A 72089-nucleotide genomic window follows, 5' to 3' on the forward strand; every position below is an offset into this window, starting at 1 on the left:
GTCCAAGGGACTCTCAAGAGTCTTCTCCAACACCACAGTTCAAAAGCATTAATTCTTCAGTGCTCAGCTTTCTTTATGGTCCAACTCTCATATCCATACATGACAACTGGAAAAGCCATAGATTTGACTATATGGACCTTTGTCAGAAAAGAAATGTCTCTGCTTTTTAATACACTGTCTAGGTTGGTCATAGCTTTTCGTCTAAGGAACAGGCATCTTTTAACTTCATGGCTGCAGTCACCATGTGCAGTGATTTTGGAGCCCAAGAAAACTTGGCAGTGCCAAAAGAATGTTCAAACTACCACACAACTGCACTTGTTTCACATGCTAGCAAAGTGAAATGAATTGAAAACCTCTCAGTCATGTCTGACTCTTTGTGACCTCATGGACTATACAATCCATGGAACTCTTCAGGCCAGAATACTGAAGTGGGTAGCCTTTCCCTTCTCCAGGGGATCTTCCCAACCCAGAGACTGAGCCCAGGTCTCCCCCACTGCAGGAGGATTCTTTACCAGCTGAGCCACTGGGGAGGACCATACTAGCAAAGGAATGCTCAAAATTCTCCAAGCTAGGGTTCAACAGTACATGAACCAAGAACCAGCATATGTTCAAGCTGGATTTAGAAAAGGCAAAGGAACAAAAAATCAAACTGCCAACATTCATTCAATCATAGAAAAAGCAAGAGAATTACAGAAAAAAAAATCTGCTTCATTGACTACACTAAAGCCTTTGACTGTGTGAATTACAACAAACTGTGGAAAATTCTTAAGAGATGGAAATACCAGAAGACCTTACCTGTCTCCTGATAAACCTGTATGCAGGTTAAGAAGCAGCAATTAGAACCAGACAGGGAACAATGGACTGGTTCCAAATTGGGAAAGGAGTAGGTCAAAGTTGTATATTGTTATCTTGCTTATTTAACTTATATGCAGAGTACATCATGTGAAATGCTGGCCTGGATGAACCACAAGCTGGGATCAAGATTGCAGGGAGAAATATTAATAACCTCAGAAACTCAGATGACACCACCTTTATGGAAGAAAGTGAAGAAGAACTAAAAAGCCTCTTGATGAAAATGAGAGGGGAGAGTAAAAAGCTGGCTTAAAACTCAACATCTCAAAAAACAGAGATGACGGCATCTGGTCCCATCACTTCATGGCAAATAGATGGGAAAAAAATGGAAACTGTGACAGACTTTATTTTCTTGAGCTACAAAATCACTGCAGATGTCATCTACAGCCATGAAATTAAAAGACACTTGCTCCTTGGAAGAAAAGCTATGACCGACCTAGACAGCATATTAAAAAGCAGAAATATTACTTTGCCAACAAAGGCCCATCTAGTCAAAGCTATGTTTTTTCCAGTAGTTGTGTATGGATGTGAGAGTTGTTCCATGAAGAAATGAGTGAATTCGCTCAGTCGTGTCCGACTCTTTGCGACCCCACAGAATGTAGCCTATCAGGCTCCTCTGTCCATGGGATTTTCCAGGCAAGTGTGATGGAGTGGATTGCCATTTCCTTCTCCAGGGGATCTTCCCAACCCAGGAATCGAATCCAGGTCTCCCACATTGCAGGCAGACGCTTTACCATCTGAGCCACCAGGGAAGCCCTCCATGAAGAAGGCTGGGTACCAAATAATTGATGCTTTTGAACTGTGGTGTTGGAGAAGATCAATTCTAAAGGAAATCAGTCCTGAATATTCATTGAAAGGACTGGTGCTAAAGCTGCAGCTCCAATACTTTGGCCACCTGATATGAAGAGCTGACTCATTGGAAAAGAACCTCATGCTGGAAAAGATGGAAGGTATGAGGAGAAGGGGATAACAGAGGACAAAATGTTTGGATGGCATCACCAGTTCAATGGACATTAGTTTGAGCAAGCTCTGGGCAATTGTGAAGAATAGGGAAGCCTGGCATAGTCAATAAAGCAGAAATAAATGTTTTTCTGGAACTCTCTTGCTTTTTTGATGATCCAGAGGATGTTGGCATTTTGATCTCTGGTTCCTCTGCCTTTTCTAAAACCAGCTTGAACATCTGGGAGTTCATGGTTCACATATTGCTGAAGCCTGGTTTGGAGAATTTTGAGCATTACTTTACTAGCATGTGAGATGAGTGCAATTGTGCGGTACTTTGAGAAATCTTTGTCATTGCCTTTCTTTGGGATTGGAATGAAAACTGACATTTTCCAGTCCTTGGCCACTGCTGAATTTTCTATATTTGGTGGCATATTGAGTGCAGTACTTTCACAGTGTCATTTTTCAGGATTTGAAGTAGCTCATCACCTCCACTAGCTTTGTTTCTAGTGATGCTTCCTAAGGCCCACTTGACTTCACATTCCAGGATGTCTGGCTCTAAGTGAGTTTTCACACCTTTGTGATTATCTTGGTCATGAAGATCTTTTCTGTACCGTTTTATTTTTCCCATCTCTTCTTAATATTTTCTGCTTCTGTTATGTCCAGACCATTTCTGTCCTTTATCAAGCCCATCTTTGCATGAAATGTTCCCTTGGTATCTCTAATTTTCTTGAAGAGATCTCTAGTCTTTCCTATTCTATTGTTTTCCTCTATTTCTTTGCATTAATTGCTGAAAAAGACTTCTTATCTCTCCTTGCTATTCTTTGGAACTCTGCATTCAAGTGGGTATATCTTTCCTTTTCTCCTTTGCTTTTTGCTTCTCTTCTTTTCACAGCCATTTGTAAGGCCTCCCCAGACAGCCATTTTGCTTTTCTGCATTTCTTTTTCTTGGGGATGGTCCTGATTTCTGACTCCTGTACAATGTCACAAACCTCCATCCATAGCTCATCAGGCACTCTGTCTATCAGATCTAGTCCCTTAAATCTATTTCTCACTTCCTCTGTATAGTCATAAGGGATTTTATTTAGGTCATAATTGAATGGTCTAGTGGTTTTCTCCACTTTCTTCTATTTCTGTCTGAATTTGGTAATAAGGAGTTCATGATCCGAGCCACAATCAGCTCCTGGTCTTGTTTTTGCTGACTGTATAGAGCTTCTCCATCTTTGGCTGCAAAGAGTATAATCAATCTGATTTTGGTGTTGACCAGCTGGTGATATCCATGTGTAGAGTCTTCTCTTGTGTTGTTGGAAGAGGGTGTTTGCTATGACCAGTGCGTTCTCTTGGCAGAACTCTATTAGCCTTTGCCCTGCTTCATTCTGTACTCCAAGGCCAAATTTGCCTGTTACTCCAGATGTTTCTTGACTTCCTACTTTTTCATTCCAGTCCCCTATAATGAAAAAAGACATCTTTTGGGGGTGTTAGTTCTAGAAGGTCTTGTAAGTCTTCACAGAACTGTTCAACTTCTGCTTCTTCAGTGTTACTGGTCAGGGCATAGACTGTGATATTGAACGGTTTGCCTTGGAAATGAACAGAGATCATTCTGTCATTTTTGAGATTGCATCCAAGTATTGCATTTCGAACTCTTTTGTTGACTATGATGGCTAATACATTTCTTCTAAGGCATTAAGGTTGGTAGATGAAATATTACTCTGAACTCTCTATGCTTTATTTCAGCTTCAAACAGCAACATTGCTCAGGACAGAGGCCTCAGTGTTCTGTATTCTGACTTCACTGTCTGACCCTAGTTTCCAGAAATAGGACTAAAGTGACTGTGTTGACCAGGCAATGAGGAAACACACTTTTGTATAGGTGGAAATGAAGAATTCTCTAATCTAATATATCAGTAGACATGTTACTTTCCCGTCTACTTCTCTCTCTTCATTGTGTTTTATATTTTAATATCCAGTCATAAAATCAATTCTTAAGCCATACAGTATCTAGGCTATAAGGATAGACTCTATTTCCTGGAGAAAGTTCAATTTTTTTATGTGAAGTGTAAAAGTCCCTGGGCCGGGTATGTAGTAGGCTCTTGAATTTAATATGCCACACTTGAATCATAGACAATAATGAGAGTGCTCTTCAGATTCTCTATGGTGTCTCAAACTTTAAATAACCCTCTGGGAAGACTGTAAAAATGTTGTCCCTGCCCTCCACCCTCATTTTGATTCTATGTGTTGGGAGTCATGTCTCTGAATCTGAACTCATAATGATTCTCACATAATTCAGAAATTGGACAGCAGGTGTTTCTTTAGTGATGCCTTAAGACACACTAACTTGGCAAAAGATAATTTTGATTCAATACAGAGAGAAATAGGATGAAGGTATGATAGGCAGTGGGCTTCCCTAGTGACTTAGTGGTAAAGAGTCTGCCTGCCAGTGCAGGAGACAGATTCAATTCCTAGGTTGGGATGATACCCTGGAGAAGAAAATGGCAACCCATTCCAGTATTCTTGCTTGAGAAATTCTGTGGACAGAGGAGCCTGGTGGGCTATAGTCCATGAGGTTGCAAAGAGTCAGACTTGACTTGGCAACTAAACAACAGTGGTGATGGTAGGCAGTGGGGATTCACCATCCTACTTCCATTTTTCATCAGTGTGAGATCATTTGTCAGGTCTAAGAGGACAGTGAAGGAATGAAGTGTATGTGACTAACCACTGTTCAAAATAACTCACATTTGGGCTTCCCTGGTGGCTCAGTGGTAAGGAATTCACCTGCCAATGCAGGAGACAAAGGTTGATCTCTGACCCAGGAAGATTCCGCACGATGTGGAGCAACTAAACCCATGGGCCACACTACTGAGCCTGGGCTCTAGAACCTGAGAGCTTCAACTTCCGAGCTCATGTGCCCACATGCTCCACAATGAGAGAAAACCACAGAAATGAGAAGCCCCTGAAGCTAGAGTAGTCAGAGCTAGAGAGTGACCTCAACTGGAGAGCAGCCCCCACTTGTGTGCGATGAGAGACCAGCCCAATCAGCAACAAAGACCTAACAAAGCCAATACGTAAGAAAACACATTTATTTAAAAAATCATTCACTTTTAAGATTGAAAATGAATGCAAAATATGTTTCATACATTTTTAATAGATTAACAGGCTATATTATATTGATGGACTATATGTTCAAAATTGTATTTTTATGGTTAATAAATTTGAAATATTTGACACTTTCAATTAATTCTTCTCTGTAGGACAGTGTTTTTAATTAAGTAAATTGCTAAGATATCAAGTAAATTGAGAATAAGTTCATTAAATTGAATGTATTTCCAATTTAAATATTTTATCCTAAATATGATATACTCAAAGATAATGTATTTCCCCCACCTCCAGGCAGAATTCATTTGATGGATGTTTTTATAAGAAACTTGTCAACTAAGTTGCCCCTATATCCTTCTGTTTTACCAAATTTAGGGCTTCCCTAGTGGCTGAGACAGTAAAGAATCTGCCTGCAATGCAGGAGACCGGGTTTCAATCCCTGAATTGGGAAGATCCCCTGGACAAGGGAATGGCAACCCAGTCCAGTATTCTTGCCTGGAGAATTTAGCTGCAGCAAAATCATAGTCCTTCTCAATTACATTCCACTTAACAGAAAATCACTCAGTAACATATAGAAACCCTATCAAGATATTCTTCCCTTGGGTTCAGGTATTCAAGGTGCAATTATTTAATAGTAAAATGAAATATTGGACTCATGGTTTATTTTTTTCAGTCCTTCCCTTGCTGTTGTATAAATAAATCCAAGATTTTCTTGTTTACAAGGTAAAAATACATTAAAAGCTTCTAAAGCAGATGGGGTTTTCTTTTTTTCAATTTTAATCAATAAATACTACAGTCAAAATTTCTAATTGATTTTGAAAATTATCTGAAAAATATTTTAATAATTTATTTTACACATCTCCACTTTCACCTTAGGATAGAGAGATTCATAAAGTAGATTCAAAGATTTTTAAAATTAGAAGATGAACAGAGAGAAACACATATACTATACTTATGCATATATTTGTTTTATTCCACATCAGTTTAATAACAAAAATTTTGTAGTACTACTATAAGTGTGTATAAGTATGGCTAGTTGTATTTTTGAAAAACACAGCTTTTATTTCAATCAATACTATGCTATTATTGGTCTGGATGCAATTATAATATATAGATGAACCCCAAACAACCCCAACTGCATTTATGCTTCACATATGTCTAAATAAACCAATAGTGTCCTTCTGTGATTAACCAATAGCAGTGTTCTTTAGCAGAATCCTACTAAAATTTATACTATTATTATCACTGTGAAAATAAATAATGCTGTTTTGGCGCTGAAATTTTAACTGAATTTACAATGGCATTCACAAAATTGTCAGATGTTTGATGTGAAACAAACAAAAATATTTCAAAAGCTTTACCTGATTCTGTGATACAGACAAAACCCATCAAAATAGAGTTAAATGAATTTTTTATGGGAAGTGTTTGGATGCAGTTTTCATAAAGGAACAAGTAGTCTTTGAAGTAACAGCTGACACCTCTCCCAGGCTTTATGTAAACAGAGATGCACCATGGCTCTATGGTGGCCATTTTTGATAAGGATGCTATACAAATTATTGGTTCATTGTCAACTTTTTGGGGAAGCGGTAATTAAGGAATTGTTTTTTATTAGAAGTGAATTTTCATTTTTTTCCATCCAGTGATGCCAAAGCAGCTTGAAAGTGAAAGTGAAGTCACTCAGTTGTGTCCAACTCTTTGTGATCCCATGGACTGTAGCCTATCAGGCTCCTCTATCCATGGGATTTTCCAGGCAAGAATACTGGAATGGGTTGCCATTTCCTTCTCCAGAGGATCTTCCCAACCCAGTGATCGAACCTGGGTCTCCCAAGTTGTGGCCTGAAGCTTTACCATCTGAGCCACCGGCAGCTTATTGAAATGCAAAAGAAGTACTATCAATTCATTTGTTAATATCTTTATGCTTATATCATATAATAAAGGAACAAACCACTGTAGCAAGAACATTTGTTGCCATGAAAAAGGAATGAGTTTTTTTCTCTTTACTTTTCCTAAGAACAAAGAGAACAGTGAGCAGGCCTGAACATTCCTTTTTTATTTTTTTACTTTAAGACCCCTAAATGTGCATGTTTGTAACTAAGTTTGCTTTTCTGCCCCCTAATTCTGCAGGAGCTACACTTCACACCTATTTTTCTTTGACTCTATCCTAAATACATCCGGTATCTGGTGTCTACTCTTACAACACCTTTTTTCCTGTAGTTACATATCAGAGCGAAGGCCACAGAGCCAAGGAACTGCCTAACTCAGTGACTGGGCTACTGACACCAGCCTATGAGTGTCTTTGAAACAAGGCAAGAGGAAGAAATAAAGATTCCAACACCTTTGCTCCTCATCACTGACTCCTGACGGCAAGCCCCTAGACTCCTCATGGGGTGGGGCACAGTTCTTGAGGCATGAGCCTATTGCATTCCCCTCTCCACTGGCTGGGCTGAGAATTCAAACTACTTTTCTATTACCTCCAAACTTTGTCTTCGTATTATTTTTATTTGACTTCAGTGTGCAGAGAAAGCCAAGATTTTGCCCAGCGACACATTCAAATCGAGGTCTATCTGCTCTATGACAGGAATTTTCAGCCTTTATTTTCTATACTTACTTCACATGCAATAAATTATAACTTTACCCCTCTGCTATGGGATCCAAGGGATGGTGGCCTGACAATTTTATGCTTCTCACCCACCAAAGTGAAGGTCAAGGCAATCAATATGTCCTGCTGCTCCAAGTGATAACAGAAGAGCCCATCTTGACTGCTTTTCTCACCTCTTTAAAAAGCAAGCGGGGTGCTTTGTTTAGTCACTAAGCATCCTGCAAATTTTCCTTGAAAGAGGGGTGTTAATTTTACCTCTTCTGAAAAGGTGAAGAAAATGAAAATGAGCTATTCTTTGTTTTAACTGAATGAGAACTGTCTTCATTCTACATGCATCTCACATGAATTTGGAGGAGACCATGATATAAGTTAAAAATACAAAGTGGGTATTTATTAAAAGATTTAAGTTTATTTCCACGCAAAGAATATCCTATTAAAACACAAATCTGAGACAAATTCTCCATTGGACAGGATGTTGTGACACAGAAGTAAACTAGTCTGAGATGATGGAAGAGGATTTATGGTCACTGGGGTTACAAGCAATTGGCCCTGACATGTTTGCAAACGTGGATCCAGGGTTCACAGAAGAGCAGGAGAAAATCAAGCAAAAACAAAAATGGATTGGGCACTATAAATCAGAAGGAAATGATTCCAAAGAAGACAGAAGGATGTAATTTTAATGGAAAAGATTTGTTGCAGGAACCTGATAACATTTTTAATATTGTGTGCTTGTTGATCATTAATAAAATGCATCAAAGGCACAAAACTATGCATTTATCTTCAATAAAAGACAAAAACAATTATTCTTCTCTTCCTTCTTTTTCCTCTTTTCCTTCCCCTCCATTGCTCTTCTCCTTCCCAATAACGCCCTTCCTCCTCCTCCTCCTCCCTCTGTCATTTGCTTTCTGACATGCTGTTTCTTTGAACATCTACTCTGCAGGAACGTGACTTCACGTGACTTTGATTATACCTGAGTTACATAAACACTGATGTAGTCTTGCAAGAATGATTTCTGTGCAATCCACTTGAGTAGGTATATTATTTTTGCTCAGGCTTACATAATGAAATATCACAAAATGGAGGAATTAAACAGCAGAAATGCATTTTTCATGGTTTTAGAGGCTAGAGATTCATGATCAAGATGTCAGCAGGTTTAATTTCTTCTGTCCAGTGTTCTATATCTGTGTACATTATCTGTGTCCACTCTTCTCTTTTTATAAGAGCACTTGTCGTATTGGATTAGAGTCTATCCATATGACCTCATTTATTTTAATTACCTCTTAAATTGTCCATTCTGAACACAGGCACATTTGAGATATGCTGAGTTGTGTCCAACTCTCTGCCATGGACTGTAGTACTCCAGGCTTTTCTGTCCTTCACCATCTTCTGAAGTTTGCTCAAAAGTCATGTCCATTGAGTCAGTGATGCCATTCAACCATCTTATTCTCTGTTGTCCCCTTCTCTTCCTGCCCTCAATCTTTCTTAGCATCAGGATCTTTTCCAGTGAATCAGCTCTTTGCATCAGGTGGCCAAAGTATTGGAAGTTCAGCTTCAGAATCAGTCTTTCCAGTGAATATTCAAGGTTGATTTCCTTTAGGATTTAGTGATTTGACCTTGCTGTCCAAGGGACTCTCAAAAATTTTGGAGGACATAATTCAGTCCATAACAGCAGAGAAAAGTATTGAACTGATAATACAAATTCTGGGGGAAAAAAAAAAAAAAAACAAGTTCCTAAGTAGATCTGTAAATATGCTGTGCATCTTAGGTAAACAGTGAAACAAATGTAAAAAATGCTTATATACATGTCCCGTGTCTAAGCTACATGGAAATGCTCAATTTGTATATAGTGCCGAAGTAAAGTATCAAAAATCAATCAGATAAACTAAATGATTGGAATAAATAGTATATAAAAGAGTTTGGGGTCATCTGCAATAGCTGGATCAGGATTGAATAGCTGGAGCTGGGTTCTTGTTTTGTACTCCAAGTACTACAAATTCCTTTTCAGTCAAGAAGCTCACACATTATTTTGCACCAAAGCAAAAGACTAGGTAAGGTGGTCTTGCCCTGAAGGCCTGTAAGCAGGGAACAAACAGCGGCAATTAGTCCTAACATTGGGCTTGACGACCTAAAATAATCCTATTAATAAGTCAACTTGAGTGTAGGCATATCACCACACACACACACACACACACACACACACGTATACATGTGTGCATATGCATGTTCAGTCACTTAAGTTGTGTCTGACTCTTTGCAACACAATGGACTATAGCTCATTAGGCTCCTCTGTCCATGGGCTTCTCCAGGCAAGAATGCTGGCTGGCATTGCCATGCCCTCCTCCAGGGATTCTTCCCAACCCAGGGATTGAACCCGTGTCTCCTGCGTATTCTGCATTGTAGGTGGCTTCTTTACCAACTGAGCCACTGGGAAAGCCATATGTATTTATAAACATATATATGTTTATAAATATATCCATCTGTGAATTGTCTACTTAGGAAAAGGAAATCAGCAAAAGTAAGTCAAAATAATATGAAATGTTGGTCAGTGAGCCTGGATCTAGACAAATCTAGGTTCTCTCATATGAACAACATAACTAACTATTCAAGAAAACAACCAACCAGACAAAAATTAAACAAAGACACCTCTTCACTAAGAACCAGCTATGAGTAAAGTCCATGGTCTAGGGTCATCACAAGCCAGTTTTAGTCACAAATCATAGTATTGCCTGCTTTGAAGGGAGGAGTCTACATGGCTCTAACTTATAAACCCAGTGGCCTTAGGGACTGTTTCTATCCCTCCGCATCCTGAGAAGACTTGCACATTGAGAAACAAAACTCCATGTACTCCTCATTACAATGGTGCTCAGGATATCAGACACAGAATAGACCATTTATCTCTGTTGAATTTGAAACGGAGTACTTTATTTTAGGTGTAGCGAGACAAGTTCAAAAGAAAAGAATTGCTTTTCCAAGATGACACAATTAGTTGGTAGCAGATCTGAACTAAGCTAAGTAGAAAAATTAGCTTCAAAATTTTCCCGTGAAGAGTGACAGCTTTCACCTAGCTGGTCTCACACAGACTCCAAGTTAGAAACTGACTTCCACAGTTCCCTCTGAATGACTAAAACACATTATATTAAGCAGATGATTAAAGGAAAAGCTGTCCAAGTAGATTTAATGACCCAAATCTATTTCCTACCAGGTAGAAATGAGAGTTTTGACCTAGGGTGCAGCACAATTTATATTTGATGTGGATAAGCTCTGAGTTAAACTTGAGAAGGAATGAGAAAGAAAAAACAAACAAACCAACAAACATAATTATCTCTAGTGTCTTTTCATTTTCCTCAAGAACATAGCACATATCTTGCAATAAGATTCCTATGTACCCTCACAACCTGGCCTCAACTGGCATTTCATCATCACTCATCACATCCTTTCTTGTGTGCTTTACCCTAATTATACCAAATGTACCTTTAATTTTATTTATATCTATGGGAAAAATCCTTAGCATTTACAGAGTGTACATTCTGTATAGATACTTTACCTTAATTTTTTTAGTTCTGATAAAAAGTTGACTCTGATCCTCTAGTCATTCAACAATTTTTAAAAATGGAATTTTTTGCTAAGTTTTAGTCACCAATTTCTTACTTTGTTTTCCAAAGACTATACATTATCTGCCTTAATTCCTTGGGCTTCCCTGCTGTCTCAGATGGTAAAGAATCTGCCTGAAATGCAGGAGGCATTCAATCTCTGGGTTGCGAAGATCCCTTGGAGAAGGGAAAGGCTGCCCACTTCAGTATTCTGGCCTGGAGAATTTCATGGACTGTATTGTCCATGGGGTCATAAAGAGTCAGACAAAACTGACTTTCACTTTCTTTCACTTTCAAAAGTCAAGTCAAACTAGTCAGACTAAAGAAAAACAGAGGTGTGGAAATTACAGATCACATACATGAGAATTCCTATTAGGTATCATCATATCCAATGAATTTAAAGACTTAGTTCTTCTCCCACCACCAGTTCTAATGGACTATTACGCTGTCAGAAAAGAAGCCATATGGACTGCTAATAGTGCAGTCTTTTATGTCCAAGATCAACAGAAAATATGATTTTTTACCTCAAGAGTTTCAGAAAAAGCTGTGGGATTGAGTCTTTTTATAATCATTGATATTAAGCATTCTTTCTTTTCACTTCCATTTAATCCACTTGTTCTTGAAAGGTGGAAGAAAATTCTACATAAAAAATATTGATGAAGGCAAAATAAGGATGAATATGTCCCGGGAAATGAAAACAACAGATAGCCATGAGATCAGGTTTGCTTTTTTTGCTCTCAGTCATTTCCTATCGCATGAATGTGTGCCTGCTAAGTTGCTTTAGTTGTGTCTGACTCTTTGAGACCCTATGGACTGTAGTCTGCCAGGTTCCTCTGTCCATGGGATTCTCCAGACATGAATAGTGGAGTGGGTTGCTATTTCCTCCTCCAGGGGATCTTCCCAATCCAGAGATCAAATCTGAATCTCTTATGTTTCCTGCATTGGCAGACAGATTATTTACCACTGCATTACCAAATGTCCCAAATATCCCACGACACCTCATGAACCTTCTCTGACAGTAAGCTCTGCTTCATGCCTTCTCCTGGGTTTATTTCAGATGTGTCCTCCTGTCTAATGCTTTTTAGTTAGACCAAGTAGAAGAAAACCAACTCTGAGTTAATTACTTAAAAAGGAGAGAGCTGACTCTAAAAGTAGCATGATCTTAAATTATTAAAGAAATAATATTAAAATTAAGGCCTTGCAAGTCAATTGATTTTCTAAGAGCTAATCTGAAAATCTTTGTGAGCTGGCTGTTAAGATGGCTCAAACAGATTCAAATTGCTAAGGACTGGTGACCTGCAGGTTTACATCTGTGGCTGCTTCTGAATGAAAACGTTTTTAAGAAGACGGCATGCAGTCAGACTTGGAATGAGTCAGTTTTACTTTCAGAGTCTCAGTTAAATTCAATGTAGATGAATAGATTCAGATGTGATTATTTACTCAAAAACAACAAAGAACTATTAGCCACTTACTGACTGCCAAACGCTGGAAACTTGCCAAGAAAAGAGTCCTATGATCCGAATCTTGAAAGAAGAGAATGTATTTGTTAAAATGACAAAGTAGGGGGCCGAGCTTGCATTCCCAGAAAACGGTGCATTATAAACAACAGCATGGATAATGAAACAACCCAGCAATTAAATAATATATACAAGTATTTATTTTTATTTTTAGTGGCTTTGGGTGTTTGTTGTTGTGTGGGGGCTTTTCTTCTAGTGTGGCGAGCAGGGGCCATTCTCTGGCTGCGGTGCGTGGGCTTCTTGCTGCGGTGGCTTCTCTTGTCAAAGAGCATGGGCTCTAGGGTTACAGCTTTAGTAGCTGTGGCTGGAGGGCTCCACAGCATGTGGGATCTTCGCAGATCAAGGGTTGAACCAGTGCCCCCTGCGTTGGAAGACGTATTCTTAACCACTGGTCCACTAGGGAAGTCCCAACCCGGCAATTTTGAGTGCCTGAAAGCAATAACAGATGTGAGGAAGTGAAGAGTGAGATTAATGAATCTTAAATGCAGTGCCAATCCTTTATCATCTTGCATTTTGAATTTCCAAAGATGAATTTTGCAAGTTGCCTTTAAATTCAAATTTAGTAAACTTGGGTCCAGGTTAGAGGGAGGACCAAGGCACTTTACCTGCAAGAAGAAATAGTCATAATATGATCGACATCTGTGTTTGCCTTGAAGTTAAAAGGACAAGCTATGGAACTGCCTGATTTAGGCTGAGTATAATTTGGGCTATTGTTCAGCAAATATTTATCACCTTTCTCTTTTACTGTGGACATAGGAATCTTTTCCACCTATTGAGGTTAGACTCAAGTCATTGCCCATAGCAAGAATGTTCCCTATTTTTCCTGCTGATCCAAAGAAAAAAAAAAGGAAAAAAAAATATGTATATATATTGGAGTGGACCCGAACAAAGCCCATGGCCTAGAATGAAGCCCAGGTGAACCACAGTCTAGAAAGGAATCATTGAGTCTAAAACAGACAAACCACAGTGGAGATAAATAGCCAAGGGCCATGAGAACAAAAGTGTTATTGAAAGCTGCTGCATTTTGAGATAGCTTGTTATGAGCATTATTGTGGCAATACTAATTGAGTCTTTTCTAAATTAATTAGAATATCTACTCTATTCTCTCTCCACTCCTTGCCTCAACCATCCTTCCTTTTTCAATTCACAAAGACCAGAGTATTTTGGCCTAAAACTATGTGCAGCTATAAAAAATTTAGTAGAATGACAGTACCTAAGAAAAATCCATAGATAATTTTTTGTTGAGTCCTGTATGTCTTGATACATCTATTGGTCCTGTGTTGTGAATCATTAAGGACAAAGCAGCATTCTAGAAAGTAGCTCATATTAGTGACAGTGTCATGAGCACCAGCATGTTGCTCATTGACAACGGTCACATAAGTAGAGAAAGTGGTCGTGCTCTGTCCTTTCTCTTCAGTTGAGAGGAGGCTGAAACAAAAGCTCAGGAACGCTATTATTAGAACTCTGGAAGGCATTTTCAGTTCCTGGAAGTGATGATTTGTTGTCTATGTAACTGGATAGAAAATAAGTGATGGTAAATTATATCTTAACCGCTTCATTTTAGTCTGGTCTTCAGGGCTCTGTTTCAAGATCTTGTTTATAGTGACCACACACACACACACACACACACACACACACACACACACGAGTTAGCCATAAAACACCATAGTAGCTTGTTAAAGCACTAACAAAGCATAAAAGAGCTTTTATAATCTAGTCTTTGCCTTTATTTGTCTTTATCTGGTACCAATTTACCCCTCATCTTGAATCTGTCAAGTTCCCTTCTGCCTGGGGCTTTGCACCCCATGCTCCTGTTGCTTGGAGCTCTTTTCATTCTCTCTGTTCACCTAATTAATGCCTATTCACATTGTTGCTCTCAGTACAAACCTCCTAAGAAAAAATTTCCCCGAATCTCCAGCCTATAGTGGATTTCCCTGGTAAACATCTGCATTGCCCCTGGTCCATTTCCTTCATAGTCCTCATCAGAGTTTGTAATTAGGTTTTTATATAATTACGTGATTAACATATTCTCCTCCACTCTGCTGGAAGAGCTACATGAACTTGCCCTAATGGCAAATTGCTATTTGATATGCAAAGCTTAGTGTGAGACCTGCTATATAAGTGTGATGAATATATTAAATACATTCTGGTTTACTCAGAAGAGTCATACTTTGTGCATACTGTCTGGCATAATTACTAACAGTGCTCTCTTTTATTCTTAAAATTGTCCTGGTGTGGACAATACATCATAAAGTCATTGCCCATGGAAAGGATCCCAGTAATATTTGTTGAATGACCCTCTTTTCCTTTAGTAAAAATTTGTTCAACTGAGCCTCTTTGTTCCATCATATATAATGGTTTTACTCTAGACATGATTAGCTGTATCTGAATTTACAACAAACATTTAGCTCTGATTGTCATCTGTGCCACATAGCTCTTTGAGAAGAGTTGAGATCAGTGAGTTACATATTAAAAAAAAAAAAAAGAAAAAATATCCAAGGTCCACTGCCATAATGGTTCAACATTTTAATGTGACCATTGGCTTGAGACTCTCTAATCGCATCTACTCATTTATATCTGAAGTCCACAATCACATCCAGAGAAAACTGAGTGTTATAGCATATTGGTTCAAGAACATATGCTCCAGTACATTATTCCCATGGACTTCTGGTATAAAGATCTCACCAATGAAAAGAACAAAAGTGGTGCACACAGACACAGTGTGTCTGATATATATGTGTTTTATATACATATAAATAAATAAATATATTTATTTATATAAAAAATATATATATCAAACCTGTTTAAAATAGCTGGAAATTATCCTATGGTCATACAGAAAATTAAAAGAAAATGAAGAAGTCTACTAAAATCTATTAAGAACAGGAGAAGACTTCATATGAATATAGACACAACCATCTTTAACAATATACCAGCAAACTAATCTAGAAGCATATTACAAAAAAATAAAAATAAAAATTTGCCGTGATGAAGTGAACTTTATTCCAGGAATTCAAAGTTGGTTTAATATCTGAAAATCAGTTCATGTAATACACTATATAAATATAATAATAGACAAGAAACACATGATCATTTCTATTGATATAGGGAAAAATCTTTGGATAAAATCCAATACGCTTTCATAATTAAAAAACAAAAAACTTAAGAAACTAGGAATAGTAGGAAGCTTTCTTCTGAGAAATAACATTTTTTAAAAAAGGTCACAGACAACATCATTCTAACTGCCAAAAGACTAGATGATTTCATTTTAAGATTAAGGACTATTAGAAATGCCCATTCTCACTATTTCTATTCAACATCATACCAGAGAATCTAGCTAGGACTATAATATAAAAATTAAAATTAAAAGTATAAAAACTGGATAATGAGAAATAAAACTGCTTGTGGAAATATCTTAAACTAAATGAAAATAAAAATATAACATCAAAATCTGTGGGATGCCGCATTGTTATGTCAGCGATGTTACTGTCTAGGAATTCCTGAGTCACTTGCATGGGTGCAACCAAATATTTCCCAGATTGGAGTCAATATTGTATCTGAATCAGCTCTTGCGGTTCTTACAATTGCAAGAGGACACCCTTCAGTAAGAAACCATCAGGTAACTTTGAAGAAGACAATCTATTACTCACAGATTGGGGAGGGTTTATAGTATACATGAAGATTACGAAATAAGGCCATGGAAAGTGAAAGAGAGTGAGTACAGATTTGAGGCTCTGTATCTAATAGGGTCTGAGAATGAGCTGTCTAGGATTTTACAGGTTCATTCTTTACTGGAAAATTTAAAACAGAAAAGCAGAAATCAGGAAATTGATTCTAGTTGTCAGGTGTCAAGGCTATCCAGGGCTTTCTACTCTTCCTTAATCGTAAAATACTATCATAGAATATTTTATAATCCTGACTTGAAGCCTTTCCTGTTTTATCATCCTCTCAGAAGAATGTGGGGAATTTCAGGCCTGGAAATAGCAGAGGTCCTGTGGTTCAACTTTCCAGGTGCCTTTCTTCACTGTTGTTACCATCACTCTCTCCCAACCATGGTCCCAGGATTGTTGTTGTTCAGTCACTAAGGCATGTGAGACTCTTTTCAACCCCATTGACTGCAGCACACCAGGCCCTTCTGTCCTACCACTGTCACCTGGAGTTTGCTCAGATTCATGTCCACTGAGTTAGTGATGCTATGTAACCATCTTATCCTCTGTCACGTGCTTTTCTTCCTGCCTTCAATCTTTTCTAGCATCAGAGTCTTTTCCAATGAGCCGGCTCTTCATATCAGATTTAGCTTCAGCATCAGTCCTTCCAGTGAACATTCAACGTTGAATTCCTTTAGGATTCACTGGTTTGATCTCCTTGCAGTCCTGTGGCTCATGCATTACGGGAGGATTCTTTGTCACTGAGCCAGATGGGAAGCCCAGGTGAGAGGGGATCTAGTTCTAATTCCAGGGTCCACACAAGCAAACTTTTGGTATTCAGAAAAGCAAAACTAAACATAAATTTTATTACCAACAGTAGTTTTTAATTGGTAAAATAAAATTACTGTTGTAGAATCAATCTAGGTTTTTTGTTTCTTTGTTCCAAATTCAATGTTTTGAATATCCAGTATCATTTTATTCATACATGTATATGCTGCAGCCCATGAGGTCGCAGAGTCAGACAAGACTGAGCAACTGAACTGACTGATATATGCTTAAGGCTGACCACAGGCTTTACATTCTAACAGGTTTCTGTAAAAATGTTCAGTTCAGTTCAGTCCAGTTGCTCAGTCCTGTCTGACGCTTTGCCACCCCATGGATTGCAGCATGACAGGCTTCCATGTCCATCGAGTCAGTGATGCCATCCAACTATCTCATCCTCTGTCGTCCGCTTCTTCTTCTGCCTTCAATCTTTCCCAGCATCAGGGTCTTTTCCAGTGAGTCAGTTCTGCATATCAGGTGGCCAAAGTACTGGAGTTACAGCTTCAGAATCAGTCCTTCCGATGAATATTCAGGACTGATTTCCTCAGGATTCACTGTTTGATCTCCTTGCAGTCCAAGGGACTCTCAAGAGTCTTCTTCAAAACCACAGTTTAGAAGCACAAATTTTTCCATGTTCAGCTTTCATTATAGTCCAACTCTCATATCCAACATGACTATTGGAAAAACCATAGCTTTGTCTAGATTGACCTTTGTTGATAATGTCTCTGTTTTTTCATACGCTGTCTAGGTTGGTTGTAGCTTTTCTTCCAAAGAGCAAGTGTCTTTTAATTTCATGGCTGCAGTCACCATCTGCAGTGATTCTGGAGCAAAAAAAAAAAAAAAAAAAGTCTGACACTGTTTCCATTGTTTTCCCCATCTATTTGCCATGAAGTGATGGGACTGGATGCCATGATCTTAGCTTTTTGGACGTTGACTTTTAAGCCAAATTTTGACTCTCCTTTTTCACTTTCATCAAGAGGTTCTTTAGTTCTTTTTCACTTTCCTCCATAATGATGGTGTCATCTGCATATCTGAGGTTATTGATATTTCTTCCTGCAATCTTGATTCCAGCTCATGCTTCATTCAGCCCAGCATTTCACATGATGCTCTCTGCATATAAGTTAAATAAGCAGGGTGGCAATATACAAACTTGAGATATTTCTTTTTAAAAAATTTAAATTTATTTATTTTAATTGGAAGCTAATTACTTCACAATATTGTATTGATTTTGCTGTACATCAATGTGAATCCACCACAGGTGTACACATTTTCCCAATCCTGAACCCCCTCCCACCTCCTTCCCTGTAACCATCCCTCTGGGTCATCCCAGTGCACCAGCCCCAAGCATCCTGTATCCTGCATCGAACCTAGACTGGCAATTTGTTTCTTATATGATATTATACATGTTTCAATGCCATTCTCCTAAATCATCCCACCCTCTCCCTCTCCCACAGAGTCCAAAAGACTGTTCTATACATCTGTGTCTCTTTTGCTGTCTGGCATACAGGGTAACTGCCTTATGACCCAGCAATCCCACTGCTGGGCATACACACAGAGGAAACCAGAATTGAAAGAGACACGTGTACCCCAGTGTTCATCGCAGCACTGTTTATAATAGCCAGGACATGGAAGCAAACTAGATGCCCATCAGCAGATGAATGGATAAGAAAGCTGTGGTACATATACACAATGGAGTATTACTCAGCCATTAAAAAAGAATACATTTGAATCAGTTCTAATGAGATGGATGAAACTGGAGCCTATTATACAGAGTGAAGTAAGCCAGAAAGAAAAACACCAATACAGTATACTAATGCATATATATGGAATTTAGAAAGATGATAATGATAACCCTGTATGCAAGATGTATTTCTTTCCAAATTTGGAACCAGTCTGTTGTTCCATATCTGGTTCTAACTGTTTCTTCTTGACCTGCATACAGATTTCTCAGAAGTCAGGTAAAGAGTTCCGGTATTCCCATCGCTTTAAAAATTTTCCACAGTTTGTTGTGATATGCAGAGTCAAATGTTTGGCATAGTCAGTGAAGCAGAAGTAAATGTTTTTCTGGAACTCTCTTGCTTTTACGATGATCCAGTGGATGTTGGCAATTTGATCTCTGGTTCCTCTGCCTTTTCTCAACCCAGCTTGAACATGTGGAAGTTCACGGTTCTCATACTGTTGAAGCCTTGCTTGGAGAATTTTGAACATTATTTTGCCAGCATGTGAAATGAGTGCAATTGTGTGGTAGTTTGAGCATTCTTTGGCATTGCCTTTCTTTGGGATTGGAATGAAAACTGACCTTTTCCAGTCTTGTGACCATAGCTGAGTTTTCCATATTTGCTGGCTTATAGAGTACAGCACTTTAACAACATAATCTTTTAGGATTTGAAACAGCTCAACTGGAAATCCATCATCTCCACTAGCTTTGTTTGTAGTGACGCTTCCTATGGCCCACTTGACTTCTCATTCCAGGTTGTCTGGCTCTAGGTGAGTTATCATACCATCATTATTATCTGGATCATAAAGATCTTTTTTGTGTAGTTCTTCTGTTTATTCTTGCCACCTCTTCTTAATATATGCTACTTCTGTTAGGTCCATACCATTTCTTTCTTTTATTGTGCCCATCTTTGCATGAAATGTTCCCTTGGTATCTCTAATTTTCTTGAAGAGATCTCTAGTCTTTCCCGTTCTATTTTTTTCCTCTATTTCTTTGCATTGATCACTGAGGAAGGATTTCTTATCTCTCCTTGTTATTCTTTGGAACTCTGCATTCAGATGGGTATATCTTTCCTTTTCTCCTTTGCCTTTCTTTCCCTTCTTTTCTCAGCTATTTGTAAGGCCTCTTCAGGTAACCATTTTGCCTTTTTTGCATTTTTCTTCCTTGGGGATGGTCTTGATAACTACCTCTTGTACAATGTCATGAACTTCCATAGCTCTTCAGACACTCTATCAGATCTAATCACTATTTGTGACTTCTTTATATAATTGTAAGGAATATGACTTAGGTCATAATTGACTGGTCTAGTGGTTTCCCCTGCTTTCTTCAATGTAAGTCTGAATTTTGCAATAAGGATTTAATGATCTGAGCCACAGTCAGCTCCCAGTCTTGTTTTTGCTGACTGTATAGAGCTTCTCCATCTTTGGCTGAAAATAATACAATCTATCTGATTTCAGTATTGACCGTCTGGTGATGTCCACGTGTAGAGTCTTCTCCTGTGTTGTTGGAAGAGGGTGTTTGGTATGACCAGGGAGTTCTCTTGACAAAACGCTGTTAGCCTTGGCCTTACTTCATTTTGTATACTCCAAGGCCAAATTTGCCTGTTACTCCAGCTATCTCTTGACTAAGAATGTACTGTTTGTAAAAAATGAAGAAAAATGTAGATCAAGGAGGTGATACAAGTTGGTAAAAATTTTATGCTGTTTGTCAAAGCCAGTCATCTGGATCAGAGAATTTTAGTTTCAGAAATGTCTCTCAGGGTTATTCAGAATTTTGGTAATATAGTTTTGTGCCATGTATAAAAATGACCATCTAATTCACATTAAATGTTATGGACTTGTCATTCATATCCTTAGAAAATTCATATATTTAAGTTCTAATTCACAGTGTGAAGATACTTGGGTGAGCGAGTGGAGCTTTTAGGAGGTATTTAGAATTAAGTTAGGTAGTCAGGATGGGGGCCCTCATAATGTGATCAATGTGCTTATAAGAATCTGAAAGGAAATCAACATCTCTTTCTCCATTCACATGCTTGGAAGAAAGGCCATGTGAGCCTTTCCCACATGGAAAGGCTAACTGGAAAGATCAGGAAAAGAACCTGACTGGAACCTGACTGAAACACTGACCTCAGATTTCCAGTCCCATAACTGTGAGAAATAAATGTCTGTCGTTTAAAGCACACATATGATGCTGCTTTGTTGTAGAAGATTGAATTAACTAAAATGCATTTAGAGAAATAATGGAAGGCTTGGCCATACATTAATCCCTGGGTCTATCAGCAAAGAACACAGCACTTTGATCATAGCTTTTTGTGGAATTTTGACTATGTTATAAGAAATAATCAGGCATGTGTTCTTATGAAGAAGCCACATGTATAAATCAGCTTGGGCTACCTAAAACAACAATATATCACACACTGGGTCATTTAAACAATAGAACTTTATTTCCTCAAACATCTGGATTAATTGTCCTGTGAACAGCCAAATTCTTGTTGTGTCCTTATGTGACTGAGAGGCCTGATATATCTTCCTCTTCTTATAAGGCACCAGCCCTACAGGATTAGGGCCCTGAAATTAGAACCTAATTTAACTTTTATCACTTCCTCACAGACACTGACCCCAAACAGTCACATTGGAGATTAAGGCTTGAACATGTTTATTTGGGGAACATCACTAAATTCAGCCTCAGAGGGTAAACAATCTTCCTGCAATTGAGGAGATCAAGGTTCGATCCCTGGGTCAGGATGATCCCCTGGCAAAGGGAATGACAGCCCTTGATTGGAGAATTCCATGAACAGAGGAGCCTGGCAGGCTACAGTCCATGGGGTCTCAAAGAGTCCCTCAAGACTGAGCAATTCACACTTTCACTTTCACTCAATACATAACACTTTCAGTTCAGTTCAGTTCAGTTCAGTTCAGTCACTCAGTCGTGCCCAACCCTTTGCGACCCCATGAACCACAGCACACCAGGCCTCCCTGTCCATCACCAACTCCCAGAGTTCACTCAGATTCATGTCCATCGAGTCAGTGATGCCATCCAGCCACCTCATCCTTGGTCGTCCCCTTCTCCTCCTGCCCCCAATCCCTCCCAGCATCAGAGTCTTTTCCAATGAGTCAACTCTTCTCATGAGGTGGCCAAAGTCAGAGTTTCAGCTTTAGCATCATTCCTTTCAAAGAAATCCCAGGGCTGATCTCCTTCAGAATGGACTGGTTGGATCTCCTTGCAGTCCAAGGGACCCTCAAGAGTCTTCTCCAACACCACAGTTCAAAAGCATCAGTTCTTCAGCACTCAGCATTCTTCACAGTCCAACAATCACATCCATACATGACCACTGGAAAAACCATAGCCTTGACTAGACGGACCTTAGTTGGCAAAATAATGTCTCTGCTTTTGAATATGCTATCTAGGTTGGTCATAACTTTTCTTCCAAGGAGTAAGCGTCTTTTAATTTCATGGTTGCAATCACCATCTGCAGTGATTTTGGAGCCCCAGAAAATAAAGTCTGACACTATTTCCACTGTTTCTCCATCTATTTCCCATGAAGTAATGGGACTGGATACCATGATCTTAGTTTTCTGAATGTTGAGCTTCAAGCCAACTTTTTCACTCTCCTCTTTCACTTTCATCAAGAGGCTTTTTAGTCCCTCTTCACTTTCTGCCATAAGCGTGGTGTCATCTGCATATCTGAGGATATTGATATTTCTCCTGGCAATCTTGATTCCAGCTTGTGTTTCTTCCAGTCCAGCATTTCTCATGATGTACTCTGCATATAATTTAAATAAACAGGGTGACAATATACAGCCTTGAAGTACACTTTTCCTATTTGGAACCAGTCTGTTGTTCCATGTCCTGTTCTAACTGTTGCTTCCTGACCTGTATACAGATTTCTCAAGAGGCAGGTCAGGTGGTCTGTTATCCCCATCTCTCTCAGAATTTTCCACAGTTTATCGTAATCCACACAGTCAAAGGCTCCAGCATAGTAAATAAAGCAGAAATAGATGCTTTTCTGGAACTCTCTTGCTTTTTCCATGATCCAGCGGATGTTGGCAATTTTATCTCTTGTTCCTCTTCCTTTTCTAAAACCAGCTTAAACGTCAGGAAATTCATGGTTAATGTATTGCTGAAGCCTGGCTTGAAGAATTTTGAGCGTTACTTTACTAGCATGTGAGATGAGTGCAGCTGTGCGGTAGTTTGAGCATTCTTTGGCATTACCTTTCTTTGTGATTGGAATGAAAACTGACCTTTTCCAGTCCTTGGCCACTGCTGAGTTTTCCAAATTTGCTGGCATATTGAGTGCAGCACTTTCACAGCAACATCTTTCAGGATTTGAAATAGCTCAACTGGAATTCTATCACCTCCACTAGCTTTGTTCATAGTGATGCTTTCTAAGGCTCACTTGACTTCAGATTCCTGGATGTCTGGCTCTAGATGAGTGATCACACCATCATGATTATCCGGGTCGTGAAGATCTTTTTTGTGTAGTTCTTCTGTGTATTCTTGCCACCTCTTCTTAATATGTTCTGCTTCTGTTAGGTCCATACTATTTCTGTCCTTTATCAAGCCCATCTTTGCATGAAATGTTCCCTTGGTATCTCTAATTTTCTTGAAGAGATCTCTAGTCTTTCCCATTCTGTTGTTTTCCTCTATTTCTTTGCATTGATCACTGAAGAAGATTTTCTTATTTCTTCTTGCTATTCTTTGGAACTCTGCGTTCAGATGCTTATATCTTTCCTTTTCTCCTTTACTTTTAGCTTCTCTTCCTTTCACAGCTATTTGTAAGGCCTCCGCCAGAAAGCCATTTTGCTTTTTTATATTTCTTTTCCATGGGGATGGTCTTGATCCCTGTCTTCTGTACAATGTCACGAACCTCATTCCATAGTTCATCAGGCACTCTATCTATCAGATCTAGGCCCTTAAATCTATTTCTCACTTCCACTGTATAGTCATAAGGGATTTGATTTAGGCCATACCTCAATGGTCTAGCAGTTTTCCCTACTTTCTTCAATTTAAGTCTGAATTTGGTAATAAGGAATTCATGATCTGAACCACAGTCAGCTCCTGGTCTTGTTTTTGTTGACTGTATAGAGTTTCTCCATCTTTGGCTGCAAAAAATATAATCAATCTGATTTTGGTGTTGACCATCTGGTGATGTCCATGTGTAGAGTCTTCTTTTGTGTTATTGGAAGAGGGTGTTTGCTATGACCAGTGCATTTTCTTGGCAAAACTCTATTAGCCTTTGCCTTGCTTCATTCTGCATTCCAAGGCCAAATTTGCCCGTTACTCCAGGTGTTTCTTGACTTCCTACTGTTGCATTCCAGTCCCCTATAATGAAAAGGACATCTTTTTTGGGGTGTTAGTTCTAAAAGGCCTTGTAGGTCTTCATAGAACCATTCAACGTCAGCTTCTTCAGCATTACTGGTTGGAGCATAGACTTGGATTACTGTGATACTGAATGGTTTGCCTTGGAAACGAACAGAGATCATTCTGTCATTTTTGAGATTGCATCCAGGTACTGCATTTTGGACTCTTTTGTTGACCATGATGGCTACTCCATTTCTTCTGAGAGATCCTGCCCGCAGTATATATAATGGTCATCTGAGTTAAATTCACCCATTCCAGTCCATTTTAGTTCGCTGATTCCTAGAATGTCGACATTCACTCTTGCCACCTCTTGTTTAACCACTTCCAATGTGCCTTGATTCATAGACCTGACATTCCAGGTTCCTATGCAATATTGCTCTTTACAGCATCAGAGCTTGCTTCTATCACCAGTCACACCCACAGCTGGGTATTGCTTTTGCTTTGGCTCCATCCCTTCATTCTTTCTGTAGTTATTTCTCCACTGATCTCCAGTAACACTTTAGTACCCACTTTTTAATAATTCAAATGGGATTATTTTTCTCAAAAAAAAAAAACAAAACAAAAACACAAAACTTTGGGGGAAGCTACCTTTTCTCTATGAGTCCCTCATTGTTCCTTTTTAGCCTTATATCTTTGTATTGTGAGTCAATATTCACACTTCAAAAAATAGGAAAGAAAAATGCAGTGCTATCTATCCTTGTTTCCCATTTCTCTAGTATGGCCTGGAGATACTGGTCTAGGCAGGACCACCAGGTTCCCGTAGAGCATCTCTATATAAACGAGAAGAAATAAAACATAATTCAACACTCGTTTCCTCTGAAGAGGCAGCTCCATGGTGGGCCCGTGACTTGGCAAGCAGGCTGTATGCTGAAATTTATCCCCCATTCATTCCCATCTATTTATGCATGCAGCTGGCAAAACTTGTGCTCTGTGTAGTCACCATCACTGGATGTAGGTATTTTATTCTTACTTCATCTGAACTTATCCAGGAAACCTCTCACAATCTCAAAAGCTCTAAAGGGGTGAGTTTGGGGTTGGCATGGATACACAGCAATAGTTAAAATGGATAACTAGCAAAGACCTACTGGATACACAAGCAACTCTGCTCAATGTCGTGTTACAGCCTAAATGGAACAAGAATTTGAAAAAAAGTAGATACATGTATCACTGAATCATTTTCTATGCACCTGAAACTAATATATTGCTAATCAATTATATTCCTATATATAATAAAAAAACTTACTACATTTAATGTAAGACAAAAAATAAAAGCAAGCAAATAAACAAAAGAACCAAAAGGTGTAAGGGGCGTGAAAACCATGTAATCTTAACATATCATGGTGGTATTTGTATCCCTTTCCTCCTATGGTGTTAGTGATGCTATGTAACTACCATTCAACTGCATTTGCTTATTCATCATGTTATTCCTGCTCTCAGAGATCATTGTATCTTCTCCCCTTCCCCAAACACACACAAAAACATTCACATAAATTAACAACCATAAATACACACAAGCATCCACACCCACTCATAACCTCACTCACATACACATATGCACACATATATAAACTCAAACCCAATCTTGCCCTGTATTCCCAGTACTCTATGCTGCCTTCAGTGTCAAATATTAGCTCTAACTCACAGGGTCGAAGTTTATTGCTTTCCTAATAAAGGCTGGATTTGGTTGTTTTGTTCTTTGTTTACTTGACTTCAAGTCAAAGACACAAACTCTTACAAAAACACCCCAGAAGGTAGTTATCTAAAGCTATTAATCCCTACTGTATCTGACACCTCAGAGAGGGTGTATTCTCTCACCTCATTTCATTCTAACAAAAAAAAAGAGGTGATTTTTATTGATTGATTATGAAGCATCATCATTGTTTACATTTGTTATCTCACTTGATCCTTCAATGATCAAACAAGACTGCATTGCCATCCCAAGTTTACAGATCAGGGTCTGAGGCTCAAGAAGTTTGCTCTATACTGAAGACAGTATAGCTAGGGATTTGTAAGTATGGGAGCTTAACAAATTATTTTTTCCTTCAGATCTCTTGCCCATCTTCCAATATTAATCTCACATCTAAGAAGCTCCTATACTTTGGCCACCTGATGTGAAGGGTTGACTCATTGGAAAAGACTCTGGTGCTGAAAAAGATTGAGGGCAGGAGGAGAAGGGGGCAACAGAGGATGAGAAGACATCACTGACTCAATGGACATGAGTTTACACCAACTCCAGGAGATAGTGAAGGACAGGGAATCCTGGCATGTGACAGTTCATGCAGTTGCAAAGAGTGGGACATGACTTACGGACTGAACAATAATGACAGCAACAAGTTCTTAAGGGCTTCCCTGGTGGTTCAGATGGTAAAGAATCTGTCTGTAATGCAGGAGACCCAGGTTCAATCTCTGGGTAGGGGAAGATCCCCTGGAGAAGGAAATGGCTACCCACTCCAGTATTCTTGCCTTGAGAATTCTATGGATGGAGGAACCTGGTGGGCTACAGTCCATGGGGTCACAAAGTATCAGACACGGCTGAATTACTAACACACATACAAACAATTCATAGCAATTCTTATAATTAATATCACATCTCCATCCACCACAGTCCTGATCCAATATGAAAAATAGGTAACGAGAATGTACAGATTGCATATAAAATCTATTATAATTATAGAAAACTTAAATCTTCATCATTTTTCTTTTTCTGGATTTTACACTCTCTTTACCCCTTTTCTCAACGTCTTTCCCTGACTGTTGTGAAGCTACATACTTTATACTGATTCTGTCTCAGTAAGACTTTTGTCTACAGCGTCATGAATACAACACCAAAGTAAAGATGAAAATTTATTTTACTTTATTCTATTCACATATGCCAGAAATTGGTATGAATATAGAGCTGGGTAAGGGATAGGGAATAACAAATGCTTCCAAAAGGAACTTGTACAAGAAGGAACAGCTTAAACATTTGGATTAAAGCTGGTTTGATGGACTGAATGTATGTCCCTCCCCCAAATTTGTATGTTGAGATCCTAACCCCAAGGTGATGGTAATAGAAGGTGTGGCCTTTTGGAGAGCGTTAGGTGATGAGAATGGAGTCCCAATGAATGAGATCAGTGTTCTTGAAAAAGCAACCAGAGAAGTCTCTTGATGCTTCTACCATGTGAGGACACGGTGAGAAGACGAGAAAATGAATCCTCAGTGAACTGAATAGAACAGTGCCTTGATCTTGGACTTCCCAGTCTTCAGAACTGTGAGATAAACGTTTGATGTTAAAAACTCCTAGTTGTTACTATTCTTGTTATAGCAGCCCATACAGACTAGAGTATGGTTTATGTCCTGAAAAGTTGAAAGGGGGAAAAAAGTGACAAATAAGGACCATTTTTATTGAATGCTGTATCTAGTGTGTGTTTGAACACTTGTGATAATTGAGAACTTCTTGAAATAACATTCTTTACAGAGGTCAGGCAGTTTCGGGACTATTTTATTAGTTGAGTTTAAACCTGACTCTCACAAATGTCTCCTTAATTCTAACTTTGAAAGTCACTAAACCTTCCCACATTCATATACTGTTCTTCTGTTGTTTAGTTGTGTCTGATTCTTTTGTGAACCCCTGGACTGTAGCCTGGCAGGCTCCTCAGTAGATGGGATTTCCCAGGCAACAGTACTGGAGTCGGTGGCCCTTTCTTTCTCTGGGGGGAGTTTTCCTGACTCAGGAATCGAACCTGCATCTCCTGAATTGCAGACAGATTCTTTACCACCAAGCTACCAGGGAAGCCCTAATTCATGTAGGTGCTTGTGCTAGGATGTGTCAGTTTTGTCTGACTCTGTACGACCCCAAGGACTATAGCATGCCAGGTTCCTCTGTCCGTGAGATTCCCAAGGCAAGAATGCTACAGTGGGTCACCATCCCCTTCTCCAGGGGATCTTCCTGACCCAGGGATCAAACCCATGTCTTTTACGTTTCCTGCATTGGCAGGTGGGTCTTCACAAGCAGCACCACCTGGGAAGCTCAATTCATGTATAATAATGATGAATCATCCAAACACATGATCATCTGTTTTAAGAATCAGCATGCTAGAACACCATCTCCGTTACGAATCCTCAGTCAGTAGAGGGAAAAAACCCCCTAGCTGTTTCTTTCTCCTGCCCTACATATTAGTTGGATTCATTTCTTGATATGTGTCTCCCCAGGCCTTATACTAAAACCAAGCTGAACAACAAAACCACCCACTGGACGTTCTGTGTCCCTTTCCACTTTTATATCATAAATATTACTGTGTCCTTAGCCTGTAGTGCCCTTCTCAGCATTCCTGGATATCAAAAGTCTATTCATTTTTAAAAACTCACTTAAAATATCATCCAATAGGCAATAAAACATTAAAGTACGGACTTAGGGGTCAGACAGGATTTAAGTTTGCCATTTGCCCTGAAAGGTACAGCAAATTATTTATCTTCTCTGAGAGAATAAGCTCCTGGCTTAGGTTTATGTTCCTTGCTTTCTCTACATAAACTTCCTTTAGGTGACCTCATGCCGTTAAAAAGCATTCATAGACTCTAAACCCAAAGTATTATCTGCAAGAAAACAGTTTGAACTTAAACCATATATACCCACCTCTCTCTTGGACATCTTCAGTTTTATATTCCAAACAACATATCCAAGTGGCACAATTAACATCCCCTGTACTGTTTTTTGCTTTTTTTTTTTTTTTTATAAAAAATAAAGTGAAACAGAAAACTATGTTTTTCTTTTCAGCAAAGGAAATTCTCATGAATCTAATTGCTTGTGCAGAAATTTTACAAATTTTGCCCTCTTTTTCTTTCTCCCATATCCAATCTGACACCAATGCAGTTTCTGGAAACTCCTAAGTCCCCCCATATCCATCCAATACCCCTATCCTAGTACAAGTTCGCATCACCTTCCTTTCAGGCCACCTGAACAGCATCTTAAATGGATCCCCTGCTTCAGGTCTCACCCTCTGTTGTCCATTTTCCAGAAAATGACAACCAAATAAAGTTTTTAAAATCACATAGCCATTCTGCTTTAAAACTTTTCCTGCCCCCCATTATTCTCACCATGCAGTAGAAGCTCTTTCCCATCATATACAAGTTGCATGGATTAGGCCCTGCATATCACCTGTCTGAACTGGCTCCCACCACACTCTCGTTGCCCTCTTGCTTGTCTGCTGTGTTGCGTCTGTCCATTTTCTAGGTCTTTGCTCCTGCTGTTCTCTCTACAGTGTTCTTCTGCAGAATCTTCCCAAGGCAGGCTTATTTTCAACCTTCAGTGTTTGACACAATTAACGGATTTCTGCGTTTTTTTTTTTTTCCTTGTTAATTTTGTGTTCTGTTTATACCTCTAGAAAAGTAGTAGAGCCATAATAGATGTCTTGAATATTCTGTTCATCGATATATCCCAAATGCCAAGTGTAATGCCTACCAAACAGTAGATCCTAATATCCAACATCCCAGATCCCAAATAAATATTTGTGCTTGAATGAATGTGAGTTTCAGTGTTGTCTCTGCCAATAAGGATAATGACAGTCTCTTCTTCAAGATGCATTGGAGGTTAAGTGAGATAATGTTGCATATTAAACTGCTTTAGAGTTTACATTGTCTTCTATTTCATTCCTGAGTGTTTGACAGTTTCTGGAACAATGTAAGTGCTTGATATAATCTGGACGCATTTTTTTTAAATTAGGAAAAAGAAATGTGCTTTGTTTCTAAAATTACACCACATGTCTGAATGTAAAAAAATGTTAAATCCTCATCTCCCAGCATTTTTATCATATTTAAAAGACTTCTAATTTTAGCCATATTTCTAAATAGCATCATTTTTGTTGGCTTTAATTTCAAAATCCAAAGCTTGCAATAAGCAGAGAAGGAACTCAATTAAGCATAGCCCATAGAGCAAATATTTAATTCCATTCTGATCACTCTGTCATTAATAGGGCAATCACCCAGAAATGGGGGCATTGATCATCAGCAATGGAATAATAATTGTGAAATAATAAAGAAAAAATAGTGCAAGACTACTAGAGTTTTTGAATCAGTATTTATATCCACTAGTTACAGCTCACTAAAAAAAAAAATGTCTTCTCTCTGCTAGGATCAACAATTCTTAGAATTTGACTAGATAAGAGGCACATTGTTCTTTTATTTGTAAGAAAAATAAATTAGTTATAAAATGAGGGGCCCTGAAAAGATGAATAAATTAAATTAAAAAGCATTATGCAATTTAGTCATGGTATTAATTGCCCATTCTTGATAAATATTCATAGAATTAGCTCATTAAGTAATGATAGTAAGCTTTAGTTTCTATATAGTATTCTTGTGCTTCTATATAGTATCTTGTGCTGTACAAATTAATTATATCAAAAGAATAACACTATTTGATATAGTGATATGGGTAAAGCACTTACTGCTTAAATATTTTAAGCAGAAAGAACAGTAAAGCCTCCCCAAGGAAAGGAAAATAAACACCTATGATGTGTAGGTTAGTCTATCTATATCATATTTTCCTTTTTAATCTTTAAAAAAAATTATAGGTAAGTCAGATTTGGTCCTACTTCATACATGTGAAACTAAAGGTTTTTAAAGACTCATTTAAGGCTACACAGCTTGTTCAGAGGCAAGGCTGGGGTGAGTTGATGTGGAATGTCTGAAGTACTGAGTGGGAAATCATGGGGAGCTGGTGGATTAGGTATTTTCTATACATAATTGCCCGCTCTGTTTTTATTGGAGTATAGTTGCTTTAAAAGTTAATTTGCAGTTGTGCTCATTTCTGCTGTACAAGGAAGTGAATCAGCCTCACATATACGTATATCCTCTCTTAAAATACCCCTCCAGTGTCCTGCATCCTGTAGAATTCTACACCTCAACAAAGAGAGCATTATTGTTATTATTTCACAGACAAGGGAGATCAAAGTTCAGAGAGGCCAGGGTGTTTGTTTGGCATCACACAGCTAACAAAGCAGAGGAGTCATCAGACTGAAATTCCAATATGGGCTCTAAACCTCATGTTCTCGGTAGCTCCGGTTGTGGGGGTAATAGTCATAATGGAGTCTTCACATGGTCCAAGTTCAAGTCCTTCAGTGACTTGTCAGCCATGTGACTTCATGCTGGTCCCTTAATCTCTTTGAGCTTATTTCCTTTCTTGCAGAAATGGAGAAAATAAACAATCTCCTTCCTGAAGTTGGTCGAGAGGATGAAATGAGATGATTCGTAGAAAGCTTAGCCTGGTGCCCCTCTCCTGCTAATGTTCAGTGTACTTGAGTAACTATTATGCAAGTCACAGTCTCTGCTTTATGATTCCCAGGGTCACAGAATAAGGACAGGAATTTCATAAAACACCTTCTGGCTTCAAATTTAACATCTCCTCACCAGCCATGAAATAGCCATATTTATTAGGTAATATCATTCTGTCCTATTTTTCTGCTCTCTTATATATCTATTCTTGTGACAAAAGGAATGTTTCAAGGAGCAGTAGAAGCGGTTCCCAACATTCTCACTAAAGACACAGGAATAGTCTTAGAGCTCCTGGAATTCCCCCAAAAGACACAGATGTGAGCAGAGCTGAGGAACCCATTCAGCTCACAGGGGAAGATGGAGCTGGCCCGGAATCAGAACAATCAAGCATGGTGTGTTCCGGAGAAGTTTGCCACCATGCGAGAAAGAGGAGAAGTTTTGACAGTTTTTGACTAACAGCCTCGTGTTATTTTGAACTTTTGCTCCTGCTGCTCTGTGGGGAGGAGATGAAGAAAGCAAATGTTTATTCGCTTGGCTGCCTTTCTTACCATCTTCAGAGGCTCCTCTCTCTGAGGTGAGTCTTTCAAGCACTGACATGAAAATAAAGCTGATGGACCTGGCAGCCCCTGCTGCCCACAGGGACAGAGGTGACACTCAGCAGTCTGGGGAGGGGAAGGAGAGTGAAGGGAGGCGCTCAGGCCTCTCCATGTCCCATCTGGATCTCAGTCATCATTCTGGTTCAAACCACGCTGACCTCAAGCCTGCAGTACTGCAGCCTCCCACTTGACTCCCAGCTTCCAGACTTGCAGCCGATCACCTTTACAAAGCACACCTCAGATGAGGCCACTGCCTTGACTTTGCCTCTTTAAAGTCCTACTCTGGAAGAGCTGTATGGATTGTATGATCAGCCCCTAAATACGGCCAACATGACCTAGAATGACTGACCAATGCTTTTCGCCTTATCAGAGCACTTCTTCCTAATACTCCAGAGCTGGTACTCTTCATTCTCTTATTGGAAAGTCCCGACTCCCTCCTGGAACTGGGCTTGAGCATATACACCATTTCCTTTGTCTGAAAAGCACTTCGCTCTTGCTTTCTCTGTTGACTCCTCTTCATGCTCCCTTCTCAAAGAATAGCATGCCAGCACTCCAGACTGTGTCTCCCTGGATAGCTCCACTGGGCCAGAAGGGGTCTGTTATATGCTGCCCCATGCACTGTGCCTTCCTCTGGAAGCAATGCAGTTGACGGTGCACACCAATCTGAGTCTAAGCAGAAAAACAAAGATCCAAACAAACAGCCAGAAATGTCTCCAGGTTTCAGAGGAGGAAATATAAAGTAGATAATTAGTTCCATGTTTGATGGAGGAATTGAGAAACAAAACAATAGAAAGTGAGACAACCCAGATATTAACACCCACAAGGAACTACTAGGAACCCTACATGGGAAAGACAAGAAGAAGTGCTTTCACTTCACAAAGGAGATGCAGTCACTGCCAGAGGCAGAGAGGAGGGCAAATGCCCAGTTCCTCTCTTCTCCTGGCCTTCTAAACACATGCTACTAATATCCATCAGTCAGACTGAGCCAGAAGCCCACAGGGCCAGGTACTGTCTAATACTCAGCAGACCAGGAAAGGGACAAAGTTTGGACATGAAGGCACCAAGACCCATTATCATCAGATGTTGTTACAAATGTTTATTTTAGATATTGTTTTATTTAATATCAATTTCTCTATAGAGTTTGCCACAGACTACAACTATTTGTGGTCACTATGGTAGTCACTCTTGCACAAAGCAGTTATTGAATGAGCAGTTTTGAAGGTATCCATCTGTTCACCCACTAGGGCCTTCTGTGGCTCTGTGGTAAAGAATCTACTTGCTAATGCAGGAAGATCCCCTGGAGTAGGAAGTGACAATCTACTCAAGTATTCTTGCCTGGAGAATCCCATGGAGAGAGGAGCCTGGCAGGCTACAGCCCATGAGATCACAGAGACAAACATGACTGAACGACTGAGCACAAAGGTACACTCGTTCACTAGGTATTGGGCAACTGCTCCATGCCAAACAGTCCACAAAGCAGACCCCATCCCTGCTCTGATAGGCCTTCTATGTTAAAGGAGGGAGGAAGATAACAGATGAATAATCACGTGAAAGTTAGAAAGAAAAAATGCAAAGAGCATTCTAGTTATAGGTTAAGTATGGGAATCCCTGGCTGAGGAGGGAATCCCAGGCAGAAATGGGTAAAGCCTGGAGTGTAAGGAGGCAAGATGGTGGCAAAACAGCAAATGAGAGGACATCTGATGAGTTCAGGGTTATGGATTAGGGATAAGAGTTCAAAGACATTTGCTTCTGGCCTTGCAACCAGTTTTGCACTGAATGAGAAGGAAAGCCACTGAATGCATGAATAGTGTCAGTGAAGGAATTTAAAACTCAACATTCAAAAAACTAAGATCATGGCATCCGGTCCCATCACTCCATGGCAAATAGATGGTGAAACAATGCAAACAGTGACAGACTTTATTTTCTTGGGCTCCAAAATCACTGCAGATAGTGACTGTAACCATGAAATCAAAAGACACTTACTCTTTAGAAGAAAAGTTATGACTAACCTAGAGAGCATATTAAAAAGCAGAGAAATTACTTTGCCAACAAAGGTCCATCTAGTCAAAGCTATGGTTTTTCCAGTGGTCATGTATGTACGTGAGAGTTGGACTATAAAGAAAGCTGAGTGCCAAAGAATTGACGCTTTTGAACTGTAGTGTTGAAGAAGACTCTTGAGAGTCCCTTGGACTGCAAGGAGATCCATCCAATAGACATTTCTCCAAAGAAGACATACGGATGGCTAACAAACACATGAAAAGATGCTCAACATCACTCATTATTAGAGAAATGCAAATAAAAACCACAATGAGGTACCACTTCACACCAGTCAGAATGGCTGCGATCCAAAAATCTGCAAGCAATAAATGCTGGAGAGGATGTGGAGAAAAGGGAACCCTCCTACACTGTTGGTGGGAATGCAAACTAGTACAGCCACTATGGAGAACAGTGTGGAGATTCCTTAAAAAATTGCAAATAGAACTACCTTATGACCCAGCAATCCCACTTCTGGGCATACACACTGAGGAAACCAGAATTGAAAGAGACACATGTACCCCAATGTTCATCGCAGCACTGTTTATAATAGCCAGGACATGGAAACAACCTAGATGTCCATCAGCAGATGAATGGATAAGAAAGCTGTGGTACATATACACAATGGAGTATTACTCAGCCATTAAAAAGAATTCATTTGAATCAGTTCTGATGAGATGGATGAAACTGGAGCCGATTATACAGAGTGAAGTAAGCCAGAAAGAAAAACACCAATACAGTATACTAACACATATATATGGAATTTAGGAAGATGGCAATGACGACCCTGTATGCAAGACAGGGAAAGAGACACAGATGTGTATAACGGACTTTTGGACTCAGAGGGAGAGGGAGAGGGTGGGATGATTTGGGAGAATGACATTCTAACGTATACTATCATGTAAGAATTGAATCACCAGTCTATGTCTGACGCAGGATGCAGCATGCTTGGGGCTGGTGCATGGGGATGACCCAGAGAGATGTTATGGGGAGGGAGGTGGGAGGGGGGTTCATGTTTGGGAACGCATGTAAGAATTAAAGAAAAAAAAGATAAATTCCATTAAAAAAATAAATAAAGGAAACCAGTCCTAAATAGTCATTGGAAGGGTGGTTGCTAAAGCTGAAGCTCAAATATTTTGGCCATCTGATGTGAGGAACTGACTCATTTGAAAAAACCCTGATGCTGGGAAAGATTGAAGGCAGGAGGAGAAGGGGACAACAGAGGATGAGGTGGTTCGATGGCATCACTGACTCAATGGGCATGAGTTTGAGTAAGCTCTGGGAGTTGGTGATGGACAGGGAAGCCTGGCATGCTGCAGTCCATGGGGTTGCAAAGAGTAGGACATGGCTGAGAGAGTGAACTGAACTGACTGAAGGGATAAATACTAGATTGGTACCCAATCCTAGTGAAAGTGAAGTGGCTCAGTCCTGTCCAACTCTGTGCGACCCATAGCTCCTCCGTCCATGGGATTCTCCAAGCTAGACTACTGGAGTGGGGTGCCATTTCCTTCTCCAGGGGATCTTCCTGACCCAGGGATCGAATCCAGGTCTCCCACTTTGCAGGCAGAAGCTTTAACCCAATCCTAAAGGAATCATGAAAGTTTTAGGAAATCTCAACTCAGCCCAGCCCACCTCATCCATTAACTCTTGGATTTGCTGAGGCCTCCACAGGTCTGAATCTCCAAGACATTCAGAAATATCTGCTAAGAGGATTAAAGAGGAATAGTGTCTCCTGATAATCTAGAAACAGAAGAAGAACCATGAGAAGGAAGAGGGAATTAGCAATTTGGATTATGTACCAGGTGGTTTTCTATCCACTGATTTTTAAATTTTGCTACATCATTGCAAGTAATATACCTTCAGGTTTCAGGTTAGAATATTGAAGTGCAGCAAGTTTACGAGACTGTACATTGGAACCTAGACTCACTGGTTAATGATCATTACATGCTGTACACTATGACACTATTATATCTTACTGAATTTTGGCAACACCCTTTGGGGCAGATGATTGAGACAACCACAGGGAAAGATTAAAGATAGAATTTTATAAAAAAATAAAAAGTAAAAGAACAATAGACATTGAAAAGGGGGAAAAATAAAACAGCATAACTGTGTTAACAGTTTCAAGATAATCCATTTATTTACTAAAAATTAATAATGGTTGTTTTGACAAAAGCATTTGAAACTCCTATATATACCCACAAAAAGTATTTGCAAGTATCCTTGTGGTTTTTCTTAAATGATGACTATACACCATGCATTTACTTGGTAAATTGTTAGTTTGAAGATGCTTCAAAGTTAAGAACTGTTATGCTTACTTTCTGTATGAGGAAATGCAGGTTAAATAGATTTGTTAGGTTCATAGGACTAGAAAAGAAATACTGGAATTTTGATGTGGTGTCCAGAAGTGCTCTTGAACCTTGCCCAGATCAGATCAAAGGGGCTGCAGGAGGAGCAGGCAATCAGAAAAGATGGATATTAATATTGGATAAGGGGGGATTTCTTTTTTTAGGAGCAGGGCTTTAACTGGGCTTGACCATCAAATTCTCAGTGAATTCACTGTTGCTAGACGATTATCAACCTCTTCTTCATCATATGTTGTCTCTTCCTATTTTGTTCTCAGTGAAGGAGAAACTTGACTCTTATGTTCATATTTGATGACTTAATAATTATTGCCAATTTTCCGTATCTGTGATAATGCACAGATTCTCTAGAAAGAATGATTGTGCGTTTATTATTCTTCACAAGGGCTTTCCTGTACTTTCCTGTCATTTTTTTTTCTTTTTTCTTTCATGGAATGTGGTGTTCTTAGACTAGACTTCAATCCTCTGTGTATTAAAAGGAAATAGCAGCACCCACAGAATTATTATGAGGATCATACATGACAAAATACTTAAGAAAGTTTATTTAATACTAGATCTAGGTCTCAGCATTTTGTACTTCTTAGTTCATTTACAGAGCCCTCTGCAGTGGAGGCAAAGCAAAGTTAAATAAATTCTCAAGAGACAAATAGGTAGCAAGCCCAGAGTTGATATTCAAAGTCAGGGGTTTGATGTCCTTGCCCTTCAGTTCCGGGCAATGTTACGTCCTTGTAAGTAGGAACAACACATGTAAAGGCTTCTAACACTGGAGTCATTTCATGAGATGTCACAATTGTGACAACTGTGCTTTTCTCTGTGGATGAACAACTTAGACTTCACCAAAAAACTTTCTGAAAATCTCAAGTTGCAGGCATGTTTGTCATTTGATCTTAGACATTTTAAGCCACTTGCCGTTTCTGAGCATCATTATTTTTAATTTATTGATTCTTATCTATAAAATAGAGTTAAAATACTGGCAACAAAGTAATTGTTGATAATCAAATTGGATAATTTTGAGTCAAAATACTTTGGAAAATATTTTATTAATAGTATCAGTTCGGTTCAGTCGCTCATTTGTGTCCGACTCTTTGCGACCCCATGAATCACAGCATGCCAGGCCTCCCTGCCCATCACCAACTCCTGGAGTTCACTCAAACTCACGTCCATCGAGTCAGTGATGCCATCCAGCCATCTCATCCTCTGTCGTCCCCTTCTCCTCCTGCCCCTAATCCCTTCCAACATCAGAGTCTTTTCCAATGAGTCAACTCTTTGCATGAGATGGCCAAAGTACTGGAGTTTCAGCTTCAGCATCATTCCCTCCAAAGTAATCTCAGGGCTGATCTCCTCCAGAATGGACTGTTTGGATCTCCTTGCAGTCCAAGGGACTCCCAAGAGTCTTCTCTAACACCACAGTTCAAAAGCATCAATTATTTGGTGCTCAGCTTTCTTCACAGTCCAACTCTCACATCCATACATGACCGCTGGAAAAACCATAGCCTTAAACATTAATTACTCCTTGTTAAAAGTCATAATTTCTTTTTTTTTTCAACTTTTATTTTTTTAATATAAATTTATTTATTTTAATTGGAGACTAATTAATTTACAATATATAATTTCTAATTGTTATCTCCATCATTATAAAGCCAAGATATGTCATGCCAATCCCGCCTCCATTGGTCTTGGATTTTTGTTTTAATAAATCTCAATAACATTTCCTGCCTGCCATCTAACCCACTCCATGACCTGGTTTCAAACTTCTTTTCACCTTCATATTTATTGTTTTTGCTCATGCACTGGGTTCTAGGCTAACATGGCTCCAATACTTATTTGCAGATTCACCTCTTCCTTATTTTTGATCACATTTTTTTTTTCCTGAAACTGATTGGCTTTTCCTTTTTTCCTTGCTTGTCCAAATTCAATACAGTGTTATGATTAAATTCATGGATTCTACGGTCTGTCTACATTTAAATTCTGCTGAGGAGCTCACTACCTGTGTAATTGTGTATATATTCTTAACATCTTTCTGCTTCAGTCCTGCTATGGTCTGATGTTTGTGCCCCTCCAAGTTCACATGCTGCATTGCTAAGGCTCTTTGCAATGGTGTTAGGAGGTAGGCCTTTGGGAGGTGATTAGATCATAAGGGTGGAGTCTTCATAAATGATATTAGTGCCGTTATGAAAGGGACCCTACAGAGCCTCCTTTCTGCTTCCATCCTGTGAAGATACAACCAGAGGTCTGAGACCCAGGAGAGAGCTCTCGCTAGACCATGCTGGCATCCAGCTCTCAGACTTCTGTTCTCCAGAACTGTGAGAAATGAATATCTCTTGTTTATAAGCCACCCTCTCTCTGGTATTTTGTTACATCAGCCCAAATGAACTAAGTCAAGTGCCCTTAACTTATAAAGTAAGTACATATTCCCTGGGTTTTAATGAAGATTAATTATCTGAAATCTACAGAACAGACTTAAAATATTACTTCACATATAGTAGATGTTAAATAGTTATTATAACAATAATAATAATTAGAAATAATCATTATTTGAGATCCAGATCACCTTACTTGTCTTCTGAGAAACATGTATGCAGTTCAAGAAGCAACAGTTAGAACCAGACGTGGAAGAATGGACTAGTTCAAAACTGGGAAAGGAGTATCTCAAAGCTATATATTGTCACCCTGTTTATTTAACCTATATGCAGAATACATCATGAGAAATGCCAGGATGGATGAAACACAAGCGAGATTTAAGATTTCAGGGAAAAATATCAATAACCTCAGATACACAAATGGCACCACCATTATGGCAGAAAGTATAGAGGAGCTAAAGAGCCTCTTGATGATGATGAAAGAGGATAGTGAGAAAGATGGCCTAAAACTCAACATTCAAAAAATGAAGATCATGACATCTGACCCCATCACATCATGGCAAATAGACTGGGAAACAATGGAAACAGTGAAAGACATTATTTTTTAGGGCTCCAGAATCACTGCAGATGGTGACTTCAGCCATGAAATTAAAAGATGCTTGTTCCTTGGAAGGAAAGTTATGACAGACGTCATATGTATATGCTTAATTGCTCAGTCATGTCTGACTCTTTGTGACCCCAGAGAAGCCCAGCTTCTCTGTCCATGGGGATTCTCCAGGCAAGAATACTGGATTGGATTGCCATGCCCTCTTCCAGGGGATCTTCCCAATACAGAAATCAAACCCAGAAATCAAACTCCCACATTGTAGGTGGATTCTTTACTGTCTGAGCCACCAGTGAAGCACATGACAAACCTAGACAGCATATTTAAAAGCAGAGACATTGCTTTGATGACAAAGGTACGTACAGTCAAAGCTATGGTTTTTCTAGTAGTCATGTATGGATATGAGAGTTGGACCATAAAGAAGAATGAGTGCCGAAGAACTGATGTTTTTGAACTGTGGTATTAGAGAAGACTCTTGAGAGTCCCTTGACCTGCAAGCAGATCAAACCAGTCATTCTGAAATGAAATCAATCCTGAATATTCATTGGAAGGACTGATTCTGAAGCTGAAGCTCCAATACTTTGGCCACCTGATACAATGGATTGACTCATTGGAAAAGACCCTGATGCTGGGAAAGATTGAAGGCAGGAGGAGAAGGGGGTGACAGAGGACAAGATGGTTGGATAGCATCACCAACTCAATGGACATGAGTTTGAGCAAACTCCGGAAGATGGCGAAGGACAGGGAAGCCTGACATGCTGCAGTCCATGGTGTTGCAAAGAGCTGGACATGACTGAGCAACTGAACAACAGCATTGGAAATCCAACTCCTGCTCAATGCGTTAGTTCATAATAAACATTCTAGCATAATTTCTCTTCCCATAGCACATCACTGAACTTTCCGTAAGACTTTTTTTTTTTCAACTGAAGATCCCTCACCTGGGATTGCAGATTATTGCAGATATATTCATAGTCAGTAAGTTATTCAGTCATCAATTAGTCAGAATAGTTATCTAGGGGTCACCTATGTGGCTGATACTTTGGGCAATAAATATTCAACATAGATGTAGAGAGACAAAATCCTTGCCTACTTAAAATATTCACTATATTCGTGTTAGTCGCATCTGACTCTGTGTGATCCCATGGACTGTAGCCCACCAGGTTCCTCTGTCCTTGGATTCTCCAGGCAAGAATACTGGAGCATGTAGCCATTTCCTTTTTCAGGGGATCTTCCCTAACCAGGGATCAAGCCTGGGTCTCCTGCATTGCAGGTAGAGTCTTTATCATCTCAGCCACCAGGAAAGCCCTATGGGACAGCCTCTAAAAGAAGGGACTGTAGATGATTTGTGAATAACAAGAAGTAGCGAGCTATGTTGAAATCCATGAGAAGATCAGACAATGTAGAGAGGCAAAAAATGCAAATGTTTTGAGTCAAATATTCACTTGGGTTGTTTGGGAGATAAAGTGTCTAGTGTGTTGGCATGGGGTGAGAAGAGTGGAGATTAGCAGGAGGTGGGTTAGGAGAGACAGAAGGGGGCAAGATCATACATAGAATCCCTGGTGGTGATAATGATTTTAGATTTTATCTTACTAGAAAGCCATTAAAGAGCTTTGTGTGGGAGAGAAACATTGTTGGAGTTACAGTGAGAAAAAGTCATTTTGGCTAGTAGGTGTAGAATGGCTTATAGAATCTGGGGTGTTATCACAGTGCTTCAGATGTGGAAAGACTAAGGCTTATTCTAGATTTAAATGGTAAATTTGACAAATTCATAATTTGCCATTTCTTCTACTTCTACTAAATTGTAATGCAATATTTATTAACTTACTATTTGTCCCCAAGATGACTAGCACTCAAACTTGCATATAGTATACACGACTACTCTCCTATAATGAAGTAATACAGCATGAAGAAGTTAAAGCTGGAAAATGTAGGTGAAAACAGGCAAGACACCTGCTTTATCTTATCAAAATATTCAAGAGACAGAAGGAAAAAAACAAGCTGCTCAGTAACTCTTAACTGCTTCTATTTTTATCATTGCAAAAAAATTATGCACATCAAACATAAAATGTGCTTGTCAGCAAATCTATCACATTCTCAAATTTTTCACAGAGCAGCTGATATACAAAGCTCTTGGTCGTTTGCCACAAAGACTTTTAAATGACTGACTTTTGGCAAAGGCCAAAAAAATAATCACATGAACTCTGCTGTCTTCCAAAGATCAAGTCTGCTTCATGCCAGCTTGGAGAGAAAATTAAATATATAGCCAGAGATTTGATATTCTCTAGGAAGTCTAAATTTAGGAAGAAAATATCCTGAGGTGAAGAGACAGAAATCCACATTTCATCTCATTATGTTTTCCCCCAAAGGGTTCTTCCTTTTGTGTTCCTTGTTGAGTGGTGGTTAAAAACCCAGCTTGTGAGTCAGTGACCTTAATGCCATTTACTATCTACTTGACCTTGGCCAAGTTAATTGGCTTTTTGGAGCCCCAGGTTCACAATGTATATGTAAAGTTGATAACATATTGATTGTAATGATAACAGTCAATATTTGCTTAGTGTATACTCTCTTCCAGAGGCCTTTCTAATACTCTACATATGTTAAATCTTTTATAGTTATAACAGTATCATGATGGTTTAGTTGTTAAGGCTTGTCTGAATTTTATGGCCCCATGGACTGTAGCCCACCAGGCTCTTCTGTCTGTGGGATTCCCCAAGCAAGAATACTGAAGTGAGGTGCCATTTTCTTCCTTAAGGGATCTTCCTGACGCAGGATTGAACCTGCATCTCCTGCATTGCAGGTGGTCTCCTGCATCACAGGCGGATTCATTACCATTGTACCACCAGGGATTCCGAACAATAGCATGAGGCAGTACTAAAATTATGCTCTGTTTAAAAAATGAGAAAATCTTGGTACTGAGGTAGGAGGAGAGGAAGTTTATATCACTTATCCAGTAAGTTGCAGGGTCTAGATTCAAAGCCATGATTTATGGCTTAAGAACCTGAGATATTCTCTGCTGACTGTCTACTGTCTTTATCTATTATGATGCACTGCTACAGAAAGATCCAGACTACAAACTTCTTGTAAAGTTTTAATAAGATGGTATATGTAAGGCAATCAGACCTGTGCCTGGTATAGAACAAGCATTTAATAGCTATTATTTTTCATACGTAAAGAGCAAGAGTAAGTGACATCTATATAGGTACATAGAGCAAAACTTCCATATTAAAAAAAAAATTTATTGAATACCTAATGTATGTCACACACTGTTTCGAGTGCTTTGCCATCATAAAGAACAAAAGATACAAAAATACAGCAGTTGCATGGCTAACATTATAGTGAAAGAAAAAGGATTCCACAGTAGATAGTAATTGCAGTAAGTAAATTACATTATGTGTTGGGATGCAGTAAGAGCTATGGAAAAAAAATAAATAAATAAGAGGAGAATGAATAAAGACAATCTTAAAAGCCAGGTTGGTGGTGGGTGAGTGTTAGTCTGAAATTGTTTAAAGGGTAGTTGAGATCAGCCTCACTGCCTGGGTCCAATTTGAGGCTGATGAAGATAAGAAAATTTGGGATTTATATCTGTAGGAAGAGTGTTCCAAGCAGCAGGATAGACAGAGCTGAATTTCTAAGCAGGGGTTTTGAAAAGAGAAAGCTGAGGTGTTTGAAGTGGAATGAGTCTAGGAGAGGAGTAGCTGATAAATAGGTAAGGTCATAGGGAGCCTGTCATGTAGAGTTTGAGCACGTTGGCTGTTATTTTTAGTAAAATTAAATTTGAGCAGAACCATCCTAATGGGACCCTCCAATACATAAAAGTCTTCTGATGTTTCTAATATCTTGTTTGTGGGAAAAAACTTTCAACTTCCTAGAACTTCCCTGAGTTCCAAAGGGCAGATTCAAATAGTCACTAATTAGAGGAGAGAGGGAACATAGGAACAAAGGAAAGGCTATCAGGAAACAATAGTGCAGCAATAAAACAGGGCCCCAGTTCCTCGTCAAGGGGTACACTCAACAATCTGATGCATACCTCTACTTCTTCTGCAGTAACTGAGGCCACCACCCAGGTGGCGGATGGTAGCTTCAGGCTGAGCACAAGTACATAGACACCTGTAGGAACCAGGAGGCTGATGATTGAGATTTCCGGGAAGCCACACTGTAACTTCCCCACCAACAAATCTGAGGACTGTTCCACACCCGGAAGTACCCCCAACATAAATATTGGCTGCAAAAGCTCTTTCCCAATACCCATCAGGGAGTTTGAGCTGCTCATGGTTGCTGCTCAGTTCAGTTCAGTCACTCAGTCGTGTCCGACTCTTTGCAACCTCATGAATCACAGCACGCCAGCCCTCCCTGTCCAACACCCGAAGTTTATTCAAACTCATGTCCGTCGAGTCAGTGATGCCATACAGCCATCTCATCCTCTGTTGTCCCCTTCTTCTCCTGCCCCTGATACCTTCCAGCATGAGTCTTTTCCAATGAGTCAACTCTTCCCATGAGGTGGCCAAAGTACTGGAGTTTCAGCTTCAGCATCAGTCCTTCCAATGAACACCCAGGACTGATCTCCTTCAGAATGGACTGGTTGGATCTCCTTGCAGTCCAAGGGACTCTCAAGAGTCTTCTCCAACACCACAGTTCACAAATATCAGTTCTTCAGTGCTCAGCCTTCTTCACAGTCCAACTCTCACATCCATACATGACCACTGGAAAACCATAACCTTGACTAGATGAACCTTTGTTAAGTAACGTCTTTGCTTTTTAATATGTTATCTAGGTTGGTCATAACTTTCCTTCCAAGGAGTAAGCATCTTTTAATTTCATGGCTGCAATCACCATCTGGAGGGATTTTGGAGCCCCCAAAATAAAAGTCTGACACTGTTTCCACTGTTTTCCCATCTATTTCCCATGAAGTGATGGGACCAGATGCCATGATCTTCGTTTTCTGAATAGTGAGCTTTAAGCCAACTTTGTCACTCTCCTCTTTCACTTTCATCAATAGGCTCTTTAGTTTTTCGTCACTTTCTGCCATAAGGGTGGTGTCATCTGCATATCTGAGGTTGTTGATATTTCTCCTAGCAATCTTGATTTCAGCTTGTGCTTCTTCCAGCCCAGCGTTTCTCATGATGTACTCTGCATAGAAGTTAAATAAACAGGGTGACAATATACAGCCTTGACATACTCCTTTTCCTATTTGGAACCAGTCTGTTGTTCCTTGTCAAGTTCTAACTGTTGCTTCCTGACCTGCATACAGGTTTCTCAAGAGGCAGGTCAGGTGGTCTGGTATTCCCATCTCTTTCAGAATTTTCCAATTGTGATCCACACAGTCAAAGGCTTTGGCATTGTCAATAAGGCAGAAATAGATGTTTTTCTGTAACTCTCTTGCTTTTTCCATGATCCAGCGGATGTTGGCAATTTGATCTCTGGTTCCTCTGCCTTTCCTAAAACCAGCTTGAACATCTGGAATTTCATGGTTCACATATTGCTGAAGCTTGGCTTGGAGAATTTTGAGCATTACTTTACTAGCATGTGAGATGAGTGCAATTGTGTGGTACTTTGAACATTCTTTGGCATTGCCTTTCTTTGGGATTGGAAAGAAAACTGACCTTTTCCAGTCCTTGGCCACTGCTGAATTTTCCAAATTTGCTGGCATATTGAGTATAGCACTTTGACAGCATCATCTTTCAGGATTTGAAACAGCTCAACTGGAATTCCATCACCTCCACTAGCTTTGTTCGTAGTGATGCTTTCTAAGGCCCACTTGACTTCACATTCCAGGATGTCTAGCTCTAGGTGAGTGATCACACCATTGTGATTATCTTGGCCGTGAAGATCTTTTTTGTACAGTTCTTCTGTGTATTCTGGCCACCTCTTCTTAATAACTTATGTTTCTGTTAGGTCCATACCATCATCTCTGCTAGGCCCTGCAGTAAAACTTTCCTCACTCCAGTGTTTCCATTTGGCTTCACTGTGCCTCACACACATGAATTTGGTTTCAATAATAAAATGAGAAGACAATGAAATGTTTGGGATAAAGAAATGGCACGATCTGATTTAATGTTTAATCAGTCTGTCTATCGTGTTTGAAATCTAGCAGGACCCTGTGGATTCCTAGTGTCCATGCATGGTGAACACAAGCTCAGTTGTGTTTGAATTTTTGTGATCTTATAGCCCCCAGGATCTTCTGTTCATGGGATTTTCCTGGCAAGAATACTGGAGTGGGTTGTCATCTCCTCTTCCATGGGATATTCCCAACTCAAGTATCAAACCTGAGTTTCCTGCATGGCAGGCAGATTCTTACTACTGAGCTACAAGGGAGGCCCTTGGAGCCTGGACATAGATTCAAATCATGGGTGGGTGGAGATGAAGTGACAAGGGAGGAGGAATCAAGAAGCAATAGTGCAGCCTTAGGACAGGGTCCTGGTTCTGCTTCAAGGGATACACGGAACAATATCTTTGAACTCTTCTGTAAAACTAAGTTCAGTAGCTCAGTCATGTCTGGTTCTTTGTGACTGCAGAACTGCAGCATGCCAGGCTTCCGTTTCCATCACCAACTCCCAGAACTTGCTCAAACTCATGTCCACAGAGTTGGGGATGCCATCCAACCATTTCATCCTCTGTTGTTCCCTTCTTCTCTCACCTACAATCTTTCCCAGAATCAGGGTCTTCAAATGAGTCAGTTCTTTGCATCGAGTGGTCAAAGTATTGAAGCTTCAGCTTCAACATCAGTCCTTCCAGTGAATATTCAAGACTGATTTCTTTTAGAATTGATTGGCTGGATCTCCTTGCAGTCCAAAGGACTCTCAAGAGTCTTCTCCAGCACGACAGCTCAAAAGCATCAATTTTTAAGCACTCAGCTTTCCTTATAGTCTAACTCTCACATCTATACATGAGTACTGGAAAAACCATAGCTTCAACCAAATGGGCTTTTGTTGACAAAGTAATGTATCTGCTTTTTAATATGCTGTCTAGGTTGGTCATAGCTTTTCCTCCAAGGAGCAAGTGTCTTTTAATTTCATGGCTGCAGTCACCATTTGCAGGGATTTTGGAGCTCCGCCACCCCTTCAAAAAAAAAAAAAAACAAACTCTCAGTTTCAATTCTTTCCCCATCTATTTGCCATGAAGTGATGGGACCAGATGCCATGATCTTAGTTTTCTGAATGTTGAGTTTTAAGCCAACTTTTTCACTCTCTTCTTTCACTTTCATCAAGAGGTTCTTAGTTCTTCTTCACTTTCTGCCATAAAATTCTGTAGAACTAAAACCCCCATTAAATGAAAGATGTTAGCATTCTTCATTCCAGAGAAGATCAAAGTTTGGTAACCTCAATAAACTCATCAGGAGACTACTTCAGGCCAAACTAAAGGACCACAGGCCCTGCATGCACCATGATCCTTATCAATAACCCCACCCTTGAATTATTGCTATGAAACTCCTTACCAAATCCTCACCAGTAGGAATGCACAGCTTTTGAGGCATAAGCCTGCTGTGCCCCATCTTTACCTGACAAAGCAATAAAGCTGTGCTTTTCTACTTTACCCAATACTCTGCCTTTAAAATTTTACTCAGCACCATTGCACAGAGGCTGAGCACCCAGGAGGACAATTAGAACAGTCTTTAGAGTAGTAATCTACTGAGAGATGATGGTGGCTCAGGTCAAAATCAGTAGTGAAAGAAGTAGAATGGCAGAGTTCTGGATATGTTTTGAATATAGTGCCAAAAGGAATTTCTGGAGAATTGAATATAGGGTGCGAAATGTGAGTCAGTGGTTATGCTAAAGGTTTTGGTGTGAGCATCTGGAAGTAAGTGATTATCATCATCTGAGGTGGGCAAGGTGATGGGTAAAGCAGATTTGGGGAAATCCTTGGCCTTTTTCCTTCCACATCATATATAATCAGTCATAATCCACAAAAATAAGAAAACTAATAATCACAAGGGCTTCCCAGGTGGCTCAGTGGTAAAGAATCCATCTGCCAGTGCAGAAGATTCCTGTGTCAGGAAGATTCCCTTGGAAAAGAAATGGCAACCCACTTCAGCATTCTTGCCTGGGAAATCCTAGACAGAGGAGCCTGGTGGGTTACATTCATTGTATGGGCTCTCAGTGCATCAGACACGACTTATCAAATAAACAACAATAAACAACAACAATAACAAACTAATAAACTTATCTAACATTGATTTAAAGTATATTTTATTTATTTTCTTTGTTAAACATTTTATTTGAATGACCTCATTTAGTGCTGATAATAAATCACATAGTTTTTATTATCTACATGTTTACAGATACAGAAAACTAAAGCCAGTGAGATTTAAAAAAAAAAAAAACTTGCTGAAGGTGACACAGACATTTTATATCAAAGCTGGGACATAAATTCTAAAGTCAGCCTTTAAACTCTAAAGGCCAAGCTCTTGACAGCTATGGTAAATAAATATGCTTATGTAATTCTCTTACATCCTTCTAAATTCCTTTTACTATTGTTTTGGTTCATACTCCTTCACCATTCTTTGACAAAGCTAAAGCAATAGTCTCATATCTGACACCCCTTCCTCTAATTTTGCATTCTGTATATAATTATAACAGAGATCTTCATAAAAACTTCTAAATTAATCACATCATACCTTCACTCAGATCCTTCAATGCTTCCACATTATCTACAGAATAGAATAAAATGCCTTACCAATTTACCCAAACTTTATGGCGGACACAGTTGCTCATAAAACAACCCTTCCCGTCCTTGCAAGAGAACCTTCATTTGGCAATGTGCCCAGGCCCGTCGAACTAAGCTTGATCAGTTAATGACAACCATTGTTATTACAACAGTAATTACCTGTAACTAGTTTGGGGGTGACCAGGTAGCTCTCTTCTTGTTAATGAAGCAAGAATAGGGTGGCTAAATAAAATACATGGTGTCCCATGAAACCCTAAATTCAGGTAAGTAACAAATTAATTTTTAGTATAAGGATGCCCAGAATATTATACTAAACACAGTTTATTATTTATCTGAAATTAACATTTAATTATCTTGCATTTTTATTTTCTAAATTTGGCAATTGTGAAAAAAAGGAGAAACTACTGAAAGCTTATGTATATGTCTGCTCTCTCTTCCAAAATAAAGGACAAATTGAAGAGGGTTGGTTTACTTCCACTTTTGCCCTTATGGGACATTTTTCTGGGGCACTCTAATGATACTCGTCGCTATGGCAGCCAAATTGCAATAATGAAGGAGAAGACAAGAGAATGTCAAACATTCGAACCCAGTGCCCTAATGTCTTTGAGCTATTGAACCAAATCTGAAGCTACTTACTTCCAGACACTAATTAGAAGTCTCTGTTGCTTAAGACTCTATGAAGCTAGCTGTCTATCACTTGCCACTGGTGGCATCTTAAATGATGGAGGCAGTTTATGATCTAGCCTCTATTTGTTTCTTTGTCCCACTTTCACTTTAACCAAATCTGAGACTTCCAGATAAGAGAGTGCATCTTCTAGCCTTTTCAAATTATTTTTAAACCCAGAACATATTAAGTTCACACACCTGGACTTTTATAAAATATAAAAATATGTTTCCCTCCTCTGACATAGATCTTAATCACTCTGATCATCTCCCACCTGCCACTCATACTTTAAAAATTTAATCAAATATTTTAGTGTATTTATTTTGCCTACAAACCTATTAACTCATTCACCACCTATTTAGTGAATGCACACAATGGTTTGGTCTGTGTGATACATGCTCAGAACAGAGTGAAGAATATAAACACTGTAATTACTCTCAGTAAGTTCACAGTCTGGTAGGGCACCCAGGCTTCAAAGAAATAATCATGCCAAGATTTATCCAAGCTCAATGGTGACAAAAATTATTCAGTTCAATTCGGTCACTCACTTGTGTCTGACTCTTTGCAACCCCATGAACTGCAGCACGCCAGGCCTCCCTGTCCATCACCAGCTCCAGGAGTCTACCCAAACCCATGCCCATTGAGTCGGTGATGCCATCCAACCATCTCATCCTTTGTCGTCCCCTTATCCTTCAAATGAGTCTTTTCAAATGATTCAACTCTTCACATCAGGTAGCCAAAGTATCGGAGTTTCATCTTCAACATAAGTCTTTCCAATGAACACCCAGGACTGTTTTTTTTCAGTATTAAAACAGAAAAAGAAAGCACGTACGAGAACAAATCAGGGTTAATTTAAAAGGAATTAGAGGAGGGGTCAATCAGAGTTTCTCTGAAGAAGGCGCATTTATGTACACTGGTTAAGGGAGGTACAGAATTGCCATATGCCAAGGAATGTGGACAATGTCTTGAGATTAGACTTTCTTGTCTTGAGAATGGGCTTTGCTGGTGGCTCAGATAGTAAAGAATCTGCCTGCAATGCAAGAGATCTTAGTTTGATCCCTGGTCACCATGATCTCCTGGAGAAGGGAAAGGAATGGCTACCCACTCCAGTATTCTTGCCTGGAGAATTCCATGGACAGAGGAGCCTCATGGTCTACAATCCATGGGGCTGCAAAGAGTCAGACATGACTGAGCTACTAATATTTTCACTTTTCACTTTTCTTGAAACTTGAAAAGGCATGGAAGTGAAGTCTCATCTAGAACCTCCAGAAAGGGTACAGTCCCACCAATACACTGACTTTAGCTTCCTGAGACCCACTTCAAACTCCTGACCCTCAGAGCTGTAAAATAATACAGTTATAAGCATCTGAATGTAGAGTTCCAAAGAATAGCAAGAAGAGATAAGAAATACTTCTTCAGCAATCAATGCAAAGAAATAGAGGAAAAGAACAGAATGGGAAGACTAGATCTCTTCAAGAAAATTAGAGATACCAAGGAAACATTTCATGCAAAGATGGGCTCAATAAAGGACAGAAATGGTCTGGACCTAACAGAAGCAGAAGATATTAAGAAGAGTTGGCAAGAATACACAGAATTGTACAAAAAAGATCTTCACGACCCGGATAATCACGATGGTGTGATCACTCATCTAGAGCCAGACATCCTGGAATCTGAAGTCAAGTGGGCCTTAGAAAGCATCACTATGAACAAAGCTAGTGGAGGTGATGGAATTCCAGTAGAGCTATTTCAAATCCTGAAAGATGATGCTGTGAAAGTGCTGTACTCAATATGCCAGCAAATTTGGAAAACTCAGCAGTGGCCACAGGACTGAAAAAGGTGAGTTTTCATTCCAATCCCAAAGAAAGGCAATGACAAAGAATACTCAAACTACCACACAATTGCACTCATCTCACGTGCTAGTAAAGTAATGCTCAAAATTCTTCAAGCCAGGCTTCAGCTTTACATGAACTATGAACTCCCTGATGTTCAAGCTGGTTTTAGAAAAGGCAGAGGAACCAGAGATCAAATTGCCAACATCCGCTGGATCATGGGAAAAGCAAGAGAGTTCCAGAAAAACATCTATTTCTGCTGTATTGACTATGCCAAAGCATTTGACTGTGTGGATCACAATAAACTGCGGAAAATTCTGAGAGAGATGGGAGTACCAGACAACCTGATCTGCCTCTTGAGAAACCTGTATGCAGGCCAGGAAGCAACAGTTAGAACTGGACATGGAACAACAGACTGGTTCCAAATAGGAAAAGGGTACTTCAAGGCTGTATATTGTTACGCCGCTTATTTAACTTCTATGCAGAGTACATCATGAGAAATGCTGGACTGGAAGAAACACAAGCTGGAATCAAGATTGCCAGGAGAAATATCAATAACCTCAGATATGCAGATGACACCACCCTTATGGGCAGAAAATGAAGAGGAACTAAAAAGCCTCTTGATGAAAGTGAAAGAGGAGAGTGAAAAAGTTGGCTTAAAGCTCAACATTTAGAAAACGAAGATCATGGCATCTGGTCCCATCACTTCATGGAAAATAGATGGGGAAATAATAGAAACAGTGTCAGAATTTATTTTGGGGGGCTCCAAAATCACTGCAGATGGTGACTGCAGTCATGAAATTAAAAGATACTTACTCCTTGGAAGAAAAGTTCTGACCAACCTAGATGGCATATTCAAAAGCAGAGACATTACTTTGCTGACTAAGGTCCATCTGGTCAAGGGTATGGTTTTTCCTGTGGTCATGTATGGATGTGAGAGTTGGACTGTGAAGAAGGCTGAGTGTTGAAGAATTGATGCTTTTGAACTGTGGTGTTGGAGAAGACTCTTGAGAGTCCCTTGGACTGCAAGGAGATCCAACCAGTCCATTCTGAAGGAGATCAGCCCTGGGATTTCTTTGGAAGGAATGGTGCTAAAGCTGAAAGTCCAGTACTTTGGCCACCTCATGCGAAGAGTTGATTCATTGGAAAAGACTTTGATGTTGCGAGGGATTGGGGGCAGGAGGAGAAGGGGATGACAGAGGATGCGATGGCTGGATGGCATCACTGACTCGATGGACGTGAATCTGAGTGAACTCCGGGAGTTGGTGATGGACAGGGAGGCCTGGCATGCTGCAATTCATGGGGTCACAAAGAGTCAGACACAACTGAGCAACTGAACTGAACTGAACTGTTCGAGTTTCTAAGCTTGTAGTGATTTGTCATAGCAGCATCTATGGCCATACTATCCTAAACATACTCTATCTTTTCTGCAGCAATTGGAAAACAGTATGCCTGGGTATCAGCTGCGTCCACCACATAAGAGTAACCGTAAGGATTACTGGGTAGAGCAGGGGAGTGTTGCACTTATCTACAGGGCCCAAGGAATTTTCATGAGGTTTAAAACAGGCATGACATGGTTGGAGTTCTGATTAAAAGGTCTATTCTATCTAATGAATGGAAATGGATTAAAAGAGCATATAAGTGGATCCCAGTAGAAGTTACAAAGGCAGTAGAGTGGTCTATGAAAGAGTGATGCTGATAGGGTAAAGGGGTAGCAGTGGTAACAAAGTGGAGTGGTCAGACTGAGAGCTTTTTAAAGGCTTTAGGTACTTAATTTAGAGAATGTGTGTAGATGTGTAGTATGTAGTATAGATGGTATTAGTTTTGACTCCCAACGTGCTAGAGAAGACTCTTGAGAATCCCTTGGATTGCAAGGAGACCAAACCATTCAATCCTAAAGGAAATCAGTCCTGAATATTCATTGGAAGGACTGATGCTAATGCTGAATCAACCATACTTTGGCCACCTGATGCAAAGAGCCAAGTCACTGGAAAAGACTCTGATGCTGGGAAGGACTGAAAGCAAAAGGAGAAGGTGGCGGCAGAGGATGAAATGGTTAGATAGCATCATGGATTCAATGGACATGAATTTGAACAAACTCCAGGAGGTGGTGAAGAATAGGGAAGCCTAGCATGCTGCAGTCTATGGGGTCACAAAGATTTAGACATGATTTAATAACTGAACAACAACAATTTCTGTCTTGAACTAAAAGGAAGATGGAGTTATTATTTGTAGAATGAGAGAAATCTGCTTAGGATCAAATGTGACCTACAGGCTTAGGGGAGATCATGACATAAGTTCTATAAATTTTGACAAATTTTAGAAATAGCCTAGGGGAAAATGTTAGTGGGTACATTGTAAGTGGGTTTGGACTTCAGGAGAGCAATCACGTCTGGGTGCATAAGCTTGGCAAAGAGATGAGACTAGATACTGATACCAAAAGTTTGCCTCTGTGCCCTGGTGCCAAATCAAATCTCAGAGTATTGGGAGGAGTAGCAGAAAATAGCCTTCTTGCTTTGCCAGGCAAAGGGGGCCACCATGGCTCCTGCTTTGCAATACCGTGTGCTTCAAGCTGGGAGTATTTGGTAAGGAGTTTTATACCAGTGGTTCAAGGGTGGAGTTGCTGACAAGATTAGGGGATGTGGAGGGCAAGTTCAGTTCAGTCGCTCAGTCATGTTCAACTCTTTGTGACTGCTGCATGCCAGGCTTCCTTGTCCATCACCAACTCCCAGAGTTTTGTCAAACTCATGTCCATCGAGTTGGTGATGCCATCCAACCATCTCATTCTCTGTAATACATTTCTCCTCCTGCTTTCAATCTTTCCCAGCATCAGGGTCTTTTCCAATGAGTCAGTTCTTCGCATCAGGTGGTCAAGGTATTGGGGCTTCAGCTTCATCATTCTGTCCTTCAAGAGAAAATTCAGGGTTGATTTCCTTTAGGATGGACTGGTTTAATCTCCTTGCTGTCCAAGGTTAGTCATAATACATCAATAAATCCATATTTAGTCAAGGACTTTTAGGAAGCATGCATTTCTTGACTGATAGCAAAAAAATTTGTCTGAGCTCATGTCCAGGGTTGGCATAATAAGATACTCAGCCACTATCAACAACTTTTTAAATAATACCAAAGAAAGATTAAACAAGAATCCTGATTATGTGTGACTGCTCTCCTCCCCTAAGCTTCCTGCCTGGTCAGTTGATGAAGAACTTGTGCTTTTGGGAAATTATCCAATCCCAAAGGGAGGATTTGGGCATTTTTCCCAGGAAAATACTTTCAGGAGAAAAATAAAGATTTATAAAGGTAAAAATAAATCATGCATGCATAAGTGGAACAATATTTTAAATGATCTAGTTATTATTTTATCAGAAATGTGTGAAGGTAAGACTCAAAATGCACATATGTGCAAAATAGGATTCAGCAGAAGTAACTTGTCTTGTTCAAAATTTCAATGATGCAAAGATTTATGTTTTATACAGGTGCTTCTATTGGAGGCAACATGCAACAGATATTTTTGGAAATTATTTACTTTTCAGATTTGTTTCTTTCCATTAAAAAAAGTCTTCATCTCTGAATTTCTTTTAGTTAGTGAACTATCTATCTTTCTAAGACTGAGATTTATACATTCCAGTTCATTTGCATGTAACTTTCCAAAACACAGCTATTGCAAATATGATGGCCCAGTAATACTTGATGTCCTTAGATGTAAGAAACATTTCCCTGATATATATTCTGTTTATTTTTGAAATTATTTTTCCAGGCAGATTTTATATTAGTTCCTTCAGGAGACCTTCACTGACTATAAAACCTGGGATAAGGTACCTGTCACATCTCCCTAACTACTGTCCCTATGTTTTCATTGCAAAGTGTGCTTTTCCTTATCACTGCATTTATATAAAATTTAATTCTCTTTTAAAATTGATAACCAAGGAGGCCCTACTGTATAACACAGGGAAGTCTGCTCAACTTTATGTGGCCGGCTGAATAAGAGGGGAGTTTGGGGGGTGAATGATACATATATAGGTATGGCTGAGTCCCTCTGCTGTACACCTGAAGCTATCACAACATGTTAGTTGGCTCTCAGTTCAGTTCAGTTTAGTTGCTCAGTCATGTCTGACTCTGGGACTCCATGGACTGCAACACTCCAGGGTTCCCTATCCATCAACAACTCCCAGAGCCTATCCAAACTCACATCCATCGCCATCGGTGATGCCATCCAACCGTCTCATCCTCTATCATCCCCTTCTCCTCCTGCCTTCAATATTTCCCAGCATAAGGGTCTTTCCCAATGAGTTGGTTCTTCGAATCAGGTGGCCAAAGTGTCAGCTTCAGCATCAGTCCTTCCAATAAATATTCAGGACTGATTTCCTTTAGGATTGACTGGTTTAATCTCCTTGCAGTCCAGGGGAATCTCAAGAGTCTTCTCCAACACCACAGTTCAAAAACATCAGTTCTTCAGTGCTCAGCTTTCTTTATAGTCCAATCCTAGTCACATCCCTACCTGACTACTGGAAAAACCATAGCTTTGACTAAATGGACATTTGTTGGTAAAGTAATGTCTCTGCTTTTTATATGCTATCTAGGTTGGTCATAGCTTTTCTTCCAAGGAGCAAGTGGGTTTTTTTGGTTGTTGTTGTTGTTGTTGTTTTTTAATTTCATGGCTGCAGTCACCATCTGCAGTGGTTTTGGAGACCATAAAAAATAAAGCCTCTCACTGTTTCCACTATTTTCCTATCTATTTGCCATGGACTGATGGGACATAGGTATGACAGAATCCCTGTGCTGTCCACCTGAAGCTATCACAGCATTGTTAATTGGTTATACTCCAGTATAAAATAAAAGTTGAAAAAAATAATCTCTTTTATAACCCCATCTGATTTGTTGTTTACATTTCCACATAATTGTTGCATAACAACCCCAAATACTCTTTAACATGCAGTAATAAACATCTACTTATCTCACAGTCTACAAGGTTTATCTGATCTGCATGGTGCTCATTCATGCATTCGTAGTCAGTTTCAGATCCGGGCTAGAAAGTGACCATCTGTGAGCTCATTTGGGATGGCCTTTGCCTGAAAAGCTGAGATACCTCAACTTTGTTCCTCATGTTTCAACTTCTAGTATGGCCAGACAGTCTCAGACATGTTCTCATGTCCGTGGTAGAAGGAGAATAATCCCAGTCAAGCAGTGTTCAAGTCTCTACTTGCATGGTGTTTTTAAAGATTCTTTGGCCAAAGAATTCGTGGCTGAATCTAGTGTCAAGGGTAAAGCAGACCCCATCCACAGGAATGAGAGGGGACTTCAGGTCACGTGGCGAAGGGCATGAATGCCAAGATGAGTGAATACTTAACATTGTTGGTTCACTGCAAGTCTCTGTTAATGATGAGGTCAATAATGGCAAAGAACACATTTAAGCACAGTCTTTTTATCCAAACTACCTGGGTATAAATCCCAGCTTCTGTATATAAAAGCTGTGTAATTTTGTATGCATTACTTATCCTCTCTCTGTTTTGATTTTCTCCAGTCAATGTAGGGTCCTAGGTCTTCATCTGGAGTTGAGGCCAGAACCTCAGGGTTCCTCTCCAGTGCTGACATGGATCTCGGGGTTCCTATGGAGTTTCAACAGGGGAGTCAGGCCTCGTATCCACTAACAGATTTATCATGCAGAAGAAAAGTGTTATTATGTAAATTAGTCAGAATATTTCATGGAACAAAGAAACCACTTAATAAATTTAGCTATTATTATTAGTAGTAATAGCAGTATTTTTCAGAGAGGGCAATGGCACCCCACTCCAGTACTCTTGCCTGGAAAATCCCACGGATGGAGGAGCCTGGTGGGCTGCAGTCCATGGGGTCGCTAAGAGTCGGACACAATCGAGCCACTTTACTTTCACTTTTCACTTTCACACATTGGAGAAGGAAATGGCAACCCACTCCTGTGTTCTTGCCTGGAGAATCCCAAGGATGGGAGAGCCTGGGGGGCTGCCGTCTATGGGGTCGCATACAGTTGGACACAACTGAAGTGACTTAGCAGCAGTAGCAGCAGCAGCAGCAGCAGCAGCAGCAGCAGCAGTAGCAGCAGCAGCAGCAGCAGCAGCAGCAGTATTTCTGCTTAGAAGTAAGGCTCAAGAATTAATTTTCAATTAAACTTTGGATGATACATAAGGAGTCTTGGAGTATGTATTAGAATAAAATTTACTTGCCCTATCAAATTCTAATTTTGCTAGTTAAGCTTAATAAAAGGTTAAATTCTGTTCATAAAATAGTACAAGTGTTTCTAACCAAGAGTATCTTGAAACTGCTTTTGCATATTATACAGAGAACAGAGTACCACTCTTCAGTATATTTTACATTCAAAAAATGATATGATCATGCATTTTCCATTTCTGATACCATATTACTTTTCCCAATGCATTGTATTTAGTGAGTGTATACTATACAAATTGATGACTGACTGTATTGAGCTAACAGACAAATGAGAATAGAGTTCTAACTCATGAAACTTTTTTTTTTTCTACCCTGAATACTGTTTTACTTTTTTTGAGTTTTGAAATCAAAACACTAAAATAATGACAGTCTGGAGGCTGCCTCACATACAAGAAATCCTCAGTTATTGGAAAGGAGCAAAATTTTAGGAAATAAATTGGAAAGAAAGAGGATTGGTAGCAATGTCAGACTTATGAAAGTAAGGTAATGAAATAAAGAAGCACTTAAGTAAGAAATTATGCCAGATCACTAAAGGTACTTTGATGTTACTTGAGAATACCATTTCATGTTGACCTTTACATTAGAAGATGTGATTGTTGACAGCCATGCTTTGGGAGATGACGAATGCTAAGTAGAAAGGTTGGGTTCCTTTTTGGATTTTCGTAGCAGGTTGCTGATATCTTTGAGTGTGTTGAGAGTTCGTTATCCACATTGTGTGGCTTCTAGAAACCGTGGGCTCCATCCACCATGTTCTTCATGACCACACATTGTCCACAATGTAACAGCATGTAATTACACAATTCAACCATGCCCTTCCGCTGGTCAAAGTCCTTCACAGATTCTTCATTATCTGAAGCATAAAGTTGAAACTCTTTATTGCAGCATAAAAGATGCATCAGAATTTGACCCATTTCATGTTCCAATGATATCAAACCTCTCACAGTTCCTATTTATTTTAACTTGGCCAACAGCTCTTCCCATTTCTTCTGGTAAAAAGCACTTATATTTTCTTTGGGAAAAGGAGCCATCCATTTTATGTGTTTTTTAGGGAGACTGTCAATCTCAATGTCCTGCCTGTCCCACTGCCAAGAGAAGCATATGGCCTAGGCAGACTACGGGCTTGATTCAAGGTAGTTGCACGAGGGCCAAAGACATCAATTAACATTGGTACATGGATTTGTGAAACACAAAATCTTTCTTCTGTCCTCTCAACCATTAGAATGTAGGTTTAGAAGCGTTGCAAATCATATTTTTCACCAGATGAAGTATCAGGCTTGTTTGAGAATAAAGCCAAAATGGTGAGAGAAGAGCCAAGAAAAAGAGGAGGATGGGATAGCTAGTCAGATAGATGATAGAAGGAAAAGAGAAGAGAGAGGGAGAGAGAGAGGAAAGCTCTCACAACATTGCATGAGACCCTGTATTCATCACGCTTAGATGCTTCCTCAAATTGTCTAGTTGTGTCTGACTCTTTGCAACCCATGCAGGCAGCCAGGCTCTTCTTCCACAGTAATTCTTCCAGGCAAGAATGTTGGGTGGGTTTCCATGCCCTCCTCCAGGAGACATTCCCAACCCAGGGATTGAACCCAGGTCTCCCACATTGCAGGCGGATTCTTTACTGTCTAAGCCACCAGGGAAGTCCCAAATTGTCCTTAAATGTGATTCAATAAAACACCTTTTAAGCTTAATCTGGTTGAGCTTTTTCTCTGACTTTAGAACCTATATGGCCTAATATAGTCTGTAACATTTATTATCTCGCATAAAGTATACAATTCTCTCGTTCTTCTTGGAATACCTCTTCAGTTTTAAACTATTTGATCAATTTCTACTGGTTCTTCCAAACTCAAATGAAATGTCAACATGTCTGAGAAAGGTTTTCTTCCCCTTCCTGCCCTCCTTCTAAGCTGAGAGTTAATCAGTCCTTCTCTGTGCCACCTGTCTTGTGGCTGCTCTTTTACTGGCCACATTAAAAGATAAGAATGATGTCTTTGCTTCATTGCCAGCTTTTATTTGGAAAACCTTTCTAAGTCATGGTTGTGACAATTTTCCATTCTATCATTTTCATTCCTACAGCCTGACAGAAAGAAAAGTTTATTAAAGACACGATGAATGAAATCTGGATTCTATTATTAAATTACATGTTAATTTGTGCTTCTGCTTAAATTTATAATATAGTTTTATCTTAGGCCTCTTATAGCTACCTAGCATGTGTAACCATGCACTGTACATGCAAAATGAAAACAATGTTTTAGATATGAGTACATCATGAAAAACACCGGGCCAGATGAAGCACAAGCTGAAATCAAGATTGCTGGGAGAAATATCAATAACCTCAGATATGCAGATGACATCATTCTTATGGCAGAAAGTCAAGAAGAACTATAGAGCCTCTTGATGAAAGTGAAAGAAGAGAGTGAAAAAGTTGGCTTATAGCTCAACATTCAGAAAACAAAGATCATGGCATCCAGTCCCATTTACTTCAGGACAAATAAATGGAGAAACAGTGGAAACAGTGTCTGACTATTTTGGGGGGCTCCAAAATCACTGCCGATGGATGGTGATTGCAGCCATGAGCTTAAAGGATGCTTACTCCCTGGAAAGAAAGTTATGACCAACCTGATAGCATATTAAAAAGCAGAGGCATCACTTTGTCAACAAAGGTCTGTCTAGTCAAGGCTATGGTTTTTCCAGTAGTCATGTATGGATGTGAGAGATGGACTATAAAAAAAGCTGAGTGCCGAAGAACTGATGCTTTTGAACTGTGGTGTTGGAGAAGACTCTTGAGAGTCCCTTGGACTGCAAGGAGATCCAACCAGCCCATCCTATAGGAAATCAGTCCTGGGTGTTCATTGGAAGGACTGATGTTGAAGCTGAAACTCCAACATTTTGGCCACCTGATGCGAAGAGCTGATTCATTTGAAAAAACCCTGATGCTGGGAAAGATTGAGGGAAGGAGGAGAAGGGAACAACAGAGAATGAGATGGTTAGATGGCATCACCGACTCAATGGACATGAGTTTGGGTAAACTCCAGGAGTTGGTGATGGACAGCGAGGCCTGGTGTGCTGCAGTTCATGGGGTTGCAATAAGTCGGACACGACTGAGAGACTGAACTGAACTGAACTGAACTGCTATTTATTTGAAAAACAAGCTGACTGAGGATCAGAGGGGTTATTTCTCCAAGTTTCCAGAATTCAAAATCTGTGTATCCATTGCTAGATCCTGATTCTCCATAGCTACGCTCTTGTGCATTTCACATAAATAGAATCCCTCAAGATTCAGCCAGGATAAGCACCACACAGGCAAACCACCTCAATCCCAGCAAATGACACAAGCTCTGCTGGTCCAGGAGAGGCAGTAACTCTCTGTCAGTCGGTATGGGAATGTATTTATCTTTTATTGTTTTGAAATAAATTATTTCACATTTAACAGCTTTTGTGTGTATTGGCTGCTCGGTTGTGTCCACCTCTTTGCAATCCCATGGACAGAAGAGAATTTGTCCATGGGATTCTCCAGGCAAGAATACCGGAGTGAATAGCCATTCCTTTCTGTAGGGGATCTTCCCAATCCAGGGACTGAAGCCAGGTCTCCTGCATTGGTGGTGCTAGTTGTAAAGAACCTGCCTGCCAATTCAAGAGACATAAGAGATACAGGTTCCATCCCTGGGTCAGTAAGAACCCCTGGTGGAGGGCACAGCAACCCACTCCAGTATTCTTGCCTGGAGAATCCCATGGACAGAGGAACCTGATGGGCTACATCCATAGGGTCGCAGAGTCAGACACAACTGAAGCGATGTAGCAGACACACAATCCTGCAGTGCAGGCAGATTCTTTACCAACTGAGCCATCAGGGAAGCCCATTTAACAGCTTACAACAGTGCCACTTATCATTTCACAGGTCAAGTGTTGAATCAATTCTAAATTAGGTTCTCTTTTGAGGGTCTCATATTCAAGGTGTTGTCCAGCTTTCGTTCTTATCTGAAGCCTCTGGAGAAGAATGTACTTCTCTATTCACTAACTGCTGGCAGAATCTAGTTTCGTACAAATGTGACACTGGGAACCAGTGTTCTCCTTGGCTCTTGGATGAGGATCACTACTGGCTCCCAGAAATTACTTTCCATTATTTACCCAAGTATTCCCTCCATCTTCAAAGTCAGCAGTGAACACTATCCTTCCTGTTTGACCTGCCACACCTTTCTTTTCTTTTTCCCTTGAAGGATTCCTGTCTCTTTGAAAATGTTATCTGATTACTTTGAACCAACCAAGAATAACCTCTTTATCTTAAAGCCAACTAATTTGGGAGCTTAATTACATCTGCAAAATCCCTCCAGGATCACTTAGATTAGTGCTTGATTGAGTGACTGGGAGATGGTGTGTGCTCACTAGAGATCGGGAATCCTGGTAAGCATCTTAGAATTCTACTTACGGAGTAATGCATCATTTTATGAGAATAGGATTTATATTTCCCTATTGATATCTTCCTACCATGGAACCTCTTACAGTGACCCATGATTTCTCAAAAATCCCTGACAGAATCTTCAGTTTCTCTTCGGGCCAGATGGGGAAGTTAGATAATATAAATGAAGGCCTGGTTTGTGATCAGACATTGTTATCAGACCATGACCAAAAATTGGGTTTCTCAGGTGGCACAAAAGGTAAAAAAAATCCACCTGTCAATTCAAGAGACCCAAGAAACACAGGTTCAATCCCTGAGTCAGGAAGATCCCTTGGAGTGGGAAATGGCAACCCACTCCACTGTTTCTTGCCTGGAAAGTTTCATGAACTGAGGAGCCTGGCAGGCTACAGTCCATGGGGTTCCAAAGCATCAGACATGACTGAGCATGCATAAGTACTCTGTGACCAAAAATTAGTACTGTCTTTTGAATGGTAGACCAGAGTACAAAAAGAAGTGATACGATTTTGATTATATGAAAAAAATAAGACCCTAAGTGGAGGAAATGTAGGTGTTTAGTCTTGACAAGTAAAAGTGAATTGGGTTTTTAGAGGGCATCACGGTGAAATTGAAAGAGAAAACATGAATCTTAGGTGGCATTGTGGTGAAACTGAGATAAGAAAACTAATCTCACCAACCTTTGTTTCCCAATAACTTTCTCTAATGATTCAGTGGTAAGAATCTACCTGCCAATGCAGGAGATACAGAAGATATGGGTTCGATCCTTGGGTCGTGAAGGTCCCCTGGAGGAGGATCTTGCCTGGGAAACCTCATGGAGAGAGGAGCCTGGAGACTGCAGTTCATGGGATCATAAACAGTCCAACATGGCAGGGCACATACACACACACAAACACACCTCTTATTAAAATATAACCTTATTTCCACTGGGAGAAACATACTTTCTGGATTCATTGAAACAAGGTGGAAACTGCAAAATTATGTCGCATCTTCTTCCTTCCCAGTCATCCTGGTATTGTTCATAAAGTAGTCTTACTTACAAGGAACAAGTCTTTCCCCAATCCATCATGAAGCCAAAATCTATTGATATTTTCAAGTATGTTTACTTCCTACAACATGAGTATGTAGTATGAATGAAATACAAGTGTTTGTGTGTGTGAATTAATTTAATCATGTTGAACCATTACATAGATTTCAGAAGCAAATTATCTTCTCAGTTGCTTCATTATTTTCAATTATTCTCTTAGTCATCCTCTGATTACTTATATAGCTCTTTAGACATAAACTACCTTTTTTCATTCACATATCTTCCAGCCCCCAAAGATACTGAAAATAATTTAACTTAGACAAGAATTTCTAATGAAAAATATTCTGATCTGACTCAGCAGCATGGCAGCAAATGATCTTACAGAAATTTTCATAAAGAGTAAAGTGGGGAAAAAAATGCAAAAGTTATTTGTTTCCAACATGGTGAGAATTCAAACTTAATGTGTATATCTATAGCTAATCCTTTGACATTGAATGCTAATTTGATCATATTTTTGTTCAATCTATTTAGGGACACGGATGAGTGAAAAAGTAGGTTCACTTAATTTGCACAAGATCAAAAAAAGATAGATGCTTGGAAGCAATAATATGATTCTACCTTGAACTACTTACAGTCTCATGAATATAGATCCATATATATATATACATATGAAATATTTATTATATAAAATATATGTGCATATGCACATATTTTATATCTTACTTATATAGCTGTATCTATATCAAAATAGGTCAACTACCTCATCTAACCAGAGTCTGGTAGCAGCTTGAGTTGATTTGATGTCTAATTTTTGGGGAGAAATAATGACTGTTTAATGTAAGTGTCTTATTTTCAGTTCCTCTATAAGAAGAGGCGAAAACAAAATTTCAAGTGCAAGTTATTAATTTAGGAACTGAAGAAACATTTAGTATCTGAGTATATAAAAAATGAAAGGGAAGACAGTTTTCAGGGTGGATTACCAGATTAGTTTCACTGTGGGCAACTAACTATAGTTTAATCCTGCTAGTGTAGACCATGTACCTGGAGTTATCCTACCTGAGGGTCAAGGGACTTAGAATATTTGTGTACAAAGTCCCATCTATATATGAGTGAGGGCTCCCTCATGGGGTAAGGTGGTGAAGTCCCCACGACTTCAGAAACCAGAAGAAACCGGCAATGTGCATATATGCATATACACATTTCCAGTAAAAAGGAGTTAAAAGGAGGAAATCACAAGGAGAGAGATGTGATTTTCTTCTTTGGACTCCCTTCTATTAGGACTCTTGGGGTCATTTTCAGCTGATCTGAATAAGGCAGGATTGTCTCTCTATCTTGAAATCTGATGAAGTGACCTTAGTTCCATCTGCAAACTTCACTTTCAACCCTGTAATTAGCTTACAAGATTCCAGAGATTAAGACATAGGCGTGTTTGAGGAGACCATTTTTCTGCCTACCATATAGGCTGAATTTTGTTCCTTTGCCTTCTTTGACTTTGTATTTTCCTAAATGGGATGCCTATAGTTGTTGTTCATGTATGTTATAATAAACAGTATTCTCTGAATTGTAAAAGAAATCATAGTATATAAATCATCACAATGGGACTTCCAATGTTAATACACAGGGTCTGCCAAGCAACTTAGAATCATATCTTAAAAAAATAAGACTTACTTAGCAAATAAAAAATAAAAGAGCTGGCATTTGGAGGTCAGGTAGGCATTTGTGCTGAAGTGGTATGGGCATTATATGAGCAAGACACCAAGGTCAAGAAGTCCAAAAAAGTGAGTTCAATCCAACAGTATTATACAGTGAAAATGATCAGGAACTGGGAAAACGTTTTTGAAGGGCCATCAATAGGCTTATATCTATTGATATAAGATATCTATTGATATCTATTGATAAGAGCTCAGAATCAAGACAGAGGAGATGTGACTGGTGACCAGAAAGGGGCACCCAGGGCTTCTGCGATGGTTGTCTGTCTCTTCTTGAGTGGGCAGGTGGTGACATTTAAACAAGTATGACTGGTGCAGCAAAATAATTTTAAAAAGGTAGACGGGACTATGTCCTGCAATTTTATTCTCCTCTGACCATTCTAGTCCACTTTCCTGGAATGTAGACTGCCCTGGTACTTTCCTTTTACATGATCTACTTACACTTTCACGGATCCCACAAGCACTAAATTAAATTTTCTCTCCATGACCAAAGCACACGGCACTTGCTCTTCTTATTGTCACAGTTGTCCCTATGAGCTTCTATCTTTAACTCCCAGGTCAAGTTCCTCAACGGCTAGAATGTCTGTGTGAATCCTTTGGCCCCATGTAAGATATGCCAGGGCACCTTATGTCAGAACCCCTTTGCTCTCTGGCTGGGTAAAGAGTACAGACAGCTTGTATAGAACTTCACTGTGGGTATTTTGTCCAGACATTGAGATGAGTCACGTCTCATCTGATGTTTGCATATGTAGAGAGATTGGGCAGAGATTAAACAGATAGCTTAAGGACTCCAAGGTTAGAACCAGGTCTGACTGTCCCAAGGTTAGAACCAGGTCTGACTGTCCAGGTGGGGGTCATGTATTTTTTCCATTCATTGTGCAAATATTATTATAGATATTCTCTGATCTCACCAAAACTGGAAATTTAAAATGTAAAAACATTATAGGAGAGGTTCAAAAAGAGTCAACAAACCAACGTTTAAGTAGGGGCCAAGATAGAGGTAATTTGAAGTAGGGTAGTGCATATTATAAGCATTTCAGAAGCTTGAATGTGTGGCTTTAATGGCTACTTCTACATCTTGTCCAAGTAGTAGGCACCATGCAGCCCTTCACTGAGTTAAGAAACTCCCCTCACTCTCCATTTAAACATATTAACAAGTATTAATATCAGAAACCTAACATTAGCTATATGCAGGTCAAATATTCAAGCATAACTAAATTAAATCTTGCAGGCAAGAAAAAAATAGTAAAAAGAAAAAAATGTTTCATCCTATACTTTCCTCTTCTCCACCTACTGCTTTCACTAATTTTTCATTCTTTGTGTTCAGCACAAACCTCTGACACTATCTTCTCAATGATGGATAGCATCAAAAGCTCAGCGTTTGATCCACTATTTTTCTTTAGAATGATTCTGCTACTTCTTTATCTTTCCAGTCTATAATATTTTATGTATCTTTGAAGACAGCCTAGATTTTCTTGAAATGTGAGATCTAGGTGTTGAGGTCTTTTATCAATTTCAGTTGGGCTCACTTACAAGAGGAGAAAAATCAAATTAAACTAGCTTAAATAAGATAAAATGTATCTTATTAAAGTCGTAAGTTAAGTATACAAAATTAGTAGCTCCATTCTTTCTATTATATCTTATGAGATGCTGGGCAACTTCAGAATTCAATATGGATGCTAGCCCATCAATTTAAATTACCTTTTAGCCAACCTGAAACATGATATGAGGAAAGATTGAAGGCAGGATTAGAAGAGGACAACAGAGAAAGAGATGGTTGAATAGCATCACCAACTCAGTCGACATGAGTTTGAGCAAACTCCAGGAGATGGTGAAGGACAGGGATTCCTAGTGTGCTGCAGTCCATGGGTTCACAGAGTTCGCAATGACTTAGTAACTGAACAAAAACAGCATAAGATGAGAGTAACAGAGGACAGGCTCTCTCTAAGAATACATTTCACAAGGTGTATTTACCACATCCACAGGCATTCTCTTGGCCAGACTTACAAAGTCATATGATTCTGAAAGGAAGGATAAAATTCTGGTCTGTTTTTTCAGACTATCATTTGTCTATCTTAAAAAAAAAATATGTACCTCATCTCTAAAGCAGAAAGATATATTGGGGACTGTGCAAAGTTGGCATTCCCATTTCCAACATACAATAGAAAAATTTCCAGTTAAAAGGTAGCAGATTAAAAGCAGTTTTACTCTACTGTTCTACCTTGAGATAAACAGAGGAAAAGGGAATATCAACTAACTCAGTATGCAAAACTTATTAAGACAACAACTCAATAATAAATGAGTAAATGATGTGGACAGATACTTCACAAAAGAAAACATAGAGTAGTCAAAGAAGTACATGAAAATGCATTTAACATAGCTAGTCATTAGGGAAGTGAACACTAAAAACACAATGAAATATCACTAAGATTCACTAGAATGACAGAACAAAGCAAAACAGAAATAAAAACCTGATGATCTCAAATGGTGACAAGGATGTGGATCAGTTAGAACTCTCACACACTGTTAAAACAGATGCAAATTGGGACAACCACTTTGGGAGCTAGTGGGGTGGTTTCCCCTTAAGGTTAACATAGATTTCTCATGCAACCCTTGTGGCTCACCTGGTAAAGAATCCACTTGCAATGTGGGAGACCTGGGTTTGAGCCCTGAGTTGGGAAGATCCCCTGGAGAAAGGAACCACAACCCACTCCAGTATTCTGGTCTGGAGAATTTCATGGACTGTATAAGTCCATGGGGTCACAGAGTTGGATGTGACTGAGTGACTTTCACTTTCACTTTTCTTATACAACCCAGAATTTCCATTCTCAGGTGAAATTTAAGTGAAATAAAAGCTTATGCCCATACAAATACCTGGACAGTAATGTTTATAGAATATTTATTAGTAATCACCAAGAAGTGGAAACAAATCAAATGTCACTCAGCTGGTGTCTTTAATTTAAAGAAAAAAAAAAAAAAAAAGCAAAGGCTCTGGTATGCCCATACAATGAAACCAAAACCAAAACCAAAACAAAAACGACTTATAAAAGTAACTAAACAAATCAGTCTCAACTGCGTTATGATAGCTGATAGTAACTAGCCCCAATAGGCTACAAGCTGTATAATCTGTTTTACAGAACATTGTGAAAATAGCACAACTGTTTCAGAGACTGAATCAGTCATTTCCAGGAGCTAGGCATCAAGGAGGATTTGATTTAAAAATGAAACAAAAAGCCAAAAGGGGGTAGGAATTGCATGTGAATATGTATGTGGTGGAAAATGTTCTACATCTCGATTGTGATAGTGATTTGTTGTTGTTCAGTCTATTAAGTCATGCCTGACTCTTTGCAGATACATGGACTGCAGCACACCAGGCTCCTCTGTCATCCAGTATCTCCTGGAGTTTGTTTAAATTCATGTCCACTGAGTCAGTGATGCTATTTAACCATCTCATCCTCTGTCATCCCTGTCTCCTTTGGCCTTCCATCTTTCCCAGGATCAAGGTCTTTTGCTATATGTTGGCTTTTCTCATCAGGTGGCCAAAGTATTGGGGCTTCAGCTTCAGGATCAGTCCTTCAAATGAATATTCAGGGTTCATTCCTTTTAGGATTGATTGATTTGATCTTCTTTCAGTCTAAGTGACTCTCAAAAGTCTACTCCAACACCACAGTTCAAAGTACCAATTCTTTGCTGCTCAGCCATCTTTATGGTCCAACTCTCACATCTATACCTGACTACTGGAAAAGCTATGGCTTTGACTATATGGGCCTTTGTCAGCAAAGTGATATCTCTGTTTTTAGTATGCTGTCTAGTTTTGTCATAGCTTTCCTTCCAAGGAAAGTGGTAATGGTTAAATGCTATATATGCTGGTCAAACTCAGAGAACTACAAACTATACTCTTTAAATTGCACTATATGTAGCTGAACATTAAGTAAAAAATGTAAAGCAAATTAAAAAAAAAAAAAAAAACTAAGTCAATTTTGAGGCAAGTAAGAAAGGCACTATCACCATAACACCTAAAATCTCTTGACTTGTTAGGTGTATCATGGCAAAAATCAGGTTAAGTTTATTCTGACCCAGTGCATTTTTCTATTAGATAAAATTTACTCAGGGCAGTAATCAGATTAAGGTCAGAGGAAAAATACAGTTATTTTGTAGAAACTATTTTGGTGAGAGAAAGAAAAGAGAGAGAAGGAGAAGAGAGTAGGGGTAAATATCTGTTGAAAATAAATAAAATATAGCAGACCTGAGAAATTTTCCTTTAAAGGGACAAGCTGGTAGCAGTTACTGGAACATGGAATTAGCTAAAATCAAATATATAATATCTTTTTAAAGAGAATTGTTCTGACAAACCCAACCAATATTGATGAAAGATTCTTATAAAAATTATTCTTAAGCCTTGACAGATATTGAGTGAGAAGGGAAGAGAAAAAAAAAATAGCAATACAGATCAAGGAGAGTATATTCCTTAACACTTACTTCAAATGTAGTCAAGGAAGATAATGGAAAACAAAAACACATCAAGAAGGGGATTATTAAAAAGTAAAGATGAAGAAGAACTTTTCAGAGGACATAGTCTTAACATAATCAAGAAATAAGACCATAGGAAGGATAGAGGGAACTCAGTGTCTGCCCAATAGAAATGAAAAATTGCTAAGGGCCAGTGACTAGAGTGAATCTTTCTCTGTTCTATGGTAGGAATGCGGGAGTGGAACTAGGCTTTTTGTTCATAGTTCTCTGGACCAAGTGAAGGATTTCTGGACTTGAAGTAGCAATTATTTTGCAATATTAAGAAATTCCTATCCTTTATTATGCCCATCTGTGCATTTAATGTTCCCTTGGTATCTCTAATTTTCTTGAAAAGATCTCTAGTCTTTCCATTTCTATTATTTTCCTCTATTTCTTTGCATTGATCACTGAGGAAGCCTTTCTTATCTCTCCTTGTTATTCTTTGGCACTCTGCATTCAAATGGGTATATCTTTCCCTTTCTCCTTTGCCTTTAGCTTCTCTTCTTTTCCCAGCTATTTGTAAGGCCTCCTAAGAAAAACATTTTGCCTTTCTGCATTTCATTTTCTTGGGGATGATCTTAATCACTACCTCTGTACAATGTCATGAACCTCCATCCACAGTTCTTCAAGCACTCTATCATATGTAATCCCTGGAATCTATTTGTTATTTCCACTGTATAATCATAAGGGATGTGATATAGGGAATACCTGAATGATCTAGTGGTTTCCCCTACTTTCTTCAATTTAAGCCTGAATCTGGCAACATGGAGTTCATGATCTGAGCCACAGTTCAGCTCCCAATCTTGTTTTTGCAAAGATGGGCACAATAAAGGACAGAAATGGTATGAACCTAAACAGAAGCAGAAGATATTAAGCAGGGGTGGACAGAATACACAGAAGAACTACACAAAAAAGATCTACATGACCCAGATAACCACAATGGTGTGATCACCCACCTAGAACTAGACATCCTGGAATGCGAAGTCAAGTGGGTCTTAGGAAGTATCACTACGAAAAAAGTTAGTGGAGATGATGAAATTCCAGTTGAGCTCTATCAAATCCTATAAGATGATCCTGTGAAAACGCTGCACTAAATATGCCAGCAAATTTGGAAAACTCAGCAGTGACCACAGGACTGGAAAAGGTCCATTTTCATTTCAATCTCAAAGAAAGGCAATGCCAGAGAATTTTCAAACTACCTCATAATTGCACTCATCTCACAAGCTATCAAAGTAATGCTCAAAATTTTCAAAGCCAGGCTTCAACAGTGCATGAACCGTGAACTTCTAGATGTTCAAGCTGGTTTTAGGAAAAGCCGAGGAACCAGAGATCAAATTGCCAACATCCGTTGGATCATAGAAAAAGCAAGAGAGTTCCAGAAAAATATCTACTTCCATTTTATAGACTCTGCCAAAGCCTTTGACTGTGTAAATCACAACAAAAATTCTTAAAGAGATGGGAATATCAGACCACCTGATCTGCCCCCTTAGAAATCTGTAGGCAGATCAAGAAGCAGCAATTAGAACTGAACATGGAACAACAGACTAGTTCCAAATCGGGAAAGGAGTATGTCAAGGTTATATACTGTCACCCTGCTTATTTAACTTCTATGTAGAGTACATCATGAGAAATGCTTGGCTGGATGAAGCACAAGCTGGAATCAAGATTGCCAGTAGAAATATCAATAACCTCAGATATGCAGATGACACCACCATTATAGAAGAAAGGGAAGAAGAACTAAAGAACCTCTTGATGAAAGCAAAAGAGGAGACTGAAAAAGTTGGCTTAAAGCTCAACATTCAGAAAACTATGACCATGCCATCTGGTCCCATCACTTTATGGCAAATAGATGGGGAAACAGTGGAAACAGTGAGAGACTTTTATTTTGAGGGGCTCCAAAATCACTGCAGATGGTGAATGCAGCCATGAAATTAAATGGTGCTTGCTCCTTGGAAAGAAAGCTATGACCAACCTAGACAGCATTTTAAAAGGCAGAAACATTGCCAAAAAAGATCTTTCTGGTCTGTCTGTCTATGGTTTTTCCAGTAGTCATGTATGGATATAAGAGTTGGAAAGATAAGCACTAAAGAATTAATGCCTTTGAATTGTGGTGTTGGAGAAGGCTCTTGAGAGTCTCTTGGACTGCAAGGAGATCCAATGAGTCAATCCTAAATGAAATCAGTCTTGAATATTCATTGGAAAAACTGATGCTGAAGCTGAAACTTCAATACTCTTGCCACCTGATGTGAAGAACTGGTTCATTGGAAAAGACCCTGATGGTAGGAAAGATTGAATGTGAGAGAAGGGACGACAAAGGATGAGATAGTTAGATGGCATCACTGACTCAAAGGACATGAGTTAGAGGAAGCTCTGGGAGTTGGTGAAGGATAGGGCACCCTCATGTGCTACAGTCCATCGGGTTTCAAAGATTTGGACACAACTGAACAACTGAACTGAGCTGAGAGATTCCTGACTTTGACCATGATGAGCTTATTAGCTTGAAGTTAGAAATTGAATCAATTCCCTTTGGAAAATGATGGCTACACTAACACACATTCTACCTGCTCTCCCACATTTTCCCAAAGTCTTTGCAGTTAGACAGGAGTATGTGACTAGAGCTGATTGACAGGCCTTGAACAGACTGAGAATATGTTCAGAGTATGTAAGAGCCTAATACATTATCATACAGCTGTCTCTCCCTCTGTCATGAAGTCCCAGATGCCCTTGCATTTCCATTAATGCAGTTACAAAGTGGTAAATCACGTATCAACTGGTTCTTGAGTGAACAAAATAGAACCTTCTCCTCTCCTCATCAATATTGGCCAGCCATGGGGGCTTCCCAGGTGTCTCAGAGGCAAAGAATCTGCCTACCAATGCAGATTACATTCCCTGGGTAGGCAAGATCCCCTGGAGGAGGAAATGGCAACCCACTCCAGTATTCTTGCCTGAAAAATTACATGGACAGAGGAGCCTGGTGGGCTGTAGTCCATGGGCTTGTGAAGAGTCGGACACGACTAACCATACATGCTCGTCATGAATAGGATATGTACTATAACAAAAATAAACTTGTAACAAGAGAACAATATTTAGCAATCTTAACAAAAGTGTTTTGCAATCCCACAAATCATTATGTCTCAAATGTAGACAGTATTGGAAAATGAATTTCAGATTTCTTAAAAGTGTATCTAAACAGAGGATTTCTTCTAAGTAAAGAGGCATTTTTTAATTTAAAATATTTCTTGAGTGCAGGACATCTCTACCTGTGACTTGAGTTGATCGTACGACCATGGTTTTTGTGATCATACTTGTGTCCTCTTCACCAAAACGTCTTTTGACTACTACAAACCTCTCTGATACCTCTGTTTCATGTATCTCTTCATCTTTTCCTCTAGTGTTCATTTTGTTATTCAATTACATAAGCCTTCTACAATTTATGCATATTATAAAAATGAGAAAGTTTTTTCTTTGAGCCACTGAGACTAAAAACTCTTTGAAGGGAGACTAATTTCTGATACGGGAACATACTTCAACTCAGAGGGAAAGAATCACATTACAACAAATATACAGAAGTGTTGCTCAATCAAAATGAAACAAAAGATAGATCTTCACAAAGCATATTTGACAAATATTTATTGGCCACTTATAATTTCTACTCCTCTTTGTTTTGGGACAGAGCACTCAAATTGCATATAGATTGCCAGCTCTTTCATAAATGCATCTGGTTTCAGCTGTTAAATCTGAGA

The sequence above is a fragment of the Ovis aries genome, chromosome 6 (assembly GCF_016772045.2).
Source record: "Ovis aries strain OAR_USU_Benz2616 breed Rambouillet chromosome 6, ARS-UI_Ramb_v3.0, whole genome shotgun sequence".
Lineage (NCBI taxonomy): Eukaryota > Metazoa > Chordata > Mammalia > Artiodactyla > Bovidae > Ovis > Ovis aries.